The sequence below is a fragment of the Sprattus sprattus genome, assembly GCF_963457725.1.
Source record: "Sprattus sprattus genome assembly, chromosome: 2".
Classification (NCBI taxonomy): Eukaryota; Metazoa; Chordata; class Actinopteri; order Clupeiformes; family Clupeidae; genus Sprattus; species Sprattus sprattus.
This window is the reverse complement of record NC_137921.1, coordinates 58,061,163-58,131,904: the sequence shown is the minus strand read 5'-3', so window position 1 is coordinate 58,131,904 and position 70,742 is coordinate 58,061,163. Positions and strand designations below refer to the sequence as shown.

The 70,742-nt window shown below is 42.6% G+C and overlaps 6 protein-coding genes across 11 annotated transcripts; 2 read left to right on the top strand and 4 right to left on the bottom strand.

Annotated features, from left to right (window-relative positions):
* Window positions 1–6,279: 6,279 nt before the first annotated feature.
* On the bottom strand, window positions 6,280–17,534 carry tnni3k (TNNI3 interacting kinase; the record flags this gene model as incomplete). Its single annotated transcript, XM_080833011.1, has 25 exons — window positions 17,429–17,534; window positions 17,071–17,179; window positions 16,819–16,904; window positions 16,528–16,625; window positions 16,059–16,169; window positions 15,605–15,703; window positions 15,314–15,452; window positions 14,927–15,071; window positions 14,515–14,619; window positions 14,332–14,426; window positions 14,080–14,229; window positions 13,281–13,367; window positions 12,941–12,997; window positions 12,438–12,530; window positions 12,285–12,342; window positions 11,997–12,191; window positions 11,690–11,794; window positions 11,405–11,457; window positions 11,252–11,304; window positions 10,941–11,073; window positions 10,569–10,678; window positions 9,310–9,369; window positions 7,888–8,060; window positions 6,618–6,700; window positions 6,280–6,356 (listed from the first exon to the last, which is right to left on the bottom strand). Exons 1-25 carry the CDS (start codon window positions 17,466–17,468, stop codon window positions 6,280–6,282), a joined length of 2,514 nt encoding a protein of 837 aa, XP_080689137.1. The 5' UTR covers window positions 17,469–17,534.
* A 2,672-nt stretch (window positions 17,535–20,206) lies between these two features.
* Window positions 20,207–22,667, bottom strand: fpgt (fucose-1-phosphate guanylyltransferase; the record flags this gene model as incomplete). The annotated part of the gene is made up of 4 exons (XM_080833012.1): window positions 20,207–21,609; window positions 21,921–22,013; window positions 22,102–22,269; window positions 22,595–22,667. The coding sequence occupies 4 exons, from the start codon at window positions 22,665–22,667 to the stop codon at window positions 20,207–20,209; spliced, it is 1,737 nt and encodes a 578-aa protein (XP_080689138.1).
* A 787-nt stretch (window positions 22,668–23,454) lies between these two features.
* lrriq3 (leucine-rich repeats and IQ motif containing 3) lies at window positions 23,455–24,292 on the top strand (the record flags this gene model as incomplete). Its single annotated transcript, XM_080860312.1, has 3 exons — window positions 23,455–23,610; window positions 23,722–23,971; window positions 24,141–24,292. 3 exons carry the CDS (start codon window positions 23,455–23,457, stop codon window positions 24,290–24,292), a joined length of 558 nt encoding a protein of 185 aa, XP_080716438.1.
* A 1,855-nt stretch (window positions 24,293–26,147) lies between these two features.
* Window positions 26,148–33,571, bottom strand: acot11b (acyl-CoA thioesterase 11b). Of its 4 annotated transcripts, none has more exons than XM_080832341.1 (16): window positions 33,463–33,571; window positions 31,525–31,724; window positions 30,981–31,050; window positions 30,818–30,878; window positions 30,573–30,674; window positions 30,166–30,301; window positions 29,447–29,603; window positions 29,202–29,321; window positions 28,946–29,084; window positions 28,675–28,730; window positions 28,471–28,537; window positions 28,292–28,375; window positions 28,058–28,191; window positions 27,756–27,887; window positions 27,387–27,513; window positions 26,148–27,291 (listed from the first exon to the last, which is right to left on the bottom strand). In XM_080832341.1, the coding sequence occupies exons 2-16, from the start codon at window positions 31,712–31,714 to the stop codon at window positions 27,133–27,135; spliced, it is 1,734 nt and encodes a 577-aa protein (XP_080688467.1). In that variant the 5' UTR covers window positions 31,715–31,724; window positions 33,463–33,571; the 3' UTR covers window positions 26,148–27,132. The 4 variants fall into 4 exon arrangements, with proteins under 4 accessions (XP_080688467.1, XP_080688466.1, XP_080688469.1 ...); XM_080832340.1 differs by having other exon boundaries at window positions 31,525–31,749; window positions 33,463–33,567; XM_080832343.1 differs by having other exon boundaries at window positions 30,166–30,295; window positions 31,525–31,749; window positions 33,463–33,567.
* A 3,642-nt stretch (window positions 33,572–37,213) lies between these two features.
* ssbp3b (single stranded DNA binding protein 3b) lies at window positions 37,214–49,596 on the top strand. Of its 2 annotated transcripts, none has more exons than XM_080833664.1 (18): window positions 37,214–37,347; window positions 38,073–38,145; window positions 38,274–38,335; window positions 38,449–38,533; window positions 41,699–41,788; window positions 43,559–43,633; window positions 43,847–43,906; window positions 44,314–44,377; window positions 44,559–44,620; window positions 45,145–45,209; window positions 45,418–45,466; window positions 45,563–45,598; window positions 45,840–45,891; window positions 46,099–46,163; window positions 46,445–46,517; window positions 46,629–46,657; window positions 46,797–46,895; window positions 47,649–49,596. In XM_080833664.1, exons 1-18 carry the CDS (start codon window positions 37,292–37,294, stop codon window positions 47,676–47,678), a joined length of 1,125 nt encoding a protein of 374 aa, XP_080689790.1. In that variant the 5' UTR covers window positions 37,214–37,291; the 3' UTR covers window positions 47,679–49,596. The 2 variants fall into 2 exon arrangements, with proteins under 2 accessions (XP_080689790.1, XP_080689789.1); XM_080833663.1 differs by having other exon boundaries at window positions 47,646–49,596.
* Window positions 49,597–53,424: 3,828 nt separating this feature from the next.
* On the bottom strand, window positions 53,425–56,942 carry dio1 (iodothyronine deiodinase 1). Of its 2 annotated transcripts, none has more exons than XM_080832328.1 (5): window positions 56,455–56,942; window positions 56,223–56,366; window positions 55,869–56,068; window positions 55,159–55,258; window positions 53,425–54,648 (listed from the first exon to the last, which is right to left on the bottom strand). In XM_080832328.1, exons 1-4 carry the CDS (start codon window positions 56,783–56,785, stop codon window positions 55,193–55,195), a joined length of 741 nt encoding a protein of 246 aa, XP_080688454.1. In that variant the 5' UTR covers window positions 56,786–56,942; the 3' UTR covers window positions 53,425–54,648; window positions 55,159–55,192. The 2 variants fall into 2 exon arrangements, with proteins under 2 accessions (XP_080688454.1, XP_080688453.1); XM_080832327.1 differs by having other exon boundaries at window positions 53,425–54,547.
* Between the last annotated feature and the right edge of the window lie 13,800 nt (window positions 56,943–70,742).

The window sequence follows — 70,742 nt, the reverse complement described above, 5'->3', positions numbered from 1 at the left end:
GTTGCGTACTTTTCCTTGCAGTTGTTGAATCAGAGACAAGCATAGCCTTCAGCTTGCCACAGCTTAGCAAAGAACAGGACAAAGTAAGTGAAGAAATTGCAAGAGACGAGACAGGCTTACAGGCCAGTGAGGAGAGGGGGCCACCTGAGAATGTAGACAAGCAGGCCACAGATGAACAAGCCGTGGTAACAGAAGAGCCAGGTGTTGAGAATGAGGTGAAGGAGGAACCAGTAGATGATAGCAGTAAAGCTGAGACACCTGCTAAGCCTGAAAGTGAGGAGAAAGAAGAGGTCGAGAGCAAGGCTGATGAAGCCCCATGTGTGTCTGAGGCTAAGGCAGAAAAGAAGGAGCAGGAGGATGAAGAAGATGCCAAAGAACAGACAGAGAAGGCCAGCACTGCTGCCAATGAACCTGAAAGCTCTGGCTTGGAGAACAAAGAGGGAATCGCAGAGGAGGTACAAAATACCAAGGACTCTGAAGCATCACCAGAAGAGCAAGAGAAAGATGGAGAAAATAACTCAAGTGAGAACACAGCTGAGACAGTTGAGGGAGAGCCTGCAGTCAAAGAGACTGTCACTGAGGTACAGGATAAGACAAGTGTGGCAGCAACATCAGAGGTAGCCCAGTTTGAGGAGCCATCGGCTGATGACACAAAGAGGCAAGGGACCCCAGATGACCAGTATGGAGCAGCAGAGAGTGACACAGCAAATGTAGATGACACAATAGCACATGCTGACAGCACTGAAGATGATGCAATAGCACATGGTGACAGCACTGAAGATGATGCTGACAAAAATACAAAACAGGAACCAGACAGTAGCATCGTTGAAACATCAGAGAAACCTTCAGAAAAAAACAACGTTGCAGAAAGCGGAGAGAACTGTGGCAAGAAGTTGGCAGACTCAGAGAAAGTTGACAGTGATGAGATTGCTGTAAATGATGGGAATGATCCCCAGAATACTGAAGAGAAAGACAATGCTAAAGATGACTATACAGATGAAGGACATAAGGAGGTCGAGCAAGACACTGCAGAAAATGAAAGTGTGAGGAGGAGAGAGGAGGAAGAAAAAGATGTAGATGAACTGAGACAAGACCAGGACAAAACTATAGAAAAGGAGAGTGTAGAGGCTGCTGAAGAGCAAGCTAAGGTAGAGGATGGTGAACAGCCTGAGGGGGATAAAGTTGAGGAGGAAGCAAAAGAGGACGATTTAGCAAAAACAGGAGACACAAAGGCTGAGAATGAAATTAAAGATGTAGATGGAGATGCAAAGAGCTGCATGTCAGATGATGAAAAGGAGAATAGCGTTGAGGATAAAAACAAAACCGAATACAAGGTTGTTGATGGAGATGAGAGGAACAGTGTATCAGAGGGTGAAAAAAAGGAACCATTAGAGGGTGAAGGAAAAGAAAAGCTGGATGGTGCGGAAGATGAAGGTAAACAGGCCAAGGCTGAGACTGCAAAGTCCACTGATGAAACAATAACTGAGAAAGAAACTACAATGGATGATTGTGGGCAGGGTGGTGATGATGAGGTTAAAGAGGAGGAAGATGACAAATTGGCGATTGGACAAGTGGATGAGAGAAAGGTAGAGGTTGGACAAGCCGGAAACAATGAGGAAACAAAGCAATACGAAGAAAAGGGAAAGGAAATGAAGGAAGAAAGAAAAGATGGAGCGGGAGAGAGAGTAAACGGCACAGAAAATGAAAATCCTGATATCAAGGTCGAGAAACAAGATGAAGAAAGCGAAAGCATTGTAGAAGGGGGAGGCACTAAAAATGTAGATGGTGTAGAAGAAGACAAGGCAGCCGCGGGAGCAGGAAAGGTGAATGAAGACAGTCAGGCTGGGGATACATTGAAAGATGACGGGACAGACACCAAGGTAGAGGAAGCAGGAAAGGTGAATGAAGACAGTCAATCATTGAAAGATGACGGAACAGACACAAAGGTAGAGGTAGCAGGAAAGGTGAATGAAGACAGTCAATCATTGAAAGATGACGGAACAGACACCAAGGTAGAGGAAGCAGGAAAGGTGAATGAAGACAGTCAATCAATGAAAGATGACGGAACAGATACCAAGGTAGAGGTAGCAGGAAAGGTGAATGAAGACAGTCAGTCATTGAAAGATGACAGAACAGACACCAAGGTAGAGGTAGCAGGAAAGGTGAATGAAGACAGTCAGGCTGGGGATACATTGAAAGATGACGGAACAGACACCAAGGTAGAGGAAGCAGGAAAGGTGACTGAAGACAGTCAGGCTGGGGATACATTGAAAGATGACGGAACAGACACCAAGGTAGAGGAAGTAGAGAAAGCAGAGGATGTTGGAAAGAGTGAAAATGAATCGTGTGATGGAGAAAGACGTAGCAGTGGAGTTGGAGAGGCAGACAGCAGTAGGAAGAAAGCAGATGAATCTGGTGGTGATGGTTCAAGATCAGAGGAGAGAGACCAGAGAAAGGAAGATGGAGCAGAGTCAGCCAATGATGTGAATGGAGAGGAAAAGGATGATGTCATGGAGTTTAATGTGGAGGAGACCATAGTCCATGACATAGCAATGAGTGGAGATGGAGCTGAGTCAGAGCACGGTGAGAAGAGTGCAGAGGTCATGGAGAGGTCAATGGATGAGGTCAAGGAGACCAGGGCAGAACAGACTGGAGCTCATGAGCTTGCAGTCAGTGGGGTTGAAACTGAGGCAGAATGTGTTGTAATCAATGGTGAAAATGGAGAGGAAATTACAGCTAGTGACACCAACGGGAATAAAGTGAAGGAAAAGTCTGAACTTGAAGGCCAAGGACCTCAGCAGATTATTGATGAAGAGCAGAGAGACAGTGCTGACAGAGAACTGGAGATCAAAGAGACAAGAAACAGTGTGGTGGACTTGACGGATGGAGAGGACACGGAGAGAGAGAGAAAGCGGAGTTCAGATGGGTCTGTTGAGATGCAGGTGAAAGTGGAGGATGAAAAAGTCAAAGAAAAAAGTGAGCTATCTGGCGCTGATAGCGATGACCCGAACAGACACAATGCAGCAAATCAAGAGACAGACGCAGCAAAAGTAGACAGGCAAGCTGAAGAGACAAGCACAGACATTGAGCCTTTTAATGCTGTCCAAGAGCCAGAAAGCCCAAACACCGCGCACACAAGCAGTGCTGTGACTGACGCGCCGTTTGATTCTGGAGGCCATGTGGAGACCAAAGGGCAGGAATCACAAATATCAGTAGAGAAGGAAGATACAAGCACAAAGGAAGGTCAGACAAACACACAAGAGCAGGATGTGATTGAGAAAGAGCACAAAGACCCTGTGGTCAATGGAGAACAGTCTGGTGCTGAACGTGTAACATCTCCCCTGCACCTGGCACAAGAGAAGGGCGGAGATCTCGTGTCCAAGTGGGTGAACCTACACCAATCCTCAAGGTATTTTCAAACGTACATTGAGCCCCTGGATGACATAAAGGAGACCTCCTCGAAGGGTGAGGTGGAGATGAAGGGTCATTCGGTGAAGGGGGAGGGAAGTCAGGTCACAAATATGCCAGAGTCTGACACTCAGAATCAAATATCTGAGAGGAAAGAGGATTACTGCTCACCTCCAATGAGCACACACACTGAAGACAAACAGGAAACTGCTGTCGAGGACTTTGTTATGGAAACTACAGAGGAAAAAACAGAATCTGATGTAAGAAGCAAGCATTCCAATGATGAGTCAGTTCTTGCAACCAAAGACATGTTGGAAGAGAGGCAAGATAAAGAGATTAGAGATCTTAGGCTGACTGTTGAAACTAAATATGCTACAAAAGAAACAGCCAGCACGGCAACAAAGGACAGGGAAAATCCACCTTATGAACAAGGAGTTGTATCAAGCAGAGTAATCAATCTGATAGCCATCACAAAAACCAAGGATGACTCTAAACTGGACTCTGAATCTTCGTCTGAATCTGTGTCTCACGCAAAGACAGATAATTCGGTCCACTCGGGACATGCCGAAGATACAACAGAGAAAAAGCAACAGCTGAGGTTTGAGGAACGCATGCAACAGAGTCTTAGCAGAGACAGACTGAGCGCCTTCACAGTGGAAGACTCTCGGTTATTTGGTCCCACCACTTATCCAAGGCTGGCTACAGCTCACCCAGAGCAGAGTTACTAAACTTAAAACCAGATATGGACCATGACGGTAAGACGAATTGCATTCTGCATTTTGATACGAGACATTTACATATTTTATTAACAACACTGAGTCTTTAATTGTACTTAAACTCAATTTAATGGCTAAAGACTGAATGGCAATCCGATTACAAGTATTGAAATCAGAATTTCCATTTTATGTTTATAGAGCTCTTCGGACTGTTCAATGGCTGTCGATTATATGGAAGTACAGTACAAACATGAAGGCTCTGAAGTGTCCTTTGAACATCTTCAACCAGTTCTGAAGTTCAGACAGTAACATGGTTGTTTACAGTTGAAACGTCCAGTGATGAGAAGCCGTTTTAGTGAGTTTAGATGGTGGTATGTTTACTCTCCGATGGCGATGCACTGTTTACCTATCATTTACGGGCAACACGCAGGGATGTGCCGTGTGCTAAGGGGATCTAGTATACAGAGGCTTTCACCAGTCCACTGAAAGTAGATACCCCTGGACGCACTCAGCACAAATAATTTAATTATTTATATGCTGTGGCCCTCCTGCAGGTCAGCCTGGCTCACACACTTTAAAGAGCAGTGCAGACATTGCACACACACACACACACACACACACACACACACACACACACACACACACACACACACACACACACACACACACACACACACACACACACACACACACACACACACACACACACACACACACACACACACACACACACACACACACACAGACAGACTCCCCTAATCCATCACACATACACACACAACAAGTTGACACACTCACTCATCCACTCACTCCCAAGCCAGACGAACACAGACCAGACACACACACAAAGGTCTCTGAGAGCATTTAAATATCACACTTCCCATTGATCAAAGGCCAGAGTATGAATGAGATTATGAGATGAAAACACTGGCTTGATGTTTTGTGCGAGGCACATGCGGAATTTCAATGAAAACTGCATACACTTTAAATAGGTGATTTTGTATTTATATGGCACCTTTTACAGAGAAGGGATATCTGTTGAACTCTGAATCATGGCTTGCATAGACACGTTATAGTTTTTCAAATATTGTTAAAGTGGATTAATGCCTATCTGCACATGGTTGTAGTTAAATTATTAAACTGCGTAGGCACAAATGTTTAAAGAAGTAGCCATGTTTTACATAACGAGAATGCACTTTCCAGTGGTAATATATTTTCAATTTCTGCTTTGTTTTTTTTCCCACACATAAGATGATCATGGTTGGATGACTAATAAATTCATGTCAAACATTTTAAGTCTCTCGTGAATCACTCAAAATGAATTACTAGGTATGTCAGATAAAACATGCATAGTTATAAATACTATGTGATCATAACAGTCATGGTATAATGATGAACATTTTACACTTCTTAATAGACTTCATGTTTAAAACACTGACCTGCTAATGGAAACAAGGAGATAATGTTATATCAGATGCATTTGTCAAATCAGATTATATTTAACCTTAAATACATAAAATTAAAGGAAGAATATGTGTTTGCCTTTTCAGTAAACCTTTGTAACCCAGTGTTGATAGTAAACTGGAATGTGTATAACGATTTAAATGTAATGTCAGGATTGTAAGAACATGATAGATTGTTGCTCCAGAGGCACCAGTCATCATTGGAGAACATTTCTGTATCTGACATTCACAGCAAGCCAAAAACACCAAACTTGCTATTCTCATTAAACACTGTCAAGTTTTTTTAAATAAATGTACACAGTGTATAACCCTCCTGCATTATTAGGTTATATTATTCTCTTACGTCAACTTGCATGTTATAGCACAGTATTAGGCTTTGGATAAACGCGTCAGCTAAATGACCAAATGCAAATGTATTAGGCATAGCCTCACACATTTTTACACCCTCGTAATTAAACACTCTTGTCAATAGCTTGCTAACAAAAATGACCAAAACAAAAAAAGAGCAAAATATTTACATGAAAATATACAACACCATAATAATCACTTCAAAAGTAGATGTGACAAGTATAAATGTGTTTGACATCTCATAATGTTACACAACATTACACCAGCGATGAGTAGTTAGTGTGTGTTAATTAGAGACTCAGGCCTGATGAAGTGAGATTTAGTGGATTACCGAGCTGACGGTGTTAGTTGCTGTCTTCAAAGCTGCCATTGCTGCTACACGAATGAAACCGCATAGTGCTCATGGGATCTGAGACGTATCCTGTGAGGAGGGATAAAAGGACAAACAAACAAAAAAACAATGTAAGCAAATGAGACTTTCAAACACAAACAAATATGGTTACAGATTGTTTGTGTAATACTACATCCACTTCTTTCAGCATCAAATGTCATCATAATGTCCTTCCACAAGTATTACTTGAAATGATCACTGTATAACATGTATTTTGTGCATTTAGAACTTAATGAAGACAGTCAGGCTAAGGTTTTTCAATGATTTTTTTCATGTTAAATTCCGACATACCGTTTCTGTCCATGGGTGGGTACTGCTGTAGATTCCTCCTAAGTTCATCCAAAGACAAACCTTGCGATGAACGTCGCTCGGAGCTGTAAGTGCAGAGAGAGAAAAATAACACTGAATCCATTGTGCAGATTATTGAATCCTTGAAAATGCTTATTTTTAAGAACCGCATCATGAAAGATTAATGAGGGAAAACTGAAACCTACTCATGTGCTGCTGTCAGTCAAGAACAATGGCATCGTAGTTCGGGCCCCTTGCACTCAATTGAGCCGCTAAGCACTTTGTATTGTCATCGGTCAGATGTCATTTAATAGCCCCCTCTTAATATGCCTGATTATTTTCATTGTGCAGACCTCAAATGAGGCTTCTTATTTGACACAGAGGGGGATTAAGTGACACTACAGAAAGTATTATCTGTTCAACGCGGCTCACTTACCAGTCGCATTCCCACTGGCCTGGTTGTATGAAATATGAGGAGCAATTGGACAAAATGGTATATTAGTTATTAGGTATTATTCGGCAGATCAATGCAAAGTGATGCTTACTGAATTCAAATTTAATCTCACCAAAGTATTCTCACAATAACAAATCTAGGTCCCCTTTGGCACTCTTGATCTCCGAATAGCATTGAGGCCGAGCCAACAAAGAGGAGAAGAAGCTCGTATTGTAAAACCGCTTTTCACGAGTGGAGCAGACAAGCGCTCCACTATACCTGTTCACTGGTCACTGTGTGGTGTGTTGCCTGGCCGCCTCCAGCTCGACCTCTGGCACCACACATAAAGAATTAAGGGCAGGCCACCAGTGAGGTTCTTGGTCAGAATGTCATGCATGTTTCATTGCATTTGCCTTTCCTTTGTCTCTGTGACACAGTCTCCTGGCAACCGTACTTTAAAGTGCTGCAGTAAAGTGTTTGGAGGGCACTGCGCGTTACTGGGCAAACAATAAGGATAGACAGCGGGAGCCCGGGCACGGTTTCTCAGAAGACCGCACAACTGTTTGTTTAGCCCCACGTAGAGGAGTTCTGGAAAACCCTAACAGTAAATACCGACTAAAGCTGTCTTAATAATTAGAATTCAGGTGTGTCCCTAGAGGCTCACTGCATCTTCTGTCTCCCGGTGGTAATGAACGTGTACCCCATATACCCAAAGGAGGAGCAGTGATACAGGAGCGGAAATCCTTGAGCACATTTCACCTCACCGTTGTCTCTTATTAATACAAATATTTAAAGTGGCGACGGATGTCTGTGTGTTTATGGTTTGCCATGAGCGTGTACCTCTGAGTCCACACGGCATACGCACGGGCGTTGAGTGCGTACTCCAGCTCGAAGCGTGAGCGCAGCGCCGCCACGTGACTTCGGCCCGGACCACCGCGTGCAGACAAGCCGTCGGAGGAGGAGGCCGAGGGGGACAGGGAGCCGCTGCTGTTACTGGAGGCCGGGGACATCAGCTGCAAACAGCATGTGACACTGACATTTATACAGCAGTCACTCGCTCAATCGGACAGACAGACAGACTTTTGCAGGATTAGCATAAATGAGGTCATGTCTATTGAAAATATGAAAGAAAGATATTCTCTTCTACACTATGTAAAGCTTCAATGAGGAATAGACAGGTGAAACATTGAATGCATGAGAATCAAGCACTGACATAAAAGCAACATCCACTCACTTGTTCAGATATACACACAGCACTGACATAAAGACAACATCCACTCACTTGTTCAGATATACACACAGCACTGACATAAAGACAACATCCACTCACTTGTTCAGATATAGTACACACAGCACTGACATGAAGACAACATCCACTCACTTGTTCAGATATACACACAGCACTGACATAAAGACAACATCCACTCACTTGTTCAGATATAGTACACACAGCACTGACATGAAGACAACATCCACTCACTTATTCAGATATACTGACAGCACTGACATGAAGACAACATCCACTCACTTGTTCAGATATACACACAGCACTGACATGAAGACAACATCCACTCACTTGTTCAGATATACACACAGCACTGACATAAAGACAACATCCACTCACTTGTTCAGATATACACACAGCACTGACATAAAGACAACATCCATTCACTTGTTCAGATATACACACAGCACTGACATAAAGACAACATCCACTCACTTGTTTAGATATACTGACAGCACTGACATGAAGACAACATCCACTCACTTGTTCAGATATACACACAGCACTGACATGAAGACAACATCCACTCACTTGTTCAGATATACACACAGCACTGACATGAAGACAACATCCACTCACTTGTTCAGATATACTGACAGCACTGACATGAAGACAACATCCACTCACTTGTTCAGATATACTGACAGGAATATTAGTAACAATACATGTATTGAAAAAATTGAGGCTTCAATTTAAAAAAATTATCCAAAAATGATCCATTACTTTTGTGTTTATGTTTCAACGTGACGCCAAATTTTGGCAGCAAGAACTAAGTCGGTTATACAGTAACAGTTTAAACAGATACAGTTTAAACAGTTTAGCCATGTATGGAGAAACTGGACTACTCCTAATGAATCAGTCAGTCACCACCACCACCATGACTCATAACACACATTATGTTCCCTTCTGACATCACTACAATAAAAACTCTGTGACAGCCTGGCTAAGGCCAACAGTTTTATGATGTAATAGCCCACCTCCACGTTACACAGACATTCTTCAAGATTTGTCACCACCTCAGAAAACTCAGGACGTTCCTGGGAGAAATAAATCAGACACATGTATTACATTACAACTGATCATCAGCACTTATGATGAGATAACCTAAAGAGATAACCTAACTGTAAATCAACATATTCATATCTCTATCATATCTCTCAATCCCCCTGCAGAAGAAAATAAAAACATAAAAAGAGATAATTCAAGTGTCTAATCCTCAGTGCCTTATTAATTACTAAGAAAAGTGTATTGGGAATACCTGGGCAAAGGGTACTTCTGTTTAAGCCACAGCCTCACCTAGAAAGCTCAGGCAGCAAAATAAGGCCTGATTTACAGCACTGGCATTCTGCACAAAGGGCAAGTGGCTCATAAGAATCAGTAGGTTTGTGAGGGGAATTATCCAGCAGAGCACACTTAACATGTGGTAGGAGCTTGTTTGTGGTTTGCGCCAAACTTCTTGACACAGTTTCAAGCTGGGATGCCCAAGGGTAGCACTGAGAGGAGGGTATTCACAGGGGACCTGAGCTGACAAAAGTAGTTTTGTTGAGAGAGAGAAAGAGAGAGGAGTGAGAGAGAGGAAGAGAGGAGGAGAGAGAGAGAGAAAGAAAGACAGAGAGGGATGCCGTCGGCTGGCAACCATGTCCTGGCAAACAGCCGAGACAAGCACCGGGGGAGAGGGAGAGGGAGAGGGAGAGGGAGAGGGAGAGGAAGAGAGGAAGAGAGGACTGCCGCGACCTGCCCCAGCCTGAAGAGAATGCTTTGTAATGAGAGCCAACCAACATGCACTAACTAACGTCCTCATTACAGAGACTTGCTAAGGGACTGTGGGAACCGATGGGCTTCATTGAGAGCCGTGCAGAGTCATGCGATGGGCAGCTTCTAGGGACTGGCTCACTCCCCTGACTGCGCTAAGGGCAGCCCTGAGCTCAACACTTCACCCTGATGTCGACAGCACATTTCCTCTCTGGGTAAAGCAGTTGGAGTCAGGGATTTGCTCTGCATTTAGAGAAGCTTGCGGCACAAGGAATTTATATAAATTCTTAATTGGTTTTGCTCTCTGGTAATCAACCCCGTAACCTCGGGAATACATGACTTTTGTGTTGGTATCGCCATAGGGACTGCCCATGTAACCCTAGTGTTCTTAGCACAACAGGAACCTATGAGCAGGGATGCTGTGTAGGTATTGCAGGCAGTAGTTAAAGGTGGAAGGTGAGGGGCATGTGGACAGTCCACCCACCTCTGGGCACACGGTCCAGGCTCTCATTAGCAGGGCCGAGATGGGCTTCGGGATGGAGTAGCCAATGGGGGGCCTGATGTGGTGGTAGGCCATGTCAGCTGCTGCTGCCGCTGGACAGGAGGAGAATAATAAAGCACTCATCAGCCCACCAACAACAACCACACACCCAGCACAACGCACTTCCAGTGACATGACATGTATGACCACAGAAAGAAACACAGGCAATGTATTTAAGGCTATGTGTTTACATATTGTTTAAAGCTTGTCTTATGTCTGCTGGTAAACAAAAAAAAAACAGAATCCAGTCACAGTGGGGTCATTGTGTGTCCTACGTCAGGTTAAAGTCTAGACCAGGTATAAATGGACCGGTACCGGGCTTCAGGTGGGCGAAGGGGACCTCCCCGGTGAGCAGCTCCCACAGGCACAGGGCGTAGCTGAACATGTCGGCCTTGACGGTGTAGCGTGTGCACTGGGTGAACACCTCGGGGGCCATCCAACGCAAGTTCTACATTCACCACAGCAACAATATTCAGCAAACTCATCACTCACAGGACTCAAGGGCCTACACGTCATACAGGAGCTCCGTCAGGCTGTACTGAAGCATCAGCACTGCAGAGAATGCTAACAGAGCAAACAGATAGTTTGTGTGCAGGTGCAGGTTTGAAACTAAATGCAGGACAAACCCCAGGCTGTTTGGTCATATTGTCTTCATTCACAGACATCAGAAATCTGGACTCTGAGGGTGGAAACCAAATGGATTTAACACCAAAATCAAATGTGAAAGAATTCTTGCAAAATACACTGTGTACGACATCTTATAATGTCTTGTGTCTCACCTCCAAAATCAGCAACCACAGCATGGCCATCCTCATAGAGCAGTATGTTATGGCTAGGGGAGAATTCAGAGTGCGGGTGACCAAATCACATCGGATACAACACAGGCACTGGTTGCAATGTAAATATACTATCCTAACAGTCATAATGGTGTCCCTCCTTTGAGAATTCAACCACCTCAAACTAGCACTAATCCAGTTGAAAGACACAAACCGAGGTTGTTTGTGATGATGATGATGATGATGATTGTCATGATGATTAGGATGGTGAAGATGATAATGACTCACCTGTTGAGGTCTCTGTGGATGATAGGCTGGGTGAGGTTGTGCAAGTACTCCATGCCCTTGGCCACGTCGATCGCTATGATGAGCTTGGACTGCAGATCAATGATCCTGTCCATTTAAACATTGTTACTGACTCACTTCACTGTGATCGATTCCTCAGTCCATTCCATCACACTTTCAACGGATCAATGCAAATCAAGACTGGAAAATGTCTGAGTTTAACAGGAGGGAGTTTGTGGAAGGCATGTTATCTTTAGCAATTATGAAAGATATGAAAGGATTTCCAACCACATTACAGGGATCCTCTCACCTCTTCTGTTCATGCAGCAGGGAGAATAGAGAGCCCCCTGACACATACTGGGTGACAATGGCAAACTGGCTTGGGTCGTCAAGACAAGCTCCCATAAACTGAATGACACAAGGGTGGTTGAGGCGACAGAGAATGGACACCTCTCTGCAGAACATGTCCGTGTCTGATTTGGAGCAGTAGGTATTGGCCCTGTACCTAACAAAAAGAAGAAGAACAACAGAGTATACACTGACTAAATGGCACTGGAGATTATGCTGTTTGAAACTGACAATAAAGCTATCTTACTACCGTTTGATTGCCACAACTTTGTTGTGACATTTCCCTCTGTATACCTTTCCAAAGGAACCTGTGAAATATACATACCTAGTTAGTGCTTTTTAAAAATGTATCACATCTCCCCACACTATCAATTTTATTCAGTGCATATCTACTTGTGTTTACCTGATCCAATGATTTCATGGAACTCCAGTTCTGACAGCTGGAGCTGGAAGTTGGATGGGAGGCTGGCTCTGAGCAGGAGCACATCAGCCTTCTCTGGAGAGAGCCAATCAACAAGTCAGTGGTGCATGACACACTAAAAAAGAGGGAAGTAATTACAATGTGTAGGCTAATGAGAATGTATTAACAATTTATAAACATAAATAGTTATATATTATTTAGATACATTATGTGTGAAACTGTAGTTGAATGACGAGAAGAAGAAGAAGAAGAAGCAGTTATGTATTCATTGGTGTGAGGAGTCTGTTATACTGGACACAGACTTGGGTGAGCTGAAAGTGACCACCATGAAGGCATCAGGAACACAGTCAGCTCCTGGCAGCGCTCAGAGAGATAGTGTCTCTTTTTAAAAAACAATCTCTCCCTCCCTCTCTCTCTCTCTCACTCTCTTTCACCCTTCTCTCTGTATCTCTCTGTATCGCTCTCTGTGTGTGCAGTGGTTGTACCTTTAGTCATGCTTTTGATCTTTCCCAGGGGAGAGGGGATAGACACATAAGATCCATCTGTGAAAGATAAAAAATGGCATGTAAGTCTCAAATCTTCAAAATCAATAGACATCCAAGTATGCTAGCAAAACCTTTTTAGTTTGATTAGGTTTTCATTAAAATACTTATTTTACTTTCAGTAAAATAGCTTTTATTTATTTGTTTTTATCATTTCAAAGCACAGCTGTGTTCCTCAGTACTCTTGTATTATAAGTGAAAGGACTGCTGCAGTGCTGAGGGTTGGTCTTCAGCCTATGACTAAAAGGCAGATGTGTCTGGTGAGAAATCCTTAGCGCCTCACCTCCTGCTGGCTGGGAGTACTCATTGCAGGGTGAGTCATCCTGGGGCCGCCTGTAGTGCTTCAGCAGAGTTATGATGGCATCATGACCTGCAGTGAAAGAACCAGAGCAGGTAACAGCATGGCTCTTTGGGACTTCAAACATTACAACGCTAGATGCCAATCCCAATATTTATACATGTGGTCCTCTGTCAGTTGTGCTAATGTGTTATCTTTTGCTGCCTGTCGCAGTTTAAATAGTCTGTGTAGATTAGAGTTGTACCGTTTCAGATGGGTATCAGACAGATGTTGTGAAATTCACCACTTCCCCAGACAAAGACAAAGAAAGTCATCAGACAAAGCGAGCACTGTGTAATTGCATTCATCCAGTCATCCATCTATCCCACTATTCATTCATTCATTCTTGGTCACACTTTCTTTGGATGGTCCCCTATACCCTATCTACAGATGCACAGATTATAAACAAACTCTGTTCACTACAATGAATTGTTAAGGTTGGGGTTGGGGTTGGGGTTGGTTGAGTTGATATTCAGTGAACAATCAGAAAGACTGAGCTTGAATTTCAACAAACCATCTGTAAAGTCTCTGTAGGTGAACTATCCAAATAAAGTCTTACACATTCATTCATTCGTTTATCCACAGAATCATTCATGTATGCACCCATTCATCAATTCATTCCTTCAGCCATCCTTCCATCCATTCATTTATTCATCCTATCGTGTGTTCATTCATTCATTCATTCATTCATTCGTTCCCATTTACTCTAGATAGGAGTTTCTTTCCTTAGTGCACCGTGTCTCACCTTTCTCATAAGCCCACATGAGGCACGTCTGCTCGTCCTTCTCCCCACTGGACCTGCTTGGGTCCGACGCCACCAGGTTCATATCCGCTCCGCTGTCCAGCAGAAACTGCACCAGCCGGATGTGTCCATGGTAACAAGCACTGTGTAGACCTGTGGTATGGGGTAATAGCAGAGACACCGGTGTCATCCGTGGGACAGAGGCTGCTCTGTAACTCCAGTAATGTGAGACGCTTTGGCAGCACTGCTACCTACCTGTGTGCCCATCACGGCCCTGGTGGTTGATGCCCATGGCGTTTTGGCTCAGCAGGAACGTCACCATCTCCAGGTTTTTGCCATAGGTGCAGGCACTGAGAGAACAGACACGGGCACAGACTGTTATAGTAGTATACTGTGATCATGAAAAAAACGATGAAGATAACGAGGTGGATGAGTTACCTGTGAAAAGCTGTCTCACTGAAGATATTTTCCTTTGACAGGCTGTCTGTACCTGACAGCTGAATAATCTCCTTTACCACCTCAAACTTACCATTGTAGCAAGCCCTATGAGGGTAACCAGAAGAGAAATGACACAAAAACAGTAAGACATACAGCAAGACTGGATAATCAGTATAGGTTCTGAGTATTACACTGTATCCTGTAACATCATGATTTTGGTAGGCGTTATATTCATACATTTTGACCTGATGATCAAAACAGAATCTCTGTAAACCCATGAAGGTCCTTAGAATAGCTATTCTAGTGCACAAGCCTAAACTTTGACCTAAAGTAATTCTACATTGATATTATGTGATGTAGTAACTGCTAGACTATCAGGATCGTATGTGTGCATCTCAGCTATGCCACTCACAGGTGGAGCGGAGTGTCCCCATAGATGTTCACGGAGTGTGGATGCATGCCGAAGTTGCCCTGGAGCAAGAAGCGCACCACCTCCTGGTGGCCGAAGCGTGCACAGAAGTGCAGTGGAACGTGGTCCTCGTTATCCTGGGCATTCACTGTGTGAGGACAAACAAGGCAGTTTGTGGTCTGTGCACACTTCCCATCAAGGCATTAATAAGAAGACCACTCACTTCACCTCTTTCAAATAATCATTAAAAGGCGAGTCCCAGTGATGCTATAAATGGGAATTCCAATGTGTGTTTGAAAGCGAAGCTTGTGTATTATATGTAAATGTATTCCCATGCTCGTATGGATTTATTTGTCCCTTCATCCGGTACACGTCTCTCTTATAATTTACCGTCAATTTTCCCCCCAACCTCCATCAGCAGCTTGACGATGTTCAGGAAGCCCTTGGCAGCCGCCAGGTGAAGGGGCCGGTCTCCGACCTCCCCGCTCACGTTTACATCTGCTCCAAACTTCAGCAACAACTTGGCCACCTGTGGTAGAAGAGTACAGTGACTCACCCCGCGACTGTGGGTACAGAGTGACCCAGTTTAAAGAAAATCAGGAGGATGGAGTGCGGACGGAGTGCCTGTCAATCAAGCTTGTTTCGGGGAGCAGAAATAACCTCAGCCAGGGCGATGATTACCTGCTCGTGTCCATGGTATGCTGCTATGTGCAGGGGAGTAAAGAACACAGCATCCTGGACATTGACATACGCTCCATGCTGTAGAAGAATATCCACAGTCTGCACAGATAAAAAAAAATATGCTTAAGATGGGGTTTCAAAAGGATAGTTAAAAAATTGTCCATTCGCAACCTCAGAGCTGCATCAATTGCAAGCAAAACATTATTGATCACCAGGAACTAGCCATGTTGTGGAACAGCTATGATCTACAATAAGAGACACTGCTCAGTAAGAGAACCACCAAAAAGTAAGAGTTCCACCAAAAAGAGAAAAAGAAAAAAAAACACGGACCAGTTGGCACAAGGATGGCTGGATCATCTCTTTATGTTCATGTTCATTCTCATGAAACATAGTCTGAAATCCATTCAGCTGCTGTGTACCTGTGCAACACTGTATGGCAGAGAAAGGCACCCACCTCGTGGTGCCTGGCCATGGTGGCGATGTGTAGGGCTGTGAGGGCTCCATAGCCAACCTGCTGGATATCTGCACCTCCATGGAGGAGGGCAGTCACAAGCTCCCCATTGTCCTTGAGTTACAAATCAAAAACACAATCACTTTTTTTCCTCTTGAAACAACACACATATGCGCGTCTCAACATGTTCATGTACATGTATGTTCCTTCAACGCATGTCTCATGCATGCCACCATGTGGACAAGTTAAGTTATGGTAAAATGTGGTTATAGAATTACAACAATAAAGCACATTGAGCCCCATGCATTTAGACTAGCATGTGCAGTGAGAGGTACATGTATTGTAAATGGGCCAGTGCAGATGTTTACAACGCCATTATAGATTAGCTTTCTGATCACTAATCAGCTTCCATTAATGGCCACACATATACACCTCACAGGGATTACAGGGATTAGTGCCCTTTAGTCCTTGCCTTGTATGCAGCGAAGTGCAGGGCTGTGAATCCATTCCGGGTCAGTCTGGAAGCCCGGAGGCCTTTCAGCATCAAGGCTCTGACGTGGTTTTTTTTGCCTGCTCAGATAAAGCACACTACTGTGGTTAGAGTGTGACTGTGAAAATGCCACATAAAGCGTGTAATTAATGATATATTGCATCACTAAATATGACATATTATTATATTATAATGATATTACTATATTATAATGTTAATTAATATAGTGGCTAGTTAGTGACACTGTAGAGACCTTTCTCTCCCATCACATACCTCCACATATGCAGCTGAGGTGTAAAAGGGACAGGCCACTCTCTGTGCGGTAGTTTAAGTTCACTTTATTGAAGGCGTCGTCAGAGCTGCAAAATCAAATGAAAAGGCCCCTGTGGAAAGCACTGCATAAACAGCAATGACCTATTTAATAAAGCAGGTCACTGTGCAGAGCTGAAGTAAGGAAATTAGTGTCATTAGTGCGCCATGGTTGTGCCAGGTTCCAGTACGGTAAATACCCCTAGGGAATCTTACCTGAAGACATGTGTGAGCTCCGTCAACTCGCTCTCTTTGATTCGCAGATCATCCTCCAGCCTCTCGATTATCAGCGAGTATGACTCGCTGACTTTCTTCTTCCATTCATCTTTACAAACACATCATCAGTGTCTTGTGTCATGAGGTTTATATCAATACGGACATATTCAAACTCGTACAGTATTATGAAGGAAAGTGTGAAGAAATAGCCTTTGCTTAAAACATCCCTGTAGCTTCTCTGTTTAGCACAGCACAAATACTAGTTGTGCATTTGTGACAATAATAATTTTTTCAAACAGTGCAGTCAAGAACTTACACGAGTAAAACTAGATTATGCTAACCCCTATCCCATGGTTACCTGTACACGTTTGAGTGGGCCTTGATTTATAATTCCCCATTGGACGCTCTGCTTTTTGTTTAATTTCCCTGTTGTGCTGGTGGAGAAGACGCCCGACACCATGCAGTACTTTTGGTGTGTGATACAATAGGCGAGGAGCAGATAAAAAAAGGATCATGGCCCCCTACTAAAAATAACCTCGCCTCGGAGAGGAATGCCTGACAACAATGACAGCTGATTCCCCTACGAGAGCGTGCCTCTACTACAGATAGAGCACGCACACACACAGGCACTCACACACACATAGCTCAAGCTGTGGCTTCGTTTAAACAACAGGTGCCCATTTTCCACTAAACCTGTGCAACCCTTAAAGCAAAAAGGTGCATTTTGAGTCTCAAATCACTGTACTCAGACATTTCACTTCCTTTTCACCTGCTACGGAAAACTAGCGTTTGACTGGCATTTTTCATTCTCACGACTGAGTCACCCTATTCTGTTCTCTTCAAACTGGGAAAAAAGTAGGGGCTTAAAATGCATCCTGGGATATGGCATGAAGATTTTTCTTGTAGTAGGTTTTCAGGAGTAAAAGTTAAAGCTCTACTTGATTGACATTTCACATTCTCACAATTCATTCATCCTATACCGTGGTCCTGGAGCTGAGGTGTAAAGAAGTAGCTTAAATGCATTCTGAAAGATTATTTAAAGCTACTGCTGGTGGCGGTTTACTGAGCAGACTTTAATCTCTATTTGGAAAGACTAAAGGTAACTGAGGATTTCCAACACTTTCCCAGATGCAGCCCGGCACTTCACAGGGATTCCAGAGCAACCTTATCTCCCGGCCAACACTGCATTTCACATACAGCTGTGTGTGGTGAGTTTTCAGAGGACTGTATAGAAAGTATACGGGCCATTCTACCGAATTCGTGTAATATGCAGTCCCTCAACAATAAAAACTATTTACAAAACAATTAGGTATTTAGGCATAGATATTTAATTAGAAAATGTTATGGTCTATATAAACCCAATGCATTACATGAGATAGTGATAGGCTAAATATATACAAAATCATCATTTATAGGGTACTTTCTATTGGGAAGTAGCTGTCCCCAACCCTGACATCTAAATTTCAATGCCTTTAAATAACACTTTTCAATTTTTTTAGATTTTTTTCAATGATTTAATTTCAAAGATCTTTATGATTGGGTTGAAACAGAACTTGGAATATTTAGATTTATTGTGGGTTTAATTTTTAAATCAATTTTCTATACTCAAAAAATCATGTCCCTAGTTTTCATGTCACTACCGAAACACAAGAGTTTTAGTCCATTGGCTGAGCCTGTGTTTTAGCCACGACTCTGCATTTTTGACCATGCAGTGACACTGCATCTCTGACCCTCATGGTTGAATGGTAAGTAGCTAAATCCCATAGTTTTTATATAAATGTGTTCCAAAGTCTGAAAATCGACGTGTAACCTTAAGAATTGTCACTACCGAAACGCATGTTTTCTTCAATTAAGTAAACCTTTTGGGGTTTCATGGAAAATCTTATGTTTGTATGTGTGTTCACCTCTTCAAAGATGTGTTTGCATGCCGTGTGCTTGTTAGAATTCTTTATTTATGCTTAAAGTTAGCTAGAATTGTCACTACCGAAACAGTCACTACCGAAACATATGGTAGTGACCTGATGATTTCAGTAGTGACAAAATGAATTGGTAAGTAGTTCAATCCCATAATTTTTAAATAAATGTGTTGTGTGGACTAAAGGGCGGCCCAGAGCACCTTTTGGAAGATTTTGGGAGAGAAATGAACATCCATCCAACAGTGCAGTCACTACCGAAACACTGGATGTCACTACCGAAACAGTGCAGCACTACCGAAACACAGGATGTTTTGTAAAAAATTAAGTATATTGAGTAATCAACTAAAATGTTATGATACTGATTGGATTAATGTATGTTCAATTTCATCAATGAACAACTCTGGAATCAATATGATCAGTATTTAGCATTTTACAAAGAAATATTGCACTTAGATTTTGATGAATTGTATAAATTGAACTTGAAAATTTGGTAAAAAATTCATTTTTATGGATTTCATTGTGAAAACCTTCAAGAAATATTTGTAAAAATACTCTTCAGAGAAGGGAAGGAAACACAATCTGAACAGGTCAATAATAATACTTTTTTACTATAGTAAATGTGATGTTTCGGTAGTGACAATTTTTGGAAGAGGAAAAACATTCCAACACATTCTGAAAATACAATATAAAAATTGACTGTTCTTTTACTAGATAAGTGTACTTTAGATATGGTACAATATACATACGGACAAAGTTTTGGGGATAAAACATAAAAAAAATTCAAATATTTCCGACCTGACTTTGCACCAATTCGGTAGAATGGCCCATACATGGAATAATGAAGAGTTCTAAGTAAATTCTCTAAATCAGAGCGTTGTTTAATTCAATAAATAACTCATCATTCAGATCAAATACTTCCATGATCATTCGTCAAGATTTAAACCAAACTAATTGAATTATATTAAACCTGATTTCAATGTACATTTAATATACATGTTTTTTTTATATACCACCCCAGTACAAAACCTTAGGACACACAAACTGATTCCCTCTGGCTAAAAGCAACATTTAAAATGGAAAAAAAACCTGAGTTCTCTATCCTTGCAAAAATATTGGCCGCGATTAACGAAACCTTATCCCATTATTTCTGAAATTTCTTATGTACAAGCTGTTTCATGACATCATTATTTGGCCGAAGAACATGATCGAATGTTACTATTTTACTTCTCCTTCGAAATGTCCTCATAGAGGCCCCTTCTGAACCTCAGCATCTCCTCCAGGTTTTTGTTCTGCAGGGCCTCCTGCAGTGAGACAAGCCTGAGGTCCTTGAGCGTCGCGACTGTGGAGTTTCCCCGCAGAGCCAGGACCATCTGCAGGCTCGTGGAGACTGAACTCCTCAGGTCAGGGCAGACTGGGAAGATGCAGGCGACCCACAGGCTGCATGCAGATTTGTCTCCAGAGAAACGCAGGCTCTCCAGAGACAGGCCCCAGTGCTCTGCACATTCCACTAGGCTGGCTCCAAAGTACTTCAGGGAACCCGCTTCAGCAGGACTGGCTACACTGAGCTTGAGGTTGTCCTTTATGCTAAAAGCGACCGTCACAAACCCGACGCTCCCGTTTAGGTCGACAGATAGTGAGTGCATGAAGGTTTGGCAGGGAACTGACAGTCCTGCGTCAACCCAGCACCCACTAACGATCGACTTTTCACCTACTGTAACATCTGCGCTGAGCCTGGAGTACTCCACTACTGACCCTGGGGACACGACCGCACTGGGATGCAAAACACTGTGCATAACACAAGCCACGGGGGACCCGGAGTCTTTGCAGTCACAGGCGCTAAAGGCAATGGGCAGAAGGCCTAGTTCCTCTCTGAGAGAGGGATCCTCAGTCAGGTGAAAGAGGTACTCCTCAGTGGTACCGATGTGGTAAAACTTTGAGTTGTTGAGCAGGACGACATTAAGAGGGGTGCCTTTCAGGCGATTAAATATTCTCTGCCGGATGTCCACCAGGCTGCTCTCCTTCGTGGTGACGTTGGAGCTGTTGTTGGTGTATGCTACAGTGGCTCCTGGCCCCAGAGCCTGGAGAAAGTCCCCATATGCATCAACCTCACAGGTTAATGGCTCAACTTCTTTGAGCACGTTCAGCAGAGTCATTGAAGTAGAGTAGTCCATATAGTACGTGCTGTCTGTGTACACAAATTCTGCATCGCTTACAGACTCACAGTTGTCCTGTCTCCTGCGAACAGCACCTGTTTTATACATTTTATCAACACTTGGCTTGTGCAAAAACTGCTGGCAGGACGTATATACCATCTCAGAGATTCCAGAGTTTTCCCCGGAATCCAACACAAACACCCCATGCCCTGTACCGATGGTTAGCGAAGACGGGTGGGCCAGAGCCGTGAAACCGGATCTGTTGAACTTGATGCTCTCCCCTTCTGGGATGCTGTAGAGTTCAATGTCATCTGCACACGTCACTAGCAAACCTGGCTTCATGTGGACAGGGAAGTCGACATACAGAGCCAGCTTTAGCTCCAGCATCTGATACAGAGGTTCTCCACATGGCAGGGCAGTGAAGATCTTTCCCAAAGCGCTGGCACTGGGCAGACGTTGGCTGAATCCACCTGTGGAAACACATTGCCATTGCTATAACTCCCACATCATACCCAAAGGTTCCTGTATAAGTGCAGTCTTTTTCAAAATCTTGTCTTCAATAAACTGAATAAAGCTCCAAACATTACAGTATTGTTAGAGGATGATTCTTGCGCAACTTCACCAACTCACAAAGGGCTTGGATTACTTGGAAGTAAATGTCAAGGTTTACAAAATCCAGCTAGACATAAATTTAAATTTAATTCACAGTTCACAGTTCAAAATGTTTCGGCACACTGGTCAGGCTAACCAAAACAATACAGTATATGTAAACGTCACAAACCTGCATGTATCAGGATCACTCTGAATGCAAATAAGGCCTTGCCATACATTTTCTCAAGGTGCTGAAGTGAATAAAGAGTTGAACCTCCATTTCCTATAATCACACAGCAGAAAAGAAGAAGGTTCATAAATTGTAAAAAACAGAACAGAGCAAAACGGAGACTGATAGATTGGCTACCAACCGATTTTACAGCCAGCTGGATCTGCAAACACGTGATAGGGAACGCCAAGAGGTAGTTCTTTTCTGCCAAGTTTCTCTTTAATCTGAAGTTCATAAGAAACTCTCTGATCTTCATCCACAGCTGTGAGAACAACAAGGTCCCAGAATTCTCCAGGCTTCACCTCTTTACCTGCGTATGGTTGACAAAAATATGAACATGGTGTCAAGTTGAATTGGTCTGTATCTGAAGTGAATGGGTAGTTATGTCACTAGCCATTATCCAACCCTAATTATACAGTAAGCATTATCAGCGTGAATGGCCAGAGCAATGCAATGCATGACCAATCTATTGACTTCAGACCTCCAGGTATGAAGATATGTGGTATAGTTCTAGACACCACTCAGTAAACCCCAATAGGTGTAACGTTATATTTGTACAAATGTGTAGGTGATTCATAATGTTTGTACTGTTTAAAGCAGCGAACCCATGTATATTTATGTTACAGTAAGCCTACCCCTTATTTTGTTGAACTTTTCCAGTTTTTCCCTGGTCGCCCTTTGCAGCATTTCATTTCCGCGTTCAGTCATGATTAATAATATATTTTAAGCACCGTAGAATTGTCAGAGTGCCAACTGACAGAGTTCAACCAGATACTGCTAGAAATGCATAACAATCATAGTCATTTCGACATTTATTAATAATGAAACCACCGAGGTTTGCCAGATGGCTGCCACTTCAGCACTTCCGTATTTGAAGCGCGTCACTTAAGCCACGTGACTCGCAAACTGTGCTCCACCAGAACACACAAAAGTCACCAGACATTGCATAAAATGCGACGGATAGATAAATACAGAATAGTTGTACAAAATGGAATTAATTATGATGAATACGTACAGGCCTTGCATAAATGCAAACGCTTCTTGGTCACTTGTTTTTCATTCTGCCACACGGTTGTCATGACAACGTTATAGTAGCGAGTTAGTTGGAATGGGGAGGCCAGCAAAGGTTTAGCTATAGGTAAGTTGATAACATGCTAGCTAATACTTTTCAAATCTTTTACACCTGTGATACCTTTCAGTAGGCTATAACTACATGTATTTTATTATAAAGGAGGACATACTATGTTGTTTTAGCTTGTATTGTGATCCAGGATTTATGTAAATTACATCCAATTAATAATCATCTTGGATTCTGAATGTTATATATTTTAGTGACCGATTGACATCTCATTACTTTAGTGACATGATGTGACTACCATAAACAGGCTGAATGGATATCGTTGATGCTCAGCAGTTTCTCGTAAGCTGCACTGCATCACTAATTTTTCATCATGGAGTGTTGGAGCTTGAGGGTAAAACCCTACAGGATATTGTGATGGTCAGACTGGGCAGCCATATGCTTAAAAATGTGGCGAATTTCGAGTGCTGCCTGTCATTGAGGATTTGCATCCTAGCCAACAACTTCATTACCAACATAGCTGCTTTGTCAGAGTGTGTTCATTTGGTGAAGTTAGATCTAAGTGGAAATCAGGTAGGTTCAGGCCAACAATATAGCTACAAAAATGTGTTTTGTATTTAGTGACAATTTAAATTAAGCATGTTATTATGTTGATCACAACAAACGTGTCCATATCAATTTCAGATAACACAACTACCCAATGTAGACTTTTGGAAAAGGTTTGAGAAACTGCAGCTACTAAATCTTCATGACAACAATATGTCAACCAGACAGCATGTTATAGGGTTATCTGGCTGTCCAAGCTTGTATGCTCTGACCCTGAATGACACACCCTTGAGCTTGAGGGGAAGCTACAGGCACTGCATTGTCAACAGCTTGTGGTCACTGAAAGCTTTGGACAAGCACGTAATTTCTGATGAGGAGATCATCGAAGGTTTAACACTTACTACTAAATTCAAAAAAATGAACCCTAATTTAGCAGTTGATCTTCACCCTGCCTCAAAAATGGTTAGTGTTGGTCCATCCTCCTGTATTGTGCAATGCAACCATATGAGTGTATTTGTATTGAACTTTGTAGGACTACGCATGCTTGCTCTGAATAGTTTGTCTGTACCCTCAGGAACCCTTCAAGATTGAAATAAAGTTGGTCATGAAGATAATCTCAAAGATTAATCAGATCCAGGCAATGTATTCTCCAACTTTAGTTATTCAGAGATGGATAAGAGGTCATCTTACCAGGAAAATTCTTAAGTAAAATACCTACGTTTCACCACTGCACTCACATTTACTGATTTGGGAGGTGCTGTGATACACTTACCTTTTAATAATGCCAGGATGAACATGTGTAAAGTGTGTCGGGGACTACTATGAGGAAAAAACAAAACATATTAATACTTATTTAACTTACATTGTCAGTATCACAAGTACATCATGGCACTGGAGAGAGATAAAAAGACAGCTTTCCATCATATCTGAGGCCACAAGTGAAGACACTTCTCATTCTGACAAACATAAACATGTGAGTTTGTTAACTACAAGGCATGTTGGTTCAACAAACTGGTACTTTAAAATTATGAATTACATAATTTATACAGAGCTGTAGTTACCAGACAATGTAAACATGTTGTTTACATGATTTATTTACCACTTAGGAACAGAAAAAAGGGGGTTTGCACATGAAGCTTGTTGTGAATTTGCTCACTGGCACTGGAGAGGTAAGATTAGTAGATTCTGTGTTTCATGGTATCACTGAGTTACTAAATCAATCTTTTATACAAAAGTTATTTTGTGTTGATGCAGGGTGTATGTGAAGAACTGGCTCGCTCAGCTACTGATGATAAAAAACTGAAAGCCTGCTTTCCACCCACCAACACCCCCCAGCACAGTAAAGTTTTAAGATTAGGCCCACCCGAAGAGAGAGGTAATGTGTCTTTTTCGTTGGCTTTTTCAGATTTAGCACTTGTATTTGTATTTTGATAAAATCACATTTCCTATTTCTGGACAGCTGTCAAGGACGTGTCTGAAGAGTTGCAAAAACTGGCACTCGAGATTACAGACATCCACATGTTTGCCTGCAAAGCTGTGCTCCACCAGGCAGACCCCGTCACCGACATGCTCCTCTCCCGGCGGCAGGTGGGCAAGGTTGTGCGGGAGGACATCAGCCATCTCCGCACCCAGAAGCCGAGTCCCAAGAAACCCCTGCGCCCTCGCCTCCCCATGATCACTGCCGAGCAGAGGCTGATAGACCACTGCCATGCCGGCATCAACCTGGAGGTCTTCCACATTATCGAGAGAGGCCACAGGGCAAGCGAGCGCGACGTGACACACAGGAAGAGGGCTGAGCACGTTGTGCAAGCCCAGGCAAAGAGGGAGGAGGCCAAGGAATACAGAGACGTCTTCATGGAGGGATGCAGGAAGAAGGTGCTGATGCAGAGAGAGCAGGAGCAGGTGGAGCTGCAGGACACGCTACTGCGGCTGAAGGCCAGTCAGAACCGAGAAATCCAGCTGGCCAAGGAGAAGCACACCCTGTTCTTGGAGAGAAAGAAGCTTCAGCGCCAGGAGCAGGCAAAGGTGGATGACTTCTGCAGCCGCCACGTCTCCCTGTGTAAGGTCATAGCCAGCCAGAGCACCCGACAGTGGCGAAACGTCATGCTGCAAGAGAAGCAAAGCCTAATAACGTCCACCCGGGCACACGCTGCAAGGCAAAAGAAGCTGATCCAGAAGTACTTTGAGCACAGGTACACACTAAGATTTGGTGGTATGATCCTTTTCATGCAATGTTCATGCTTTCAAAAACTGTGTTATTTTTTTAACACTGCTTAATTTTGCTGTAGGAAACAGTTCAATAAAGAAAGTGCCATGATGTCTCAAAAGAACTTGGACACCTACAAGGAGAATGTGCACAATAACCTGCTGCGGGCAGCCAAGGTCCGGGCGGCTAGAATAAAATCCAGTCACGTAAAGACGGGGGCCAGGATATCCCTGGTGCTTGAGAAAACCCACATAAATCTGAACGAAAGTTTAAACAAAAAAGACTCACACATCTCATACCACAACACCACACCACAAATCGCAGAAGACAACCGATAAACCAACGAAAGAAAAACCTGGGTGTTTTTTTTTTATTCTCTTTTACTTAAGTCCTTAAAAAAAATCAAAATGTCAAAAGACTTTTCTACCAGAATTCCACATCATGTTCTCATTCATGTAGAGACATCAAACACTTACAGTACATATGTATATAATCTTTCATATGCAAAATGACACCTGTATTGCCTTTACTTAATATGCAACGGTGACATTTATCTAATGCCTACTAGAGCTGAGAGGACTTTGTAACTGAAAGGAAATCTTATTTAAAGGATCGTTATGTAGTTTTTGCCAAAAATGTAAAAATGCTTCTTGCCCTGCAAGATTGTCTTAATTATTAGTATTGGTATAATGAATATAACAGACTTGGTCAATATTACAATGTATTGTGTTTGATTGTTCATATTAAGATTAATGACGACTTTGGCATTCAATTGGACGCCAAAGCCTGTTTGTTTTTTTTATCAAATTAAATCATACCCATCATGACATTGTTTCCGTGGGGCAAAGGAACATTTTTAATGGCACCAAAAACTACCCAGCTGCACCCTAGAGTGAGTTGATGGTGCTAACAAACTGAACCCATGCATCCAATTCACAATAATGTAATTTCCTGCAGCATTACAAAAGCAAGTCTTATTTTTGATACCCTCAGTGCTGTAAAGTGCTATGAATTGCTACACAGTATCACTGCATGAAACATGTGTTATATTGCCTAACACTGACCTGTTATACAATAAACCAACTGGCATTTACAAAGGTGTTTTTGAACATATATACTACATTATATATATAAATACTACATTCTCAGGAAAATGTCCGGACAGATACCACTACCGTGTAATAAATAATCAATCATGAAATAAGAATTAATAAACTTCTAACAACAGTGTTTATGCCCAGAGTCTAAAGCAGTCAGGACAGCTCTGAAGAAGGCAAGATTTATGAAGCTCAGAGACTTCAGCTTCTTCTATGGAATTGGAGACTCCTGCCATCCCGGTTCCTTCAAAGCGCAGAGGGGGAATGTGAGGCAAGGCTGTCTCTGTTCCTCTCTAGAAACTCGCTGCAGGCGGAAAAGGTATTGGAGAAGCTTGAGGAAAGTCCTGCGATATCAGTTGAAATGTAAGGTAAGACTCCTGGAGTGGCCTGGTTGTAGTAGGAGATCTGAGAAAAACACAGGTGGAACAAATATCAAAGCTGTGCTGATCTCTTGTGAATACTGCTGACTTTTATCCATTATAACGTTTTTGTTTTCGTACCTTAGTAAGGTTGTCCAACTCTTCCGAAATACTGAAACCAGCACAGAGAACCTCTCCTCGGTTTAAGTTCTCAGTTGGTGGGTGAGTGGGCAGAGTCACCGAGCGCAGGGCAATAAGGTAAGGCTCACTATAAAGAGGGATGAAAAGGAGAGCGAGATAGAGAGAGAGACCGTTAATTCAGGTGGAGAGCTAGAGAGAGGGAGTGACCGTTAATTCAGGTGGAGAGCTACAGAGAGAGAGTGACAGTTTATTCAGGTGGAGAGACAGAGAGAGAGCGAGAGAGTAATCTCTGGGGGTTATGTGAAGGCTAGATTAGATTAGAAGGCTAATGGGAAAATAAGAAGTGGTGCTTTTCTGAGAACATCCTACCTTGGGTCACATGGACGCCTCCGTGAGGCTAGCATAATGAAGTCTTGGTCCTTGCCCCCCTTTCTGACCGAGGGAGTGACCACTCGGTAGATGGTGTCATCCTCATCGGCTTGGTTTATTACCTCACACTCTCTTTGAAACATGAGCACAACACATAATTAACAACACTAAGAACATTATTAATGCTGTTGTCATCACCATTATAAGTACCACCAACCTAAGCGAGGTACACAATAACCAGAAAAAATATATTTGTTTCATCCTCATTTTTGCATACTTAAAATATTCGTAATAGTGCATACTCATAGTGCCTGTCCCACTCCTTCCTGCGCGTCAGATCGGACAGAAGCACAAACACTTGTTCTGCTGGCACGTTCACAAGAGTTTCCACTTTAAAACACAGCTTTTGGTTCTTCTCTAATGTATACAAGCTCACCTGGAATAAATACTCAAATCAGTCAACTGTTTATTCCTAGTTAGAAAATGAAAACTACAAATATCCAAAACAGTGAGTAAAAGTTGCAACTAGTTCCAACCTTTTTTTTTTCTGAAGACAATAGCCAGTTGCTCCGAGCAGACAACAGTTTTAAGGCCGACACATTGTTGTAACTGAGATATATCTGTTGGAGAGAACAATTCCAAGTCAAAGGTCAACCTTTTGACATGTAAAGTGAAATACATGTAATTATCTTTATTGTCGTATTTTGTACGCTACCTGATTACTGGGGTCCCAAGGAACAGATAATGGCACTTCAGTATGCTTGCAGGAAATTATGTACTTCCTGAAACAAAGCACAGTGTACATGGAGTAGCTCTCTATAGCTGGACATTTTCCACCACCTTTTCAAAGCACTAGACTCAATATAGGTGGGAAATCAGTTGAATGCTTGAAGAATGGATTAGTGTCTCCAGTACGCACCTATCCAGTCTAATTTTCTTCCTGGCAATGGCCTCCTGGAACCGGCGCTTCCCATCCTGTGGATCCAGTAAGACTCAAGAATCAGTGTGTGTGTGAGAAGATGCAGGCAGAAAAAAAGAGACTGATTTTCCGCAGCTGAGCTGAAAAACAGTCTGGCATTACTGGGGTATTTGGGGATAAGCACCTTTGACATTCTCAGTTGTGAGGAATGCAGCTAATTCTGAGTTGTAGCTAGGAATGCATCAGCCTTGCAGCATTAGCGTGGTCTTACCACTGGTTCAGGTCGAATGCGGGGCAGTGTGCGCGGTTTCTTGTCACTGTCTAGCACCTCAAACGTCATGAAGGCACTGTTGATATGGCGAAGTGGCTCACCTCCTTGATAGGCCTCAGCACACACACCTACCTCCATACTGTGGTTTTACATGGATAAATTCAGACTTGGTGTAAATTACATTGTGAATAAACATGTAAATTAAGGATATCAATGACAGTAACAACTGTTACGTTTGTATTTTGAGGAGAAATACCTTTTCTTGAAGGCGTTGTTGACAATTGCCTTCAAAACCAAGCGGTCACCTATGTGAGATGGGCCTCGAAAGTGGAACATGTCAATTGTTCTAAGTGTTGGATGAGCGTTACAAAGTCGGCTAAAAGATGAGAACAGAGCATATGTCAAAGTCATTTTGGAAGTCACGAGACATGAAGCAAATTTGAATATATTGCAATGACATAATAAGCATATTACAACATAATGTTGGGCTCTGTGATTCACCTTGCGGCGATGGTGGCCACATTTTCCATCCAGGCCATTATCTGCCCTCCGAACGTGCTGACCTGGTGGTTGGCATGGGGTGGCAACACAAGCTCTACACTCTCCACCCTGGTGCGCTCCGCTGCCACACCGTGCTGGTGCTCCTCACACTCAGGGCCTGAGGAGCAATATTACGCACTCACATACCCAAAAAACTAATAACTTATCCGGTGTTTCCTAACTTCAGAGGCTTAAGCTAATCTTACGGCATGTAACGTGCGGCAAGGGACGCTTAATGACGGGTGAAAAGGCTAGAATCGTTTCATAAGTTCTGTCAGTCAACCAAAAGCAGAAGTGATGGGGGCAATCAGCTGATTCACTGCAGTGGCACTGAAGCAAAAACATGGCAGGATTGTTTCACTTTCCGAGCCAGTAAGTTTCCACCTCTCCTTAGTCATAACATTTACATTTTACATTTAGTCATCTGGCAGATGCTTTTACTCAAAGCGACTTATGAGTGAGGCACAATGCAGGCACGGAGCAGAGCTATTGAAAATACATTAAAAACAAAGTGCCATAGAACTAACATTTCAGTTTTGCTGGACTTAAAGAGCAGATAGAGTTAGAGTTCCCAAGAGTACCCCTTTCAGAGACAAAACACATTTGTAGCAGCAAAATATCCGACAAAAGCCAGAGTTAGGAGAAGTTATTTTGAGGAGAGGTAGGGTATGGTCCAGTACCTGACTGAGATGTGCTCCAGCTGAGAAGGTCATTGATGGTCTCTGCATGAATGAGCCTCATCCTCCTCCTCTCTGCCGCCAGGCTATACTCCACCTGCTCGGCCTGTGTGTGCGGGATCACCTGCTTCAACTGGACCTAAACACAGTCACACAGGTGACAGGGGATGAAACTGATGGACGGACTGCCACGACTTGAAAATAATATCATGACAACTATGAATTAACATTTGTTGGGCACTGGTTGAAAAGGTGAAAGTGAAAAAAAAAATGTGTAAACTGCTTTTCTACTTTGATTAAATGATTCTACTTGATTATGTCTCCTGAAGAAGTAAGTACTTCTAAGTTTAACAACCCCCAGGGCAACAAGTTATGTAACATTTATATCTGCACCTGAACAACATCCTTACCTTCCCCGCCTCTGTCCGTCGTGCTACAAATGTGGCAAATGCATGGCACACCTTGCACTGATGATCACTGAAAAGGTCCTCACAGCTAACCACTATACCAACCTGAGGAAGAATAAAGCTACTGGCATCACCACTTCAAAATAAGCACAGAAGCCAAATCTAATCAACAAAATGATTAATGAAATACTCTTAAATCACAAATGATGCAATAAAGTCTTTATGTATTAAACTGTGTGAAGAACTACCTCCATGCTGGATGTGAATGCCCTGTTCACTTTGGCTTTGATATGAACAACTTGGCCCACACTGGAGTGAGACATAAAACAGTAATAATGAGTATTAATCAACATTCATGCTTATTCATTAAGAAAGAGATGTATAAGTCACTTAGATTGTGATGCATGTTACCCAATGGTGTGTTCAAAGTGGATATCATCAACAGAGGCAGTTACACAGGAGCATCCAGCATGCCTTTCAGCTGTGGGAAAAGAAAGGAATTACAGGAATTTGTGAATAGACTACAACAACGTGTTGAGGCAAATACACTACAAATGCAAATTACTTAAATGAATGTTTAGGATAAACATAGTAATGTTGTTTGTTTACAGGTTAAAACAAATACATTCAACAATGTTACATTCCAGGCTATCTATAATTATTTGTCATGCAATGCATGTCAAGCAACTGACCATGATGGACATTCATATCTAGGAGATAAGATAACGCCCTCACAATCAGTGTAAAATGGCCCTTCATAGACAATCTAATTACCCCTCCAGTCTTTGTTTGTGGTTTGTATGAACAAGGGAAGGAACAGGTTAGTGGGGGGTTGTCTGTGTTTCCATGACCAACATGTTTACACATACCAGCGTGTCCTCTAAGAAGGTTATTTCCTCAGCCCTTATTGCCTTGCCCCCCCCCCCCCCCCCCCCCCCGCGCCCCCCGAGCTCACCTGAGAGGCAGGCGGTAGAGTCCATCCACTTCAACAGCTGGCCCACGCTGACCTCCCCGCAGTGGTTGGCATGGCAGGGCAGCACAATCTGGCTCATCTTGACCTCCGTGGGGTTCCTGTACACCTCGCCACTCTCCAGGATGAACAGGGGCTCCTCCAGGAGCTCTGAATCCCAGTCCTCTGAGGCCATGTCTGAGGATCTGAGTGTTAAAGAGGCTGAAATGTCTGCCAAAGTTTGGACAGTAAACAGTGAGGGACAGTTTGCTGACCGTTAGTAACAGGGTTAGACTCAACAGACGTGGGGGCAGGAGAACAAAGGGCTGCCTTGAGTTACGCGTGTTCTGTCAGCTGGGTTTTGTACTGCCACATCAAAGGATTTATGCAAGTCTTCGTGTTCAAAACAATAACAGTTCCGTGCACTCACATGTTTGAAAGAATATTAACTTCAAGTAGGATTTTGAAGATTATACATTTTCTTTTCAATTTCAAAAGAATTCATACTTGAAAGGGAGCATTCTGCAACAGAAATGTAATCGTGGGAATAACTGCGCAGAAATCAGGCGAGCATCACACACTGAGTGCCTTTTGCTAAATACAAAAATAAGATGCACAGATTCAACCAAACAAAAGGCTTTAAAATGCCAATAACTAAATAAAAACAACTTACAAAACATTGACAATTCAAGCTCTTCAGGAGCAGGCTGCCCAAAACAAATAATGATATTTATCATAGACCATCATCCCCAGTGATTTCTTTCCCATCAACTGTGTGATGACTTCAAATATCTAGATCACTTTGATTTCAGACATGTTTAGTAGTCCTCTATCACAAATGAAAAACATGTCTTCAACATATTGTCAGACTTTTGTTGTTGGCGTGTTCAGTACAGAAACAATGACTACAGGTTGGAACAAAGTAAAGCCAGGTTCAGTTATTAAGCTTAATTGTAACATATTTAGAGTTGCTCTGAGGGTTTGTGTCACAATAGTACATGATAGAGCATGTCTTCATCATTCATTAATTTTAGGACAAGTTCCCACATGGTGCCAGTTACATTTGTTTTGAAAGTGACGTATGTTTTCAGGCAAACACGTCAATTCACATAGGTCTCCAACTGGCAGTAATGCACTATCCATTATCAGAACTAATATTAGGCTATTGTTGACTATGATGATACATTTTCTAACTTAGCCCTACAACTCAACTGTGACAAATCAACTTAATACACTTCATTTGAATCAATCTGCAGATTTTGAAGGGCATAATTGTTCTGAAAAACAAAGATTTAGTCCAGAGTTGGGCCTGTGCCACAAAGCTGACAATGGCTGAATTGTGCTCTTCAGATGCAGAAGCCTTTCAGAGGACTCGTGGATTAACAGGCAAGACTGCCATTTCTCAGACTTTTACCCCAAAGAGTCAGCGTTAGTCACGGACGTCTCCTAATGAAAATCCCTGAACTTAACAAAAGTGATCCAATCTTACAACATAGCCCTGGATGTGGCATTCATTTGTTACAGCGCCTCTTCTAAAAACTATTTTCACTCAGAGCGAAATACCAAACGTTCTTCAGCACCAGCTCACATGGCCTGGTCACCTGTCTGTTATGCCTCCTTCAAATCCACGACATTCCATGACCTCCAAACGAACATCACTTGGTCAGTGATAATCTATGCAGTGTAGCCTATTTTTAGACATACATACCAAAATGTCTCTTAATTAGGGTCCAAACACAAATAATTCAGTTGATATTAACGCAACATATCAACTTGAATACGTTGTAGGCTATAACAACTTCCATAAGACTTTTCAATTCACCGTTGAGATGTTTTCTGCCCTCGTTGCTGGATACAATTATTTGAGTGTAAACCTGGCCAAAGACTGAAATAACTGAAATGTTTTGTTTGTTTCCTCAGTTCAAAGTAATGAAAAGAACTTACTAAAAGTGTTCTGAGTGTTATTTCGCCATACTCGTGTGCCGGTATGTCCTACTTCCAAAGACTTTGTATACAAGCATACAGTCCACTCCACCGTACACCGATATAACAGCTTCACCAACTAAGTGGTCTGTGCGAACGATCATAACACACCCCCCTGAAAGATAGAGTTTCAGTTCCGCCCATCAAACTTTTTAAGGTAGAACGAAGTAATTACAACGCCCAACATCGTGTTTCTATTCTACGTGTGTTCTTAAAAGATACGATTGTAACGGTTTGACTAACATCGCCGCAATTTCTTCTTGTTCATTACCTTGACGAATAATCATTGTTTTGATCAACACATCACAAACGATTTTTTTTTTTTTTTTTTTTACATAGAAACCGTGTCCATCCAACTTTTTAATACGAATTTGACCATTCGAATTGGAAATAGTGAGTGGAAACGCTTGAAGTATAACATCTTCTAAACCAAATAAGAAATCGATTCGCTAGAGGAGGTGGATTAACTCTCGATTCGCCAGGGTATAATGCCACTAAGGTTGATGGAAACTCTACCAATCAACATGAAACTTGTCATGATTGTATTGCCATAAACATATCTCGTTTCCACCGACATGGTGCGGGAGACGGGGCTGGTGCTTGACCCTAGTTTAATCTAACCCTAACCCTAACCCTAACCCTAGACTCATTTGTGAAGTAGCGGTAACTAAAGCAAAAATCTAGCTCTTCACTAGCCAATACCTTGTGATGTAGGCTAAAGGTTCAAAGTGTATTAAATCTGACACACTACATCACTACCACATTTGACGCACTGCAAATCTCGTTCATGAGCGCTGCAACTGGCACAAAAATGTTTCACCAAAAATTACTATTGGTAGGTTGGCCTCTAGGAGGTGCACTACCCTAGTTCATTTTGATTTCATTTTTTCATTTCAGTGTTGCCACCTAGTGACTAATGTACATTGAATCATCTCCCGCTTCATTTGACATTGTATTGTGATGTAAAGGTTTAAAATTCAAGAAATTTGGCTACATCACTACCACATTTTTTGACACACGCCAGATTTAGTAAATTACGTCCAGAAGGGAAACTGCAGCTGTAAAATCTCAATACCTGAAGAACCGTTTTAGCACAAATGTGATATGCTTGATTTATGCTTGACAACCCCCCCCCCCCCCCCCCCCCCTTCTGTTAGGCGCATTGTGTTACCTCATTGAATGAAATGCGCCGTAGAAATAAAGTTTGATTTGTTTTGATTGTGCTTGAAGCCTGTGCTTGGTTTATTGATTTTAAAGATTGGTAGGTTCTGAAATATATGGAAGTAAAAATTTGTGAAAGGTAAGTAACTTTAAAACTACTATTCACTGTGTCTTCACAGAATGAGGCAATGTGACTCAATCATTACATCTTAAGGTCTGAGTTTTTCCTGTTCTTGGGACTAAAGGCCGTATGTTATATTGGTTTTGCCCGTACAGCTGCCATTTTTGTCTTAGCAGTACATATTGGTATCACCCTCCTCATGTTGTTTTTACAAATATTATTGTTAATACATCCTCTTCTGTTTACCCAATGTATGGCATTGTTGTTTTTGCCTAACCCCATAAAGCCTGTTGTATCATATTTGCTACATGAGTTTTTGAGATACAGGTCTACATCATCATCATCAGTACTTTCTCGTGCAACCTGACACAGCAAGTATTGAAGGTAATTTATCTGTAAATCCCTGTATTTTAATTGCAATTTACGATTCTGACAGAAAGATAATATCCCAACAAATCTTTGATGACACATAAACTTGGTATAAGTGCTCAGGACCCCTTCCTGAGATGGTGCAAAAATGTTGCATCATTTGAACCCTGGGGGATGCGGTAATATGCACAGACATTTTTGGCTAGATAAAATGCTGGTAAAATGCTTTAAAAAAAAATGTATACCCAGTCAGTTAACAGACCTTGTGTGACATGCTTGACTAATACAAATATTTGTAGTGCTATACCTAGATGGTTTTAGTGTGTATTCCAAAAGGCAGTTATAGGCAACACAATTAAAGAGTCTGGCAGAATCTTTTCCCTCTCCTGAACTCTGCCGACATGACTTGAAAGAACAATGTATTCATGATAACCACATTATCTCAGAATGACTATATGTAAATACTCTCCCTGGTATGCAGATATATGCCTTTGCACAGAGAGTATTTTCGGCAGTGTTTATTGATGCAGGACTATACGGTGAGGTTCAGGGGCCTCTACAGAGGCCCTGGAACATGGCAGTCATAGTGGATTTAGACTGGAGAGGTTACCATTTTTCAGGTGGTATGGGCCATTTGTTTGTTTTTGTATATGTAGGAAATGTATCACTCAGAATTCCACAGTATCTTCGACTCCAATCAAATGGGCCTTAGTAGGTGATTTGCAGACCACTGCAGTCAGGCCTGTGGAGGATTCTGTACTATTGTTTACGTAGCCTACCCCCTAGTGGCTGAATATAAAATGATATTTAGCAGGAGTCTGCCTTGGAGGAGGTTTACTATAGTTATTAAGCCTGTTGGGAAAATGTCAACCCAGTTCAGGCCTTTAAAACTCGCTTTAGCATGCGTTGTCACAACATTTTTGTATTTGGGACCAGCTGTGGTTTTAGTCAACATTACGTGAGTCAGCAGTTAGGTATTGAGACCTAACAGTAATACATTTAGGGCAGGATCATCTTTTGTCTAAATATGTTGATTTTACTATGCCAATGTCAATGCTAATGCCAACGAATAGATGGTAATAATTATTATATTTCATAGGCGGTTGGAGAAATAGTTATTTGGCAGAATTATGACATTTAGGCCATGTATAGGGTTCGTAGACCATCCCCTGGTCATCGTTCTCTTCTTTTGCCTTCGACAGAAGCATGCATAATATCGTCGAAATCACGCACGGTAATTTCCTCTCATTTAGTGTGACAAACTGAAAAGTAACTGGTTGAACTAGACGCAACTGTGTTTGCTGACATTGTAGGCGTGCTTGGCTATATGTCGGTTTCAAGGAACCCTTAAACCCAGTCCAAAAGCCCAACCAATGAGAAGGCCTTCACACTGTGGTTTGCTCCCTAAGAAAATACATCTGTCGTTCTAGAACTGGAGATTTCATCTTGCATGCGTCTGTACCAAAAACGTTTAAACCACCAGTTAAAAAAAAACATAGCAATGCAATATCTGATACTGTTACATTTAAGAGGCTTGCTGTTAACATGGTGTCAAGTTTTCACACATGCCGCATGCCTTTTCTGTGTAAATGGCCTATACATGTAGCAAGATTAAAACGTTCCACCTTGTCAACTCAAATGCAACACTGTAACGTGGCCATGCTTTCTGAAGGTTCTATCGAAAATTGCATAATCATTTATCTCGTTTGTAATAATTACTAAATGGCGAAAAATAAGGGTCACTGTCTCATAGGTTTATCGATGCAAAATAGCTATCCTTACAATAGTGCTTCGTAATACAAAATTCCAAGCTACAAACCGAGATAAAAACAGATACGTATCCACGTTGGTGGCTATCACAAGAGTAGAGGGTGTTCTGCAATTTTCAAGCTACCATTGTGGGGTTGGACATGGTGAATGACGTCATTCCATTAAGGCAGGACTTCGGGGAATTATTGTGCTCTCATTGGTAATTAAATTTGCCAGTCAGCGTGTACCCATCCCTTACCAGGCTCGGTTGAGACTCAACCGCTTTCCTTGTTGAGCCTGCGGCGGCCGAAGCCGAGACAAACGTCTTGATAGATGGATTTTAGGGTATAGCGAAAAAACAACAACGCGGGCGAGCTTTTACAATTAATTATGTTTTCCAAAGGCAAAGGCTCCGTTGTGCCATCGGATAACCAGGCACGCGAAAAGTAAGACTTTCCTTTGTTTCCCGATCTATTGTGTTGTTGCTTGTGTGATTTTTCAGGACTGGTTGTTGCCTGCGGGGCGACTACCAGCAGTGAGGAATTGAATGTACCGCCCTTTCCATTCGCCATTCTATTAGGTTCCTGGTTTTAGTATTTATCGCCATCAATAACGCTAAATGCACTAAACGTTTAAAATATGTTTGTTGTCAGGCGAATATGTTGTTGCACAATTTAACGCCGTTGACTACTACGCATGAAATGTTTTTATTTGGGCTGCGCAGTTAAACGTTTTTTCTCTCTCGTAAACATCATAGCCCCTATCTGAGCGGGAGTGGAAGCAGTTTTTTTTTATCAGAATGGGCAAGTTCTTAGATAAGTAAACAGTAGTAGGCTATACTGTAGTAGGCTACACGGTTTCGTGTCGTTATAAGTAACCTCATGTATTCGAACCCTGTCGTTTCTACCACATTTTAAATGCATTGTTTGTGTACACAAGTGGGCAATCATTGTTGTAACCACATTGATAAAATGACTCAAAGTTGTATGCAGTTGGTCAGTCTGTTGAGCCTTCGGAAACAAGACATGATTGCAACTTTAGAAGGTGCAGGACACTTTTAGAATAGCACCACCACACTTGTCATCTGCCCCCCCCCCCCCCCCCCCCCCCATCAGGTATATTTGCCTATGTAAACTCATTCCTTCATATTCTTTCCTCACTTGTTACCCAGGTTAGCGTTGTACGTCTACGAGTACTTGTTACACATAGGAGCACAGAAGTCGGCACAGACATTTCTGTCAGAGGTAAGACATGCTGTAAATGCTTGATATCTTTAATTTTGAAATGCTAAATTTGTGCAGCCTATGGTGCTTTACGATCCAGGACTTACAAAGGTGCTGAATGTTCAATATGCCATGAATGTGTGTTTCAGATCAGATGGGAGAAGAATATCACATTAGGCGAACCTCCAGGCTTTCTTCACTCATGGTGGTGGTAAGTCCCAGATTACACTGTTTCTGTCATTGAGTGGTGCGTTTTGTATGATATGATATTTTATATCACAATACACCAACTGATTCCCTCTCCAACATTGTTCTTCTCTATAGTGTTTTCTGGGACTTATACTGTGCCGCTCCAGAGAGGAGAGAGAACTGTGAACACTCAAGTGAAGCAAAGGCCTTTCATGACTATGTGAGTACTGCTCAATTTTCCGGAAACTGGAGGTGAAGGTGGGAGTTAAGAAGGTTGAGTGATTGGGGAATACCACGACGGCAATCAGCCAGAATTGAATCCAACAACACTGATTCAAATCTCTATCAGAATTCAGCGGTGACTATGAACCACATTGTCTCGTCACATTAGGAGCCTATTATGTCTAAAATGTAGATGAAATTACTGAAATTAATAATTGTGTATTATATAGGCCGTGCTCAAACACACAAAGCATTTTAAATGAGCCATTATGGTTTAATTCTTGCTGGTAGATGATAGTAAATGACTTCAATTTCAACAATTGTGTTGCTTAAAGAGGCCTAGGGAGCAATATTGTGGCGTTGTGTCCAGGAGGATATTTAGTAGTAATAGCCCCTGGGTGAAGGGTTTATTATATCTCATCATTTCAAAATGCCCTATTTCATTTGTTAGCTTTTCTCTTTGGTTCTTTTCAGTATTGATAGATGTCTAAGATAGTATGAATGTCTGTGATAAACTCTTTATTTGTCAAAGTGGCCATATCACAGTCATTTTGATTATATATAGAATTCCTGCGGTAGTAAAATTGATGTATTGAACTGGACAATACTGTAATGGTGGAGTTTTGATAGCCATAGAAACAAGTCCAGGTGGAGTGGTCTGGTAGAGTGAATGACATGTTGGGTGTCAGCTATAATGGACTATGTCATCCATTCAGAAGTTGTATGTGTGTATTCAGATTGTGGTGAAGCACAGAAATCGTTTCTTTTAGTTTCATCTGATGTTTACCCTCTTTCGATGTTGCTCAGTTTGGCATGTGTTCGCACTTGAGAATTCTCTCCTCCTGGGCTTTAAACTGCATCCACATGACACCTTGTCTACCCGTTTACCGTTTGAGAGGATAGGGAGAAGTACAGGGGCATCTTGGAAAGAGCTGCTGACGTCAAGAACTTTAAGGTTAAACACTCTGTCAATCTCTGGGTCACTGCCGGGGACAAAGCTCCATGTCCTTGGTGAGTTTGGTGCCTAGGACTTTGTCAGAAGCTGTCAGCTTTCCCTTCTGAGAAGAGCTACGGTAGTTCAGCTCCAAATACCATCATAACTGGAAATAGCCGAGTCTGGATGATGATAATAAAAGCTAAAAAGCAGCACTCTGTCTATGCATGTCATTTCGCTGACATTTCAGACACTGCGCACAGGTTAATGGTCTGTGTTAAGATGTCAAAATGCTGTGCTGTTTGAAAAGCAATTGTCTATAGCAAACTACCTGGCCTTCAACCTTACTTCAGCCACAGCATTACGTTGCTTTCACAGCAGGACAACACACACACACACACACACACTTCCTTTGACTCATTGAGTGTTGAAGGGAATCCACCCATATAGTCTTTAGGCTGTCCAACAAAAAGAAGTCATCCAATCCCTATGTGGGAATCACAAGTAGCTTGTAAAAGGAGTCTTTACAATCCATGGTGAATGAAATAATTAGAGACATGAAAGATCTGGTATGGCAATTTTCAACATTCATTTACACATTTGGCCATAAAAGTGCTTACTCCATTTAATCACAACATAAAGTGTCGGCATTACATTCACTGCAAATGAATGAACTGCTTGGATCTGCTTGTGTAAACATATATCAGTAATTACTCTGTTTTGTCTAATTAGTGTGTTTGATTTTGTTCAAGGGTATTGTGTAGCTGTGTTCATGAACTTAGTCTCTTTGCTCTACTCTAGTAATATTTACATGTAAAAGAACAGCAGCGTGGTGAAATTGAGAGCATTTTGGTGATCGTTGGCTACATTTTCAGTCCACACTGATTCCTGGTGACTGCCTCTTTGTAATGTCTTCAATACAAGCCCTTTTGTTTTTAAAGAACATTTAAAAAAAGAAAAAAGTTCTGTCAGAAGCGCACCCTTACTAACCAACCTTAACCACAGCCTTTGAACTGAGTTGTGTGTCCTGTGGTAGTTTCCTAGTGAGCAGTGACCATGCTGTGAATCCTGCTAGCCTGCTTGCTATTGGCGTTTGACTAGGGCCCTGTCTTTGTTCCCAGCGGTAGACGGCTCAGTCAGGTTTTTGAGCTCGGCGTTCCCTTGAGGGTGGGGGAGGTGGCTGCAGCCTCGTGAAGCGGAGGCCATGTTGCATTCATGTTGCGTTGCAGGGATACTCCCCCTCTGGCCCCCGTGGCGTAAGAGAGAGTGATTGATGGCTGTCAAGGAGCTGAGGGACAGATTGCAAGGGGAGGAGAGTGACAGATGCTCAGTGGAGGTTGTGGTGGTGGTGGTGGAGAAGAAGAAGAAGGAGCTAGAACAAAGAGTGGCTTCAGTATAGTGGTGGGATCTTTCAAATGAGAAGGCAGGATTCCCTCTCCGTATGGTACATTTCTGAAATAAAGAGTACACACTGCAGAGTATGAGCGTGTTTAGCATGGAGTAGCTACGCTGAGCAGAACCATGTCCGTTTAAAAAACAAACAATAGTGTATTGACAGATGTACATAAAGCATAGGATTTGTCTGTGTTGTAGTGGTTTTTGAGAGGTTGGTTTTGTCTTAAATACACTGTCAGAATCTGGGGGTATGGACTTGACTAGAAGAAGCGCTCACAGGCCTTCCTTCGCTCCCTGTTGTGGTATTTCACAAGGACTGTGAACAGCCTCTCCAGGATATATGGAGAGAAGGTGTGAGCAAGACTCACCCGTTCAGTGGCAGCACGGCATTGTTTTTCAAGTGTTTACTCTCATTTTAATACGCCATCTTAGTTTACTGTCCAGAGCGTCTTTTTGGGGGATTTCACAGCAGGCATTAGTGTGCCCTAAGTGCTCTCAATTCAACAGGAAAATGTCCAATTACTGCCCAAATAAACGATCAGAAACTAATGATGACTGTAAATTAAATCTGGGACATACAGGGAAATGGTCCTCGGTGATACGGCTCTAAGTGCTTGTGTTGTTCAGGGACTGTACAAGCTGTGTATCGTTAGATGAGCTGCTGTGATGATCCTCAGTGAAAACAATTCTCACGGTGTTCAGCACTTTCCCCACACTCTGTTTGGGTGTGCTGTACATGCTGTGCTACACAGTGCAGTTCATTTTGTAGTTGTATTTTGTTTGGCTTTTAACCTTTGACCTTTGACAGCATGTTTGACCTTTTAATCTCTACAGAGTGCAGCAGCCGCCCCCAGCCCCGTCTTGGGCAATATGCCCCCGGGAGATGGCATGCCCGGAGGACCTATGCCACCGGGATTCTTTCAGGTCAGTTTCCAGTGTGTGTGTGTGTGTGTGTGTGTGTGTGTGTAGTGTGTAGTGTGGAGTGTGTGTGTGTGTGTGGAGTTCATGCAGAAACAATCTACCAGTCTGCAGCTTGTCTAGAGCGCATTAATGAGATTACTGCTGTTGAGACCGTACCCATCCTCGACTACTTATTCTCACTGAATTGAACTGGTTATTGGTGTTTAGGAAGTGCCTCTCTTAGTAAATAATAGTTTTAAATCAATACCTAGATTTTGGATGAAATCCCTGTCGTCAGAGGCATCTCTGTTTAGTAGCAGTCTGGGTGTCAAAGAGGCTTGTTTAAGGCATACCTGCCTTTTGAAATGTATTTGCAATCAGCAACATTCACATTAACCTATGGCACAGCAGCATCTTCCTGTGTTATTTTAAGAATCAAGTAACCCAGTGATTTGTCTTGTAGGGCAGTGGATCTGTGCTCGTTATGTGAATAATTCTCAGGTTACTTAAGCGTGTATAGCTTTGTTTTCATGTTTGGGTAGAGGAAGATGGAGTGTTTCTGTCACATGTGTATGTTGGTGCTAAAAAGGTTTTTTTTTTAAATATCACATCAATCACACAATGTTAAGAACGCTACCTCATTTAAACCTTACGTATGAATGTATTTTATTACCAAGTATGTTTGCCATACTTCAGGTGAATGTTGCTTCAGTAGTTGCATTGTGTGTCTTTGTTTGTATGGTGTGACAATCGTGCAAGGTAACAAGTGTTATGTGATGTGTGGTTTGTTAGCTTTTAGACTTCCTAAAGCGCTGTGTGTTTAACATTTCAAATAAATGAGCACACTATCTGGATACCTTTTCTTTAATGCACATATTTAGAACATGAGCACCTTAAAGATTTGCATGACGTCTGCCAGATGAATTCTAATGTTGGAAAAGGTAATTGATAAAGCTTTTCGTTTTTCCTGAGCGGTCATCGCAAAGCATGTGACGAGGGTCAGGTGAGGTCAATGAGGATAACTGGTTGACCTCACCATCATCACTTTGTCAGTGGCTGTCAACAGACTGCCTATGAGGTCAACAGTAATGTTAGCTGAACTAAGCAGGTCCTCCGATTGCAGTTTAGCTGACTTGGCAAACCGCTAATAGGTTAATAGATGCTGTGGCTAAAATGTGCCTGACAGTATTAGTGTGCACTATCCTGTACCCTGCACACACAGAGTGTAGCTGCAGGTATGAAATTAAACAAGGAGAGAGTGGATATAGTGCGTTTCATACAACGGGGAGACGGCGAAAGTAATTTGAGACATTTATTGTAATTTGAGCTTTTTATGAACTGATTTATATACACAGTTGGAGTGGACCGTGGCTATGAGGATCACAGTGTTGTCCTCTATATTACCATGAAATCACAGATTGTGTAAGCTTTTGAAAGAAAAATCAAATGTATCTTAAGCTAGAATGAACTGTTCGTATATTCATGGGCACTGCAAATGTGGTGTCCTAAATAGAAGTGAAGCGGTTATATTGGACTAGTGAAAGCTTCCTCTGTCTGGTTAGGCCTGCTCTGTTTTGCTCTATTTCAGTTGCTCTCGCACAACCCAGTTTCACAGCACTCCACTCTTGCCACACCTGCTTTTATTAACCACTCGTCCATCCTGTGCGACTCGTCTCCACTCTACTCTACTCTTTATTATACCTGCTTGGTAACCCCCCCCCCCCTCTCTCTCTCTCTCTCTCTTTCTTTCTCTTGCCCACTCCTGCCATCTTCCTCTGTGCTGATCTGCTGCAGGGCCCCCCTGGTTCACAGGCATCTCCTCACGCTCAGCCTCCCCCTCCTAACAGTATGATGGGACCCCATGGCCAGGTACCCCAACTTGTCTTGCTCACGCCACTCCTTTGCTTCTTTAAATGTCACACACCCCTTTTCCAAATGTGCAGAAAAGCTTGACTGTTTGGTTTTTGGGTTTTGTCTATGTCCCAACATTCTCCACCTGTACTGGAGGAAGTATAAACAGTTTTTAAGTATTTTAAAACTACAGGAAGTATACAGGAAATGATTTTTCTTTTCCCTCCTCAGTCTTTCATGTCGCCACGCTTTCCTGGAGGCCCAAGACCCCCAATCCGCATGGGCAACGGGGTATGTGGATGTTTAGGATTGTGACGGTCTTTGGCCGTTTGTATTTAAGCCGTTTTGTAATCTCTTTGCTTTAAAGCAACACTATGCAGCAATATGCCACATTTCGCTCTATGATGAACCACCAGTGAAATAAGCTCCCACAGCATGACACCAACTCTTATCACCAAAATACACCAGTTAGCATGCCAGTAAGACTTTACCGGAGCAGCTGTGCTGTTGTTGGTGTTGGCAAGAATATTGCATCACTTTTATTGGAAGTAATCATGTCAGTGTTAGAGACAAAGTCCTTGCTGTTACTGTAATGAAATAAGCTCTCTTTGAAAAGAATAATGGTCATTTCAGCTCCAAAACCAAAGCAGTTCCCTTAAGCTGTCCTTAATGTGTGTCCCCTGCCTGTGTTTCGACAGCCTCCTGGAGGTGTACCCACTGCCCAGCCTATGCTCCCCAACATGGACCCCATGCGAATGCAAGGTTGGTTTGAGGAGTTGAGCAAGTGGGTTTGATTGCAAGCTCATTGTTGATGACGATGATGTCTCCCCTCTGGAGCTTAGTTTGTCTGCCTGCTTCCTCTGAGCTGTGTGTGTGTGTGTGTGTGTGTGTGTGTGTGTGTGTGTGTGTGTGTGTGTGTGTGTGTGTGTGTGTGTGAAAGCAGGAGGGCCAATGCAGAGGATGAACAATCCCAGAGGAATGGGCCCCATGGGACCGGGACATCAGGTAAAATCCTAAGTTAATTTCCACCACTGGGTCAAACAGGTTTACTGCAGCCCTACCGCAATGGCCCATGCCAACGCACACAGGAGGATATTCTTCCATGTGTTGCATTACTAAATCAGGACAAGGAAGTGCATGAGAAACTGCAATGATAACTGGTGATAACTGGAGCTATTGCTTGAGTATTAGGACCCCCTCATGACATGGAACATTTGTTATTATTACAGTCACTATATTCATCATTCCACCCTTCTTCAAAGCTTGTGATTTGGCCCTACTGACAAACTACAGCCTGAATTCCAGTCCATTCTGACATTGTAGGTCCACTGGGAATAATTCAGTGCCAGAATGATCACTGAGTTCCATAATCTGTAACACAACAATAGCGCTGAAGTTCGAACATTCACATACTGTACTTGAAAAGCTGCAAGTCATGTGTATTCCTTTCTGGTTGTACGATTTTAAATGTGGGGTAACAAATGTTTGTGAATGTACAAAGGATTGTAAATATTTGGTTATTTTTGTAGAATTTTGGCGGCGGCATGAGACCTCCACACAACGCAATGGGCCCTGGCATGCCAGGAATGAACATGTAAGACCACAAACAAATACAATTTTGTACTCCATGAATTATTGTCCTCCTGTTGGATTTGCTGTGGGTAGAGTACAGATAACTTTACTTGAGCTTTAACTTTACTTTAGATTGATATTATAAATGATAAACTGATATTATACAAGGTGTGGTGTATTTTACTCCATTTGCAGTAGGTGTTCATAGTCTGATTTCTGTTGTTTTGTAGGGGACCAGGAGGTGGGAGACCACCATGGCCTAACCCTAACAATAACAATGTGAGTTCACCTGATACAGATTGCACCTTGTCACTCAGGCCAAAAATTGGTCCTGTTGTTTAGTTTTAGGTTAAAATGTTGTGTTTTGGATTTCAGATGCCTTATTCATCGCCCTCTCCTGGCAACTATGGGGTAAGGCAACAATTACTACTAAGCATTATTTGAAATAGTACTGAGTCCTATGCACAGCACACAGAGGACAGGCATGTTACAGTTGGAAGGAATACACAGATGAGGAATTATCAGATAATTGTGCTTGCAGCGTATGCCACTGTGAATACAGAGTATTGTGTCTTTAAATCTGTATATCTGCATTTCTCATCTTGTTGAATCTCTCATTGACCTCCATCCTTTCTTTTCTGTTCGCAAACAGGGGCCTCCGGGTGGAGGACCTCCTGGAACTCCCATAGTGCCCAGCCCTGCAGGTAGTGGCCCCAGCATAGACGCACACACAGACACACAGACACACAGACACACAGACACACAGACACACAGACACACAGACACACAGACACACAGACACACAGACACACAGACACACAGACACATTATCCCACTTTGCTGGGGGGTCATATTTGACTTCAGAGCTGGTTTTCACTTTTTTTTTTCAATTTGATTTTGTAACCCTACAGACTCGAATAATTCCAGTGAAAACTTGTATACCATGGTGAACTCTGGTCCAGGCAACAGAACGAACGTAAGTTAGATGACGGTTTATACATTCTCTACGCCTGTGTGGGTATCTGGATGTTTGTACCGTTTTGTGGACTCCGCTCCTTAAAGCTCATGGTTACCTCCTGAGTGTCTTAAGAAAAAACTGTCTGAACTTCCTAAATAATTCATTCCTGCAGTTCCTTCATTTAACGCCTTTTGGTTAGTCCCCCTCCCCCTTGGTCAGACTGGATGTGTCCTTGTGCTCTCTGTATCTCCACCCTGCTGGTCATTCCAGACTGTATGAACTCATCTGTTTCTCTGCAGTTTCCAATAGGCCCAGGTTCAGAGGGTCCACTTGGAGCGATGGCAGGAATGGATCCCCTTCACCTGAATGGAGGTAACGCTAATTCAGTACAGCACCAATTGCTCATTGGTGCCAATGAGCTAGCTGTGTTGTTTGGCGACCTGTTTTGTGTTGTTGATTGAATCTGTTGTCCTCTGTTTTCAGGGTCAGGAGATTTGGATGGTCTACCCAAGGTGAGTATTTTATTTTGTGTATTTACATTTGTGTGTACAGAATATGTATTGCATTGTCAGTGTCATATGATTTGGAAATAAGGCTTCTTTTTGGATTGTCATTAGAAACTGAATTAGGAATGATTTATGTCCTCTGCAGAATTCGCCAAACAATTTAAGTGGCATGAGCAATCCATCTGGAACTCCGCGAGATGACGACGTAGGAGGCAGCTACCTTCATTCCTTCCAGAGCGAGAGTGTGAGTGTTCTAAATCCACTCCACTATTTAGTAGATAATCTGGGCTAGACCCAGGTTATCTGAACCAGATCAGTGTCAGTCTGATGCTATCTAGACTGATGCTGAGTTGCCAACGTTCAGTGCCGGGGTAAGAATCAGTGAGATTTTTACCAAATTTTTACCAAAACGGGTGTATTTTTGTTTTTAGTTTGATACATTGATGTCAATGGACTTTTTTTTTCATGGTAGGCAGGACATAAAAGTGTGCGTCTCAGACCAAAAGCATGTGATTTGGCTGACTGATGGTTTAGATTATTTGCAAAACTGTTTTCCTTTTGTCATTATGGGGCATGAGTTTAGAAGTTTTAAGCATAAGGCTGCAACAAAAATGTGGAAAAAGTGAAGGGGTCTGAATACTTTCTGAATGCACTGTGTGTCTGGACGCAACCTTGTTTCTAAACGAGTCTAATGCCTCATGACAGAGTAGCTCAGAGTTGAGGTGGCAGCAACTCAAACATACCAGTGCAATGGTGCTAGCGCTGGTGAGATTCTTTGTTAGCATGTGGACGTAGTCCTATTACAGATGATGTCATCCACATGCACTGCCATAATTGGAATAACACGCAATAATTGGCTTGATCTGCAGCCAACCTTTATGGTTAGACTATTGCTTTAACTTTTCAAACTAGATGCCAAGTCTTTGCACAATATGAAATTTGTTTGTATTTCTCACTGATGCGTTTTAAATAGAACTTGTTCTCCACTCTTCAGCAGTACTCCCCTTCCATGACGATGAGCGTGTGATGACCTGTCCACCCTGCCCTTGGAAACGCATAATTTGACCGCCATACGTAAATACTGGACATGACCAAATACAACTGCCGTAGGCCCCAAGTTTTTGTTACGTGCAGCGTGTTTTGGGGGGTTATCATTATATATTTTTTTTATTTCTGAAAAGGACTTTGCCATAAAGCTATGGACTTTCCTAATGTGACGACCAGTTTCTTGATGTGTTTTTTCTTTTTTTTGGGTCTGACGCCCCACCTACCAAGTGTACTTATGGAGTGTCAGCAAATGTTTTCCGCTGCAAAGTCTACAGCTGGATGCATGTCTATGTTTTTTTTTTTTTTATCACTGATTTTATTTGAATTTAACCCAAAATCCCCACTTCCCTGATATTTCCAACTTGTCATTGCCGGACTACAGCATGGCGGTAAGAGGACTAACTTCAGATCCGGAATCGCTAATATGTGGCCTTCAACTGTGTGTTATAGTTCACTCGCTTTTAGTTATTTTGTTTTAACTCTCCCCAACATGAAACCGAGAACAAAATGTCATAGTGACAGAATAACACCTTTCAATAGAAGCAATTACCGTTGTAAATGGTTTTTATTCTATATAGATATTTTTATCTTCAAGAATCTTCCATGCTGATAAGAATCGCACCATCTGAGAAGTTCCACGTCTTATAATAATGCTCTGCACTGATTTTAGCCTGACATTTTACGACTTTTTACGAGGTATGACTGCTGTGTTGTGAGGAGCACCCAAACTCTTAGGAACGACAGAGTATTGCCCTCCCTGTCTGCAAGTGTACTACCTACAAATCAGTTCCCTTAGATGGTGGCTGACTGTACCGGACCTAGGCCTGATGTGATCCGGTTCAGGACCTGTCAACTGCTGTGTTGTGGGCTGCTTTGAGTGCCCCCCAGTTCACTCCTCAGGTTTGCGAATCATCATCATCCTCCGCATAGGTGTGTGTCTGCGCCTGGTCCTCGCACGTCGTAGCAGCTCCATTTGTTGCATTGTTAGTGTAGTCGGGAGCTGATTTATTCAGGCAGTTATGCAGAGTATAATTAATGAGCCCCCTGATTATTTCCTTTGAACACCTTTTTGAAGTTAGCAGTAGCTCTGTAATCTCTGTCAGTAAGTGATAAGATTTTTTGAGACATTAAGTCAGATCTTTCTGCCATACTTTTGTTATCTCCACTTGGAACGTTTCATCCAACATCCACAAATATAGTGTAGGATATTTTTTAATTTATTATATTTATGTGAACAATTGATAATGCAGATGACTCCTTTTTGTTTTACGTTGTTGTTGTTGGATTGTCCCTCTTAAACCTGGTTTAGGGGAAAGGCCTGTGTGTATATAATTTTATGACTAAATTATATGTCTCCTTTCACATGGGTATTTTTTTCTTTCCTTCTTACTTTTTGGTCCCTTTTTTTCTGCTGGACGGTCACTGCATGCTTTAGCAATGAGATGCGTACATTAGTAGTAGAAAAAGGAAAACCCTAATCCTGAGCCAGGGCAGACCGTACAGATGTCCTTAGATGTAGAGGTTAAAGGGGAATTCTGTATTTTCCAGTTTGCATTATGAGTTGTTTGTATGAATTCTTTGTCACCAAACCTCAAAGTGAAAGCATACAGTAAATCCCATGATCCTGAAGGCCCAATAGGACAACCCAGAAAGCAGCTGGCTTCAGGACTGGATCCACGCCGCATCTTTGGCGGGTCCATTCCTAAATTAGCTGCAGTCTAGGGAACCAGGACATTATATATAAGGGGGGGAACATGGAACCTGGTTCTTAAATGGTAATGAAAACATAGACAGCATTTTTTTATTTTATTTTTGCTTTTGAACTGTCCTCTCTTTGCAATACTGTGCACTGTTCCTGATTCTGATTTATTGAACGTAAAGTATCTAAAACATTATTAAACCCATTTCTACTGCACTGGTTATAAACCCATCATTGTGTGTAATAAAAAAAAAAAAAGCATTTCAGAGACATCATCCTATAAAACAGTTTGACATCCTGTCTGTAATTGTAAAACATGGAAGCACCTGTCAAGTAGTAACACAAAGTGAAAACAAGAAAGATAATGAAGATCAATTCTTTAATTCATAGCAATCAACTCTCTAGGCACGTGTACTGTAAGAGCATTGGGCCTCATTCTCGACAGCAGTTGAGAAGACTTTAAGAAGGACTTCCTTCTGAACTCCACTTCGGTTGATTAAGGGAAACATTTGCCATTCTCCATAGTTTTCTCATCTTGGATTTCTTCTGAACTTCAGAAGACTTTCAGAACGCAAATAGGAGTCGTAACTCTGCCGGAATCTTCTGAAATGTGAGGATTGAGGAATGACATTTGAAAAAACTGTCCGTTTTAAAAGGGTTAACGGTTGAATTTGTGAGAACCCGTTGGTGATTGCGTTCACGTCAACTCTACATACATCCTCGGATTAAAATAATTATAATAATAATAAATACGATTTTTTTTATTTTCTATTTCTTATGTAAAGTAGTATTTATTGTTACACTAGGTCTCTATTCCTCGTAGCTTGACTGGTCTCTCCCTTGTACGTCGCTTTGGACAAAGGCGTCTGCTAAATGACTGAATGTGAATGTAAATGTACACGAACACTGCAAATGTACGTGAATAAATAAATAAACACTAAACCCAATCTCGTTTAAATAGCCATAGTGGAATAGAATGGACACATCCTGCAGTACCTCCTTACCGGTTAAGTTAAATGCGTTTTTTGCTCGCTTTCCGCACTTTCACTAGAATGCGCATCAATTTAAGAAACTAATCCGGAGGAACACAGCTGAGAAGACTTGAGCTGCTTATGAACGCATTTTCAAGTGTGCGGGAATGCGGCGGAAGCGTTTCCCTTTCGTTGTTTTTACGAAGTCACGTAAGTAACGTTTCAGAATAATTTCAGAAAATGAACGAGAATGAGGCCCATTGTATTTATGATTGCTTTATTGCCCTTTTAAAGTAATTTAACTTCTGGGGAGATATTGGCTAAAACACACAGATCAACTATGGCGTGTCTAAACTATTCTGGCTAAAATCCACAGATAAACCATGGCTTATCTATTCTAAGCCAAACCGCCTTCAAAGAATATTGAAGTATTATAGATTTACTGCATTTTACTTGACCTCTGATCCGTCACTCGTTATACACTGCGAACACTGAAGCCGTACAGAAGACCTGGGCCGTCTGAGTAGTGTGTGAGATGCAAGTGTCTGCGTGCGCGTCCCACAGGCAGCGGGTGGCCAGCATCAGCCCTTTCTGCCCCACGGGCCCCAGGTTCACGATGCACACCAGCCGGTACCGTGTCGGGCAGACGTTGCGGACCAGCCCTTTCAGCTCCGCGCTCAGCGCCAGCACCAGGGGCCCGACTAAGAGGCCGGTGGTGTAGCACACACCCTCTAGACGAGAGGCCAGGAAGTCCTGCACCAGCTGCGTGACGTGGGCCACCGGGAATCGCTCCTTGGGCTGGGCACAGCCAGTTGGCACCTGCAGATCACAACGTGGAGCATGTAAGAAGAGAGAGTTGGCCTTTTATGTTGACATGCTGAATGTTTTCCAATCATGAGACCTAGAACTTATTCTGCTGCTATGCCATAGACACAGGCCTCAGTGGGGGGCTGCGGTCTGACAAGATCATGGTATAGCCCCCACCCCACCTTCTCACTGCCAAACTAATGCACTGCCAAGCAGAGGTCAAACACATCAATCTGCGACTGTTAGAAGGAAGTCAGATGTTGTTTAAGGCTCTTTCAGACCTGGTCGTTTATGATTGGAATCGGCTTCCTTGCAGGGCCTCTGATGCCTCGCTTTGCTGCTAGTTTCTGTGCTGCCCGTTCCTGAAAAAAAAGCCATTCACAGACACACAAAGAAGATTTACCTTTCTATCCTTTGAGTCAGAAAGGCTACTAGCTGTGATATGAAGGTACGCAGCTGTAGCAGACCCCACACTGACCTTTAACCCCTTTGAGAACTTTTGAGCTGTGAGCAGGCCCTTCAGACTGATGAGCCCACGCTCCTGAGACTGTGGCTGGGCTTGTCTGGAGATCCGCCGGGTTATTATAGGCACAGACGGGGAGCCCTGGGGTTGAAACACAGCAAGACACTTAAGTCTCCACTCAACACACGTTCACTGTCAATTGGTTTTACCAGCATATTTCATTTCTTAAATGGTTGTTACTGACAGGAGCCAAACAGACTAATGTCATGAACAGAAAAGTCTGCTATCACACACCATTACTGGTCATATTTCTGTGGCAGATGAAAAAGAAGTGGTAAATTAGATGATGATCTGACAATGATGTACCTCAGTGAGGGCATGGCTGTCTCTGTCTTCCTTGTTTACTTTCACTGTGACGTGGCTCACTCTGCATGCCTTGGACCTGTCCATTTCTCAGCAACCTGTATGAATTAAGACATGGCAGAATGACAAAGTAGATGTGAAACTATTTTATTAATACAACAGTGAAATAGTACAATATGTACTAATTTTAATTTGGTAAAGTGTAGTTCATCAGGGGAAGCATGACTGAAGTCTAAAGAGCATGCTAGTATCTTCATGCAATGCCATTAAGATTGATATTTTTTCAAATACTTCCAGAACTAATTCAGCTCTGAATATGTTAAAGTTGAAGAGATATCATCTACTTTGACGATGCTGTTTGGTGGAGCGATAGAGAAAAGGTCCTACCTGTTGTTTGAGTTCACTGTGTGTTTGTGACCTGAGGATTTGGCTGATTTGTCTTACTCCTCCCTCTGCTCCCTCCCCTGCATGCTGTAACTGCCACACTTTGTCAACAAGACCTGGCAGTTTCCCCAAGCCTATCTCCCCAGTTGCAGTCTTACAGGGCAAGGCTTGACCAGTAGATCAAATCGAAGTTGAAAAGAAGGACATGCATCATAGTGTTGCCGTTAAAATAATAATGATACTATTCATTTAACTTGAGGGTTTTTTCCTGCTTCACACTGAAAGCCATGCACGCCTCATGGCTTGCTCAGGTCAGACCTATTGTTTTTGATGACAAGATTTAGCTTGGTAAAGCACAAGTCTAATAAATCTTTACGGGTTGCCTGAAAGTGTTTGAGGTTAATTTCATAGCAACGCTGAGCTGGTGCGTGTAGGAAGGTAGTTTCTGATTTTGCCATTTTGTTTCATATCAGTCAGAATTTAGAGGACAAAATTGTATTCCATAATCTCTGTTGTAAACCAGTTTGAGTTTTGTGCTCTGGTATACCCAATTGTCTTTAAAATTTTAATTTGCGTTTTTTCAGTACGCTACCACCCACTAAATCCTAACATACCAGAAGAGGACGCTGGTAAAGATATTTATGGGATGTGACTACATTGAACATGTCTAGGCCAATATTATAGGCATTTTCATTCTTTTTATGGGGCACCCTGTTCAAATACTGTGGCATTACTACTCATCTGAAAGGGTGAGGGTGAGGAGAGAATGTTTTATTTAGGAAAATGACATATTTTTTACAAATCTAAACCAGCTCAGTCTAAATTACAATGGCAAGGCCCTTTAACATACAAAATCCTTTTCTTCCTCTATAGCTCTTTCTATTATGTCTGCTCGGCTCAACCCGGAGTCCAGTGAAACTTCCCCTTTGATCAGCCAAAATAAATACATGGAAATAGACAACAGAAATATGACCTTTGAATTTATCAAGACATGGATCTTAGATTAGTGTTGTAAGGACAAACAGCGATATGGGTTTATACTTATTTATTAAAACATAGGTAATGTGTGCTGAACAATTGTGATATTAATGCTGTCTCATAACTTTGTACACAACCTACTATGGCGCCATCAGATTACAGTGACCCACAGGTTTACACTGACATCATCACATATCATACTAGTGATACAAAATCATGGGTGAACATTATCACACAATGTATACAAGGAAACACAGGTTGCATGTAGAGCCGATGTTAACTTTAGCATTGCAATTCAGTTAGAATATTACAACCCCTAGCCAGTGTGATAAATGTTAACATATGTGAATACAAGTTGGTGAATAATATAATATTATGGTAATGTATTTAATATTACTCGCATAGATACAATGAGCAAAACATGGCATGGTTAACAAAGAAAAACATCAGAGACTAAAAAGAAAAAAATATGTGACACCCACTCGCCCAGCATATTTTGGAAAACTGTTAATAGTAAACTTAATATTTTAATTATTTCATGGAACAGCTTTAATTTGAAAATGCAACCTTTTAGGCTATGTGTTTGATGCAAGGATTTCTAAAACAGTGTCAATGCAAACTGATTCTAATCAGATATGTATTGTAAAGTTGACATTCATGTCTTTAATGAGCCAAGTGTTCATTCTTTCTCTCCATTTAGTAAAACCAGATTAGGAGTTCTGCATATATTACGCAAGTAAATTCAACAGAAATGTCATCTCAAAAGGGTAATTAATGTGCCACTTCAATATAAATAGGGTGCGTAAGATGCCTGAAATATCTCCAATAATAAAAAGTACATTTATTCAGACTTTTAAACATCTTTGCTTTGCTCTTTTGTATACAACCCGAAGTACCAAACATGTGTTCATAAACAGAAAAGAAAAGTGTCCTCTTTACACGTCAATCACCAGCTCATGTTTTTAAACATCAGATTACAGAGGCCAAGGGTTTGATCTGTAGTCATCATAAACAGAACAACGAGACACTGAAATTCAAATGTTAAGCTGAGCACTACATCTTTCTGTCATGTTGATGTTCATTCATACAACTCTCCTAAACAAAGTGTTGTAAAAACTTTTTTTTACCTCTGCAAGAATTCTTTGCATCCCCTGAGCTATGTGACTGAAAAGATATGTGCCTCCCTGGAAAAGAAGGACAAAGCCACAGTAGAGTCACCAGCTTGACTTTAAGAGGTACCCCACCCAGGTTTAAGAGAACAACAGAGACCTTGAGGCCAGACTGCCTAAGATAAGGACAGAAAGTCCACAGATTTAATATTTGGGCAGTCACAACAGCTCTGGGATCAGGGGTTACATTGTTGGATAATTGTTTCTGTGGCTTAAAGGGTAGAGAAACCATGGGTTTGATTTCCTGGGAGCACACCCACTGATGGAACATATCTATCTATACTGTAAGTCACTTTGGATAAAAGTGTCTGGTACATCGCAATTATTATTGTTGTTGTTGTATCTTCAGACAGAATGAAGCAAAGATAAGTCTATCTTCTAATACATGGGTCACAGAGAACACAATATGCAGTAGACAGTGTGTGTGTGTGTGTGTGTGTGTGTGTGTGTGTGTGTGTGTGTGTGTGTGTGCAATGCACACAAAGTAGTACGACTAGAAAAATATTCCATGAATTCTGAATTGTGTGTATCCCCCCTCAGCTGTAAGTTTATTCTTTAACACAAGAAAGGCAGAGCAGGTTTAAGATCCCACACACTCGCCCCTGCGCTCCCTTCACATCACTTACCTTACAAACCACACAGAAGGATGGCCTCAATCTCCTACTTCATTTTCTGGAGTACTTTACGCACCTCCTGGGGATGATAACCAAAAGGGCCCATCCCTCCCTATAAACAATAGTCAAAGATGAATGTTTAAGTCACTATCCTGGTGGTTAAAATGTCATGTCCTGTGTAGGCTACTGTACTCCGGTCTTTTTTTATCGTTTTGATGTCAGTGTTTCAACAGTTGCTTATCAACAACATCATGAATGCACGGTGGGAATCTTAACTCATCATTTTAAGCTTCACTGAGATCAGAACAAATATCCAAAAAAGACCAAACACGAATTCGAAATTGGGAAACTAAACTGAAACTGGAAATGCCAGATTAGGCTTTTAATTTGAGTTGCCCTGTAGCTATTGCTTTACGGAATTTGTATTACCTTATACATAACAATATGACTCATTTACACTTTTTTTAACAGCCGGGGGGGTCAAATACTTCACCGACAGCATGTTTTGCATTTGTGCTTTCAATACAAACCCTTCCACCTATGTAGCTATACACCCCCGTTGACAGGATATGTGTGCGTGCAAGGGCTAGAGTAGCGTGACTAGATAAAATTCCTCAAAGTACAAGAGGGTGTAGTTAGTTCACGAACACTCTCACGCCATAAGAACTTTTTGCAGATACCGTATTGCCTAGCTGTCTTCGGTTCTGATCACGAATGCATACCTTATAGATTACATTGCCCCTCTGAAGAACATACAACCTCTCAGGCAATGCCCCGTATTTTGCAGCAGCGGGGTTAGTGATGTCATCAACCACAATAGAGCAAAGGGGATCCTCCTTGGCCAAGACCTGTGCTGCAGCCAGCCGATCGTCCACGTTTCTGTGTTGCTTCAGATCGATGTTGTTGTTAAAAGCCCACCCATCTGTCAAAAAGCAATAACATATTTTAGGGTGTATTTAAGTTTAACTGAAGTGTCAATGAGTAGCAATGCGAAGACAAGTCACATGTAAAAGGGCGTCATGCCCCGTGATTTTCCATTAGACTAGTGTTTGATGATAACAATGTAATCTGCCTACCTGTTGCGTGTGCTTCTGCAATGTAGACAACGAGAAAATCGGCTACATGGCTGAAGTCCTTGACGAGCTGTTTGAACTCGTCAAGTTTGAAGAGAAACGGGGGTCAGGTGCAACTTCCAAAACTGAGGACCAGTGGTCTGTTGTCTATAGAATAAACAAAAATAAACTATGAACAGCTACAAAACAGAAATGCATGGGCTAGGCCTACTCCTAAAATTGGCTAGAATCTCACCTTTGAGAAAGTTAAGGACTGTTGTTCTTTGTCTATCCATTGTGATAACTGTTGAATCAGGAGCCTTATGGCCAACAAATGCTTCTTCTCCCAGAGAAATCCATGTATGGGTCGCAACAGTTTTGACGAAAATCCAGCTCATAAAAGATGGTCCCCAGTCTTCATACTTAAATTTGGGGTTCTGGGGCATTGTTGTCCCCTCGCTTACTTTAATGATTATTTTCCTGGCTAAGCCCGGAAAAACCAACGATAGGACGGAGAGGACTGAAAATTGTATCATTGCCAAACACATAAGGCCGACAGCCTTCAGTAATGCAACGAAGCTTGCCATTGTAGTTGCTGTTCATCAGTGGCTTCTTGTCTGCAGTGCACGTCTTGTTCCGAGCACACATCTGGCTACTTTCCCCACGAGCGCCGTGGTTTTACTTCAGCTATCAACGCAACTTCCGTTTACACAACAGACTGGGCAAAGGTAGCCCGCAGCCCGTTTAAAGTAATGGGAAACAGTGGTGAATCCCTTACTCTCTCGTTGACCACGATAGCTATGGGAGGGGTTTCAATGTTACGAAGGTAGCTCTATTTTAACCTGGTTAGATCACCAGGGTAATTTATGTTGCAAATTAATCCTTGTTTTGGAGCAGGTTATGTTACGAGTTTCATCTGAAATCGGCTATAAAAAGACTGCTGTCCCCTCGCTGTCCACTACCAAATGGCATGAGTTTAACACATTCTCAGCTGAGGGAATACGTTATGAATGCAGAGTACTGGAGCCATATGTTGGTAAAGCCACAAAAAATAAGCCGTGCGCTTATAGTAGTGCAAACTGCAATTTGAGGTTGTATTATTGCCCCTCGTGGACCTACATGCATTCAGTTGGTTATGCAGAAAATCTGAGTAAGAATACTGTATGCCGTGCTATTGGCAAGGTGGTCTTGCTCTCCAGTGTTGTACCTGAACGCGTTCATTGAACGAAAGTTCATGAACTCGTTCATAATTTTGGTGAACGTGAACTGAACGTTCTGTATTATTGCCTGATGAACGATACTGTGAACGCGTTCATTCTGGTGTCTGTGAACGGCACGTTCACTCTTTTAATTTCCTTCAATGAGGTGCCAGATTTCTAGGGACCTCCAGGCGAAAAACACACATTTAACAGTTTAAAATCGCTGCGTGTGCTTTATTTTACTGTCAATGCCTGGCAAGTGTGAGAGCGACAAAGTTGCATAGAGGCCGAAAGCGGTATTGCAGACATATAGAGATTTAGATTTTTTTTTTTTAGCTCGCAACATATTGAAAAAAACAACTGAACTAGTTCATTTTTTGGGGGTGTGAACTTAGTTCAAATTTTTGAATTATGAACTATGAACTGAACTAGTTCATTTTAAAATGTGTGAACTATGAACTGAACTAGTTCATGTAGAAAGTGAACTTTCCCAACACTGTTGCTCTCACTGAACAACTGAATATGTTTAGTGTCCCTGGCCATGTGCCCACACTGACTGTAAACTAGACAAGTGGCATAGCCCTACATTAATACTTCACTATATAAATAATCATTATGTCGTGTAGGCTACTTGCATGTGAAATGTTATGTATAAATCTAATTACTTTATAGGGTTCCTTTGGGTGATATGCACCATTGATCACATCCATTTTCCAATAACTCGACCTTTAAGGGAACATTATGGACCAAAATACATCACATTTACACACACGGAAGCAGGCAACCCCCCAATTTACAATTCAAACACCATGTTTTTAAACATCTGATTGCAGAGGCCAGGGCTTTGTAGTCTGATGGATCGGTAGGCATCATAATCAACAAAAAGAAAGACAAAAACTTAGGACAATGAGGACAAATGGGCACTGAATTCATGGCCAAACTAAACACAACCTGGCTTATCCATCCATCAATGGCATGATTAGACGAAATTCTTCAAACACTTGCTTTTGCCTTTCACCAACTAAAGTAAAGATATATGCTGATAATAATATCGATGGGTTACAGAGTAAGATAATACAAAATAATGTAAGCACTTTGTTCATGTATGACACAAGAGGAAAATAGAGTATTCCATTCAATATGCAGTTCCATCACCATCTTACCGTTCTACCACACACTTTATGGATACATTTTAATACTTTATAATTACATTACCCTAAAGAACGTACATTCATACTCCATATTTGGCAGCTGTAACTTAGATGAAGTTATATTTAGCTGTGGTATGTCTGTACCACGTGCCTTATAGATTACATCTCCACCAAAAATGACATACAGTCTCTCAGGCAATGCTCAGTTTTTTGAAGCAGTGATGTTAGTCAGGTCATCAACCCCGTTAGGGCAAAGGGGATCCTGATTAGCCAGGACCTGTGCTGTAGCTACCCGATCCTCCAGGACCTGTGCTGTAGCTACCCGATCCTCCAGGACCTGTGTTGTAGCTACCCGATCCTCCAGGACCTGTGCTGTATCTAGCTGATCCTCCAGGACCTGTGCTGTAGCTAGATGTACCTCAAGGTTCCTGTGCTGTAGCTAGCTGTACCTCAAGGCTCCTGTGCTGTAGCTAGCTGTACCTCAAGGTTCCTGTGTTGGCTCAGTTCAACATTGCTGCTGAATGATCACCAATCTGTCACAAAGGTCAAAACTTTCACAAATGACCTTAAGCTTTGACTGCCTAAACTGCTGTAGTCATTCATGCTGTGAACCCAAAAAACGTTTTCACATGAGGCCCAGGGCAAACATTTATACGAAGGCCCAAGACAAACATTTAAACGATGGCAAAGGACAAACGATGGCCCAGGACAAACACTTATACGATGGCCCAGGACAACCACTTATACGATGGCCCAGGACAAACATTTATACGATGGGCCAGGACAAACACTTATACGATGGCCCAGGACAAACATTTATACGATGGGCCAGGACAAACATTTATACGATGGCACAGGCAAACGATGGCACAGGACAAACATTTATACGATGGCCCAGGACAAACATTTATACGATGGGCCAGAACAAACATTTATACGATGGGCCAGGACAAACATTTATATGTTGGCCCAGGACAAACATTTATATGATGGCCCAGGACAAACATTTATATGATGGTAATAAATGGTGGGCAAACACTGCTAATGCCACATGGCAAAGTTCCACATCTATCACATACTGTACATAAGCAACAATATGAGCCTCACTGTATTACTGTACTTGGCATTTATTTACAAAGGTTTGAAAAATATGCACTTATATAAAATGTGGGATTATTAGTTTAAGGCAAGAATTTGTTTCAATGCAATGGTAAACGTAGAGTAAATGCAACATAAAGGACTACAAGTAGTGTAATACATAACAGGCCAGAGGCATACACTATCATATCAATAAGTTTACCTATCGCCACAAGCAGCGATCATTGGGGTCCAATCAGAATGTGTGAACTGCCCCAAGTAGCGAAAGGTTGGATGATTTGACTGTTTCAAAAGGTGAAAGAGGGCCAAATTAATTTTAATAGTGTTACATAAGGATTTAAAGACAGCATGAATTTTTAACAAATTCTTCAAAATTTTCTTAGAATTCATGTGCTGTTGCTAGGAAATCCCGCTAGTGAGAGATGCCACTCATGTACCTCTGACCCACTGTAAATCATTGGTCAGTGACAATAGCCCAGTGGGTCCCAGAGTGTCAAAGCACTTATTCTACTAAATTCTACTTTGTAATTTTATTTTGCTTTACTAAGAGTCAGTGCTTTTTAGATCAGTAAGTGAATTGTAGGGGGGAAAAGAGAGGAAGAAATAGTGATCAACGCTAACGTTCACCATCAATCATGTGCACATTCTAAGAGCAGAAACAGACATAACTTGACGATTGAAAAATCTGATTGACAGAACAGTTAGGATTTCTTAAGTTAAGATAAGATAGGAGGCCAAAGATAAGATAAGAAACGACTAACAGGTTAAGAACTGCTTCTGTAATAGGAAGTTAGGATTTTTCTTATCTTTGAGTCCCAAACTTAAGTTAGGATGAGCAGTTTGGATTTTTTCTTTAATGAGGCCCCTGCAGTATAACATGAACATTCTAAACCCTTTGTTGCTTTCCTGGATTTAAAAGAACACATTTTAGCCATGGCAACTTCACATGGAATGTTTACTTGCATTCTGAGACGAAGTAGAATCTTCAGTGAATTCCAAAGGGCTGCTCAGTCTAATTTGAGATTTCAAAGAGGATAGTTGTGAAATATGAAGCTGTGTAATCTTTTTAGCTGCTGCCTGCCAATGCCCAATGAGGAGTCGGAGGGCAAGACATTGAGGTCAGAGGTGGAGGCAGAGAGAAAGAGAAAAAAGCAGAGGATTGAGAAAGCCGGCAAGAACCTGAGCAAGAAAAAGTTGAGGAAGGAGGCCAAGCGCCAGAAGAAGGAGATGGCCGACAGGAAGAGAAAGGAGGTTGAAGACACAAGGTTGAAGAACCTTGTGATGGCCATCCCTGAGGAGCAGAGTGCCGAGATAGCAATGAAGGATATGTCTCTGGATGAGGGGAAGGAGGGAAGTGGAGAGATGCCCATCCACCATGCTAAGACGGCTAACGCTGGCACAGTTGCTTGTAAAGCAGTTGTGGTGGTGTCTCTGGAGATGCCAAATCAAGTGGAAGAGAGCAATGATCCGACAGGGAAAGCCCCTTCTGGGATGATGAATAATGGGTCTGCCCATCTGAACTTGCTATGTAAGTATCATGTCTTCAGCACTCTCCCTTCATCAGACATCAATCTCCCCTCACCTTCATTCATTCTCTTCCTTCAAAATGGTCTTTCTTCTTACACATTAGCGATGGGCTTGGTATACTCCTGTCCTAATCTATGGCTTTTTATCCATTTTTAACAGCTGACGATGCAGATGACCTGGCGACTTCCCTGGTGAAATTGTTTCAAGAGTTCAGCAAAGAGGACTGCGGTGAGTTTTTGGCCTAACATCTTAAAGGAGTTGTAGTAGACGCCTGCAGGTTTATGTTGTAACACTTGCTAATTTGAATTATTATTGTATCTCTATCCACAGACCAAAACCAGTCATCTCTTGACAAGGGGACACCTCAGCTGGCCAAGGGGGACGGGAGGAGCCCTTGTCACCAGCTCAGTGATGGAGACAGAGTGAAGCCTGTGTCTCGTCCAAGACTGGACTTTAATAAATACAAGCCACGAGTGCGCAGCAATGCCCAGCAATTCAACCAGCCTGGGAGATTTGAGGCTCGGACCCCAGCAGAGAGAGACCAGCTGGAGCAGAAGAGGAGGGAGATGCTGCTCGGATGGTTTAGCCGGAGGGAGGCCGCTAGTATGAAAGCTACTGTAGACCAAATCAGTGAGCTTGAGAAGCTTGTGAAGGAAGAGAATCTGGAGACAGTGCCAGGCAAAGATCGAGAGGCAGATGAGGCAGAAAAAGTGGCAGAGATGAGAGTCGAAGAGAGCAATGATCCGGCAGGGGAAGCCCCTTCTGGGATGATGGATAATGGGTCTGCCCATCTGAACTTGATATGTAAGTATCATGTCTTCAGCACTCTCCCTTCATCAGACATCAATCTCCCCTCACCTTCATTCATTCTCTTCCTTCAAAATTGTCTTTCTTCTTGCACATTAGGATGGGCTTGGTATACTCCTGTCCTAATCTATGGTTATTTATCCATTTTTAACAGCTGACGATGCAGATGACCTGGCGACTTCCCTGGTGAAATTGTTTCAAGAGTTCAGCAAAGAGGACTGCGGTGAGTTTTTGGCCTAACATCTTAAAGGAGTTGTAGTAGACGCCTGCAGGTTTATGTTGTAACACTTGCTAATTTGAATTATTATTGTATCTCTATCCACAGACCAAAACCAGTCATCTCTTGACAAGGGGACACCTCAGCTGGCCAAGGGGGACGGGAGGAGCCCTTGTCACCAGCTCAGTGATGGAGACAGAGTGAAGCCTGTGTCTCGTCCAAGACTGGACTTTAATAAATACAAGCCACGAGTGCGCAGCAATGCCCAGCAATTCAACCAGCCTGGGAGATTTGAGGCTCGGACCCCAGCAGAGAGAGACCAGCTGGAGCAGAAGAGGAGGGAGATGCTGCTCGGATGGTTTAGCCGGAGGGAGGCCGCTAGTACGAAAGCTACTGTAGACCAAATCAGTGAGCTTGAGAAGCTTGTGAAGGAAGAGAATCTGGAGACAGTGCCAGGCAAAGATCGAGAGGCAGATGAGGCAGAAAAAGTGGCAGAGATGAGAGTCGAAGAGAGCAATGATCCGGCAGGGGAAGCCCCTTCTGGGATGATGGATAATGGGTCTGCCCATCTGAACTTGATATGTAAGTATCATGTCATCAGCACTCTCCCTTCATCAGACATCAATCTCCCCTCACCTTCATTCATTCTCTTCCTTCAAAATTGTCTTTCTTCTTGCACATTAGGGATGGGCTTGGTATACTCCTGTCCTAATCTATGGCTTTTTATCCATTTTTAACAGCTGACGATGCAGATGACCTGGCGACTTCCCTGGTGAAATTGTTTCAAGAGTTCAGCAAAGAGGACTGCGGTGAGTTTTTGGCCTAACATCTTAAAGGAGTTGTAGTAGACGCCTGCAGGTTTATGTTGTAACACTTGCTAATTTGAAATATTATTGTATCTCTATCCACAGACCAAAACCAGTCATCTCTTGGCAAGGGGACACCTCAGCTGGCCAAGGGGGACGGGAGGAGCCCATCTCACCAGCTCAGTGATGGAAACAGAGTGAGGCCTGTGTTTCGTCCAAGACTGGACTGGAATAAGTACCAGCCAAGAGTGCAGACCCCGCAACCGGGGAGATTTGAGCCTCTCACCCCAGCAGAGAGAGACCAGCTGGAGAAGAGGATGGAAATGCGGCTCGGATGGTTTAACCGGAGGAAGGCCGCTAGTATGAAAGCTACTGTAGACCAAATCAGTGAGCTTGAGAAGCTGGTGGAGGTAGAGAGTCTGGAGACAGTGCCAGGCAAAGATCGAGAGGCAGATGAGGCAGAAAAAGTGGCAGAGATGAGAGTCGAAGAGAGCAATGATCTGTCAGGGGAAGCCCCTTCTGGGATGATGGATAATGGGTCTGCCCATCTGAACTTGTTATGTAAGTATCATGTCATCAGCACTCACCTTCATCAGACATCAATCTCCTTTCACCTTCACTCATTCTCTTCCTTCAAAATTGTCTTTCTTCTTACACATTAAGGATGGGCTTGGTATACTCCTGTCCTAACCTATGGCTTTTTATCCATTTTTAACAGCTGACGATGACGATTACCTGGCGACTTCGCTGGTAAAATTGTTCCAAGAGTTCAGCAAAGAGGACTGCAGTGAGTTCAACATTTTCAGATGGCTTAACGTTCTATAGGAGTTGTAGTGGACGCCTGCATGTTTATGTTGTAACACTTAATAATTTGACTCATCTTTTCATCACTATCCACAGACCAAAACCAGTCATCTCTTGGCAAGGGGACACCTCAGCTGGCCAAGGGGGACGGGAGGAGCCCATCTCACCAGCTCAGTGATGGAGACAGAGTGAGGCCTGTGTCTCGTCCAAGACTGGACTTTAATAAATACAAGCCACGAGTGCGCAGCAATGTCCAGCAGTCCAACCAGCCTGGGAGATTTGAGTCTCGGACCCCAGCAGAGAGAGACCAGCTGGAGCAGAAGAGGAGGGAGAGACTGCTCGGATGGTTTAGCCGGAGGGGCCTCGCAACCCCCACTGCAGCCATGCAGTTTCCTAATGTATAATACACTTATTTTATTTTATTTACAAGCCATCTTGTTGTTCGTTTGTATGTTATCTCATAGGGTGACACAGATAATATTGCATTTGGGTTTGGGGACTACACCAAGGCAAGGCAAGGCAAGGCAAATGTATTTATATAGCACATTTCGTACATTATGCAATTCAATGTGCTTTACAGAAACAAACAGTAATAGAATTTAAATTGAAACACAAAAAAATACGGAAAAAATCGGGGTTGAGACGTTATGAAAAAAAACATTAAAGATAAAAACAAACACAGTTACTAACAATACATCAAAATAAACCGAGTTGATTCATAATTAACTGAATTAATGACTGAAACATTCACAGAAGTGCGGGCCATCACACCGAGGCAGCCATACCAGGCGCCATCACCATGACAACCTTAACAGATACAAACAGTAATAGAATTTAAATTGAAACACAGTCAAAGAAACTTAAATTAAAAAAACAATAATTATGACATAAAAAGTAAAAATAATTCACGTAGGCCCATGGTGATGATGTGGCCTTCTCCGCTGCTCCATCGAAGTCTTCCAATGTCTCAGAGACCAGGGCAGACTCCCGCAATCATGTCTTGCACATGATAAATGGTTATGTCCTCATTTACCCTAATATTTCTTGTGTTCTACAAGGTAATCACCAAGGTTTACAGACATGATTCCACAACACTGATAGTAGTTGATAATTCAAAACAAAAGAGCCCCTACACCACATGGCACCTTCTAGCCTTATGTGAAAGTGGTAACTGATACACCAAATACCCCACTCTACTGTCTACATCACCTCCTAGGTGCAGGAGGAACCCTTGGTGTTGTTTCCAGCCCATTAGTATGCTGTATGGCCAACACTAGAGCTTCGCCAAAAAGGAACAACTAGCCAAGAGCCATCTCAAGGGCCTATGTCCCTTTTCAGAGGGAGACGAAGCACATTATTTTCCAGCTGCATATGACAGCACAGCACATATCTAAGACACAAAAGAATGAAAGTGACCACCAAATATAGGCCTACTTTGCTAGAGTGACTCAGACTCCCAGAGTGTAGTAATAATAATAATAATACATTTTATGTATAGGGCGCCTTCCAAGAAACCCAAGGTCGCCTTACAACAGTGAATTAAACATTGAATAATACATAATACAGCAACAACTTCAGTTGGCAGGACCTTTACAGGTTATAGGCCTTCCTAAACAGGTGTGTTTTGATGTGTGTTTTAAAAAGAGCGATTGAGTTAGGGGCAATGTTCCTGCTGTCAGGGGGGAGGGAGTTCCAGAGGTGAGGGGCAGAGCGGCTGAAGGCTCTGGATCCCATGGTGGACAGATGGGCTCGGGGGACGGTCAGGGTGATGGAGGAGGCAGACCTGAGAGACCGGGTAGGGACATTGATGTGGAGGAGGTCAGAGAGGTATGGAGGGGCGAGGTTATGGATTGCCTTAAATGTGTGGAGGAGGATTTTGTAGTTAATGCAGTGTTTAATGGGAAGCCAGAGGAGTTGATGTAGAACGGGGATCATGTGACTGATGGATGGCGTCCTAGTGACGATATGGGCAGCAGCATTTTGTACCAGTTGAAGTTTATGTAGAAGTTTGTGTGGGAGACCAAAGAGAAGGGAATTTCAGTAGTCCAGGCGGGAAGTGACAAGGGAGTGAACCAGGATTGCGGCGGTGTTGGGAGTGAGTGAGGGGCGGAGGCGGTTGATATTGCGGATGTGAAAGTAGGCATATCGGATGGTGTTGTTGATATGGGTATGGAATGATAGGGTGCTGTCGAGGATGACACCCAGGCTTTAGGGCAAGTGGATCCTGATTAGCCAGGACCTGTGCTGTAGCTACCCGATCCTCCAGGACCTGTGCTGTAGCTACCAGATCCTCCAGGACCTGTGCTGTAGCTACCCGATCCTCCAGGACCTGTGCTGTAGCTAGCTGATCCTCCAGGACCTGTGCTGTAGCTACCCGATCCTCCAGGACCTGTGCTGTAGCTACCCGATCCTCCAGGACCTGTGCTGTAGCTAGCTGATCCTCCAGGACCTGTGCTGTAGCTAGCTGTACCTAAAGGTTCCTGTGATTGCTCAGTTCAACATTGCTGCTGAATGATCACCAATCTGTCACAAAGGTCAAAACTTTCACAAATCACCTTAAGCTTTGACTGCCTAAACTTCTGTAGTCATTCATGCTGTGAACCCAGAACACGTTTTCACATGAGGCCCAGGGCTAACATTTATACGATGGCCCAAGACAAACATTTATACGATGGCACAGGACAAACATTTATACGATGGCCCAGGACAAACACTTATACGATGGCCCAGGACAAACATTTATACGATGGGCCAGGACAAACATTTATATGTTGGCCCAGGACAAACATTTATATGATGGCCCAGGACAAACATTTATATGATGGTAATAAATGGTGGGCAAACACTGCTAATGCCACATGGTGAAGTTCCACATCTATCACATATTGTACATAAGCAACGATATGAGCCTCACTGTATTACTGTACTTGGCATTTATTTACAAAGTTTTGAAAAATATGCACTTATATAAAATGTGGGATTATTAGTTTAAGGCAAGAATTTGTTTCAATGCAATGGTAAACGTAGAGTAAATGCAACATAAAGGACTACAAGTAGTGTAATACATAACAGGCCAGAGGCATACACTATCATATCAATAAGTTTACCTATCGCCACAAGCAGTGATCATTGGGGTCCAATCAGAATGTGTGAACTGCCCCAAGTAGCGAAAGGTTGGATGATTTGACTGTTTCAAAAGGTGAAAGAGGGCCAAATTAATTTTAATAGTGTTACATAAGGATTTAAAGACAGCATGAATTTTTAACAAATTCTTCAAAATTTTCTTAGAATTCATGTGCTGTTGCTAGCAAATCCCGCTAGTGAGAGATGCCACTCATGTACCTCTGCCCCACTGTAACTCATTGGTCAGTGACAATAGCCCAGTGGGTCCCAGAGTGTCAAAGCACTTATTCTACTAAATTCTACTTTGTAATTTTATTTTGCTTTACTAAGAGTCAGTGCTTTTTAGATCAGTAAGTGAATTGTAGGGGGGAAAAGAGAGGAAGAAATAGTGATCAACGCTAACGCTCACCATCAATCATGTGCACATTCTAAGAGCAGAAACAGACATAACTTGACGATTGAAAAATCTGATTGACAGAACAGTTAGGATTTCTTAAGTTAAGATAAGATAGGAGGCCAGAGATAAGATAAGAAACGACCAACAGGTTAAGAACTGCTTCTGTAATAGGAAGATAGGATTTTTCCTATCTTTGAGTCCCAAACTTAAGTTAGGATGAGCAGTTTGGATTTTTTCTTTAATGAGGCCCCTGCAGTATAACATGAACATTCTAAACCCTTTGTTGCTTTCCTGGATTTAAAAGAACACATTTTAGCCATGGCAACTTCACATGGAATGTTTACTTGCATTCTGAGACGAAGTAGAATCTTCAGTGAATTCCAAAGAGCTGCTCAGTCTAATTTGAGATTTCAAAGAGGATAGTTGTGAAATATGAAGCTGTGTAATCTTTTTAGCTGCTGCCTGCCAATGCCCAATGAGGAGTCGGAGGGCAAGACATTGAGGTCAGAGGTGGAGGCAGAGAGAAAGAGAAAAAAGCAGAGGATTGAGAAAGCCGGCAAGACCCTGAGCAAGAAAAAGTTGAGGAAGGAGGCCAAGCGCCAGAAGAAGGAGATGGCCGACAGGAAGAGAAAGGAGGTTGAAGACACAAGGTTGAAGAACCTTGTGATGGCCATCCCTGAGGAGCAGAGTGCCGAAATAGCAATGAAGGATATGTCTCTGGATGAGGGGAAGGAGGGAAGTGGAGAGATGCCCATCCACCATGCTAAAACGGCTAACGCTGGCACAGATGCTTGTGAAGCAGTTGTGGTGGTGTCTCTGGAGATGCCAAATCAAGTGGAAGAGAGCAATGATCCGACAGGGAAAGCCCCTTCTGGGATGATGGATAATGGGTCTGCCCATCTGAACTTGTTATGTAAGTATCATGTCTTCAGCACTCTCCCTTCATCAGACATCAATCTCCCCTCACTTTCATTCATTCTCTTCCTTCAAAATGGTCTTTCTTCTTACACATTAGCGATGGGCTTGGTATACTCCTGTCCTAATCTATGGCTTTTTATCCATTTTTAACAGCTGACGATGCAGATGACCTGGCGACTTCCCTGGTGAAATTGTTCCAAGAGTTCAGCAAAGAGGACTGCGGTGAGTTTTTGGCCTAACATCTTAAAGGAGTTGTAGTAGACGCCTGCAGGTTTATGTTGTAACACTTGCTAATTTGAATTATTATTGTATCTCTATCCACAGACCAAAACCAGTCATCTCTTGGCAAGGGGACACCTCAGCTGGCCGAGGGGGACGGGAGGAGCCCTTGTCACCAGCTCAGTGATGGAGACAGAGTGAAGCCTGTGTCTCGTCCAAGACTGGACTTTAAAAAATACAAGCCACGAGTACGCAGCAATGCCCAGCAATTCAACCAGCCTGGGAGATTTGAGGCTCGGACCCCAGCAGAGAGAGACCAGCTGGAGCAGAAGAGGAGGGAGATGCTGCTCGGATGGTTTAGCCGGAGGGAGGCCGCTAGTACGAAAGCTACTGTAGACCAAATCAGTGAGCTTGAGAAGCTTGTGAAGGAAGAGAATCTGGAGACAGTGCCAGGCAAAGATCGAGAGGCAGATGAGGCAGAAAAAGTGGCAGAGATGAGAGTCGAAGAGAGCAATGATCCGGCAGGGGAAGCCCCTTCTGGGATGATGGATAATGGGTCTGCCCATCTGAACTTGATATGTAAGTATCATGTCTTCAGCACTCTCCCTTCATCAGACATCAATCTCCCCTCACCTTCATTCATTCTCTTCCTTCAAAATTGTCTTTCTTCTTGCTCATTAGGGATGGGCTTGGTATACTCCTGTCCTAATCTATGGCTTTTTATCCATTTTTAACAGCTGACGATGCAGATGACCTGGCGACTTCCCTGGTGAAATTGTTTCAAGAGTTCAGCAAAGAGGACTGCGGTGAGTTTTTGGCCTAACATCTTAAAGGAGTTGTAGTAGACGCCTGCAGGTTTATGTTGTAACACTTGCTAATTTGAATTATTATTGTATCTCTATCCACAGACCAAAACCAGTCATCTCTTGGCAAGGGGACACCTCAGCTGGCCGAGGGGGACGGGAGGAGCCCATCTCACCAGCTCAGTGATGGAAACAGAGTGAGGCCTGTGTTTCGTCCAAGACTGGACTGGAATAAGTACCAGCCAAGAGTGCAGACCCCGCAACCGGGGAGATTTGAGCCTCTCACCCCAGCAGAGAGAGACCAGCTGGAGAAGAGGATGGAAATGCGGCTCGGATGGTTTAACCGGAGGAAGGCCGCTAGTATGAAAGCTACTGTAGACCAAATCAGTGAGCTTGGGAAGCTGGTGGAGGTAGAGAGTCTGGAGACAGTGCCAGGCAAAGATCGAGAGGCAGATGAGGCAGAAAAAGTGGCAGAGATGAGAGTCGAAGAGAGCAATGATCTGTCAGGGGAAGCCCCTTCTGGGATGATGGATAATGGGTCTGCCCATCTGAACTTGTTATGTAAGTATCATGTCATCAGCACTCACCTTCATCAGACATCAATCTCCCCTCACCTTCATTCATTCTCTTCCTTCAAAATTGTCTTTCTTCTTACACATTAGGGATGGGCTTGGTATACTCCTGTCCTAACCTATGGCTTTTTATCCATTTTTAACAGCTGACGATGACGATTACCTGGCGACTTCGCTGGTAAAATTGTTCCAAGAGTTCAGCAAAGAGGACTGCAGTGAGTTCAACATTTTCAGATGGCTTAACGTTCTATAGGAGTTGTAGTGGACGCCTGCATGTTTATGTTGTAACACTTAATAATTTGACTCATCTTTTCATCTCTATCCACAGACCAAAACCAGTCATCTCTTGGCAAGGGGACACCTCAGCTGGCCGAGGGGGACGGGAGGAGCCCTTCTCACCAGCTCAGTGATGGAGACAGAGTGAGGCCTGTGTCTCGTCCAAGACTGGACTTTAATAAATACAAGCCACGAGTGCGCAGCAATGCCCAGCAATTCAACCAGCCTGGGAGATTTGAGGCTCGGACCCCAGCAGAGAGAGACCAGCTGGAGCAGAAGAGGAGGGAGATGCTGCTCGGATGGTTTAGCCGGAGGGAGGCCGCTAGTACGAAAGCTACTGTAGACCAAATCAGTGAGCTTGAGAAGCTTGTAAAGGAAGAGAATCTGGAGACAGTGCCAGGCAAAGATCAAGAGGCAGATGAGGCAGAAAAAGTGGCAGAGATGAGAGTCGAAGAGAGCAATGATCCGGCAGGGGAAGCCCCTTCTGGGATGATGGATAATGGGTCTGCCCATCTGACCTTGTTATGTAAGTATGATGTCATCAGCACTCACCTTCACCAGACATCAATCTCCCTTCACCTTCATTCATTCTCTTATTTCAAAATTGTCTTTTTTCTTACACATTAG

Coding starts and splice junctions, on each gene's coding strand:
- acot11b (XM_080832341.1), bottom strand. CDS start 31,714: ATGGCCTCAGAGGACTGGGATTCAGAGCTCCTGGAGGAGCCCCTGTTC. Junction 30,879..30,980: donor CACTTTGAACACACCATTGG/GTAACATGCATC, acceptor GTCTCACTCCAG/TGTGGGCCAAGTTGTTCATA. Junction 27,292..27,386: donor AGTTGGACAACCTTACTAAG/GTACGAAAACAA, acceptor TGTTTTTCTCAG/ATCTCCTACTACAACCAGGC.
- ssbp3b (XM_080833663.1), top strand. CDS start 37,292: ATGTTTTCCAAAGGCAAAGGCTCCGTTGTGCCATCGGATAACCAGGCA. Junction 38,146..38,273: donor CACAGACATTTCTGTCAGAG/GTAAGACATGCT, acceptor TGTGTGTTTCAG/ATCAGATGGGAGAAGAATAT. Junction 44,621..45,144: donor CCATGGGACCGGGACATCAG/GTAAAATCCTAA, acceptor TTATTTTTGTAG/AATTTTGGCGGCGGCATGAG.